The sequence below is a fragment of the Trifolium pratense genome, linkage group LG5 (genome assembly GCF_020283565.1).
Source record: "Trifolium pratense cultivar HEN17-A07 linkage group LG5, ARS_RC_1.1, whole genome shotgun sequence".
NCBI lineage: Eukaryota > Viridiplantae > Streptophyta > Magnoliopsida > Fabales > Fabaceae > Trifolium > Trifolium pratense.
The window spans coordinates 10,690,794-10,762,882 of NC_060063.1; the positions used below are offsets into that span (position 1 = coordinate 10,690,794).

Below are 72,089 nucleotides of genomic sequence, written 5' to 3' on the forward strand. Positions count from 1 at the left end.
CTTCAAGATATTTTATTACCGCACTGTCCATTCAAGTAAACGAAACCACGGTAAACAAAAACTATTCCACAATAACAAGATTGATTGCAGACAAAAACACAGAAAAATAGACACCAAATTAACATAAAATATTACTTGTTGTTTGCTAGGAGCTTCTTTAATTTCTCATTTTCCTAGGAAACAAATTCAAAATATCCATCAGTGTTGTGATAATCAATCATCCTCAGAAATCAAAAAACGTAAACAATAATAATAACATAACAATATATAATATAACATACTTTGAGAATCCTTTCATGTTCATCATTTGCAGGTGTAAGAACTGATGCTTTATCAATGTTCTGACTTAAAAGCAAATACCACTACATGAATAAATACATTTAGGAGCGACTTTTTTTCAACGACAATTAACTTGTTGGTAAAACTATACATATAGCAACTATATTTATATATCGTTGCAATTAGAGGTTTATTTTCGCAACAATATTATTATTGCTACGGAAAAAAGTTTATCCCAACGACATCTTAAAAGCGTTGAAAATAATACCTTTTTTTTGCAACAACATTGTAAACTTGTTGTAAAAGCATATATTTATGCCACTACTATTTTACTAAAATAAAAAACAAATTAATAAAATGACAAACTATAGCACTAAGTAAGTTAACCGTTGTTGGTTCCAAATGGTAATCACTGTTTTATTCATCACATCTCAAGTCCTTATATAGGAGTACAAGTCATATAGTTGTTTACAAGTAAGCACACACACACACACACTAATTTTTGACCCATTTGATCCATTCTTCATGTGGATTTCTCCATCCATTGTACCTAACTTCTAAGGGTAAATGTGTGGTGGTTTGAGAGGGAATGGTGAAATGGGTTGGAAGAAAATGAGAATCTTTATTGCAAGGAGGAGTGAGGAAATAGGCAGTTCTTAGAGTAACTTGAAGAGGCTTCTGCATTAAGTTTCTACTTAGAATGAGAGTCACCCAGTTAAAGTGTTATTCAAACAGAAATTTTGAGATATAAAATTAACACAATTCTCTTTTCACTCATAATCACGTAAAACGAGGTATGTAAAAAATATTAAAAAAATCAAAAAAATATATTTGTTGTATTTTTGTCAAATAAATGTATTTACATAACATTTTCCTTAAAATAATGACCAGATTGGGTGAGTTCAAAATGACCATGCAAATTTTACCCGGTCTTCCATCCCGTACAAGTTTCAAATATTATTATATTGAATACAAATTTTAGTGTGTGTGTGTGCTTACTTGTAAACAACCATATGACTTGTACTCCTATATAAGGACTTGAGATGTGATGAATAAACCAGTGATTACCATTTGGAACCAACAACGGTTAACTTACTTAGTGCTATAGTTTGTCATTTTATTAATTTGTTTTTTTTTTAGTAAAATAGTAGTGGCATAAATATATGATTTTACAACAAGTTTACAATGTTGTTGCAAAAAAAAAAGGTATTATTTTCAACGCTTTTAAAATGGTTTCATACTTTTCTATATCTGCTTCAAGATATTTTATTACCGCACTGTCCATTCAAGTAAACGAAACCACGGTAAACAAAAACTATTCCACAATAACAAGATTGATTGCAGACAAAAACACAGAAAAATAGACACCAAATTAACATAAAATATTACTTGTTGTTAGCTAGGAGCTTCTTTAATTTCTCATTTTCCTAGGAAACAATTCAAAATATCCATCAGTGTTGTGATAATCAATCATCCTCAGAAATCAAAAAACGTAAACAATAATAATAACATAACAATATATAATATAACATACATTGAGAATCCTTTCATGTTCATCATTTGCAGGTGTAAGAACTGATGCTTTATCAGTATTCTGACCTAAAAGCAAATACCACTACAAGAATAAATACATTTAGCAGCGACGTTTTTTCAACGACAATTAACTTGTTGGTAAAACTATACATATAGCAACTATATTTATATATCGTTGCAATTAGAGGTTTATTTTCGCAACAATATTATTATTGCTACGGAAAAAGGTTTATCCCAACAACATCTTAAAAGCGTTGAAAATAATACCTTTTTTTTGCAACAACATTGTAAACTTGTTGTAAAAGCATATATTTATGTCACTACTATTTTACTAAAAAAAAACAAATTAATAAAATGACAAACTATAGCACTAAGTAAGTTAACCGTTGTTGGTTCCAAATGGTAATCACTGGTTTATTCATCACATCTCAAGTCCTTATATAGGAGTACAAGTCATATGGTTGTTTACAAGTAAGCACACACACACACACACACTAATTTTTGACCCATTTATCCATTCTTCATGTGGATTTCTCCATCCATTGTACCTAACTTCTAAGGGTAAATGTGTGGTGGTTTGAGAGGGAATGGTGAAATGGGTTGGAAGAAAATGAGAATCTTTAATGCAAGGAGGAGTGAGGAAATAGGCAGTTCTTAGAGTTTGGTTTTGACCAGATGTTGGTGAAACCATCAGTTCTTGTCTAGATTCTATGATGGTTTTGTTGTCATCATCCATTTTTGGAAGTGAAAAGTTTTTTCGTTTTCTTTTTTTTCTGAATGAAATAAAGTAACTTGAAGAGGCTTCTGCATTAAGTTTCTACTTAGAAAGAGAGTCACCCAGTTAAAGTGTTATTCAAACAGAAATTTTGAGATATAAAATTAACACAATTCTCTTTTCACTCATAATCACGTAAAATGAGGTATGTAAAAAATATTAAAAAAATCAAAAAAATATATTTGTTGTATTTTTGTCAAATAAATGTATTTACATAACATTTTCCTTAAAACAATGACCAGATTGGGTGAGTTCAAAATGACCATGCAAATTTTACCCGGTCTTCCATCCTGTACAAGTTTCAAATATTATTATATTGAATACAAATTTTAGTGTGTGTGTGTGCTTACTTGTAAACAACCATATGACTTGTACTCCTATATAAGGACTTGAGATGTGATGAATAAACCAGTGATTACCATTTGGAACCAACAACGGTTAACTTACTTAGTGCTATAGTTTGTCATTTTATTAATTTGTTTTTTTTTTAGTAAAATAGTAGTGGCATAAATATATGATTTTACAACAAGTTTACAATGTTGTTGCAAAAAAAAGGTATTATTTTCAACGCTTTTAAAATGGTTTCATACTTTTCTATATCTGCTTCAAGATATTTTATTACCGCACTGTCCATTCAAGTAAACGAAACCACGGTAAACAAAAACTATTCCACAATAACAAGATTGATTGCAGACAAAAACACAGAAAAATAGACACCAAATTAACATAAAATATTACTTGTTGTTAGCTAGGAGCTTCTTTAATTTCTCATTTTCCTAGGAAACAAATTCAAAATATCCATCAGTGTTGTGATAATCAATCATCCTCAGAAATCAAAAAATGTAAACAATAATAATAACATAACAATATATAATATAACATACTTTGAGAATCCTTTCATGTTCATCATTTGCAGGTGTAAGAACTGATGCTTTATCAGTGTTCTGACCTAAAAGCAAATACCACTATAAGAATAAATACATTTAGCAGCGACTTTTCTTCAACGACAATTAACTTGTTGGTAAAACTATACATATAGCAACTATATTTATATATCGTTGCAATTAGAGGTTTATTTTCGCAACAATATTATTATTGCTACGGAAAAAGGTTTATCCCAACAACATCTTAAAAGCGTTGAAAATAATACCTTTTTTTTGCAACAACATTGTAAACTTGTTATAAAAGCATATATTTATGCCACTACTATTTTACTAAAAAAAAACAAATTAATAAAATGACAAACTATAGCACTAAGTAAGTTAACCGTTGTTGGTTCCAAATGGTAATCACTGGTTTATTCATCACATCTCAAGTCCTTATATAGGAGTACAAGTCATATGGTTGTTTACAAGTAAGCACCCACACACACACACTAATTTTTGACCCATTTGATCCATTCTTCATGTGGATTTCTCCATCCATTGTACCTAACTTCTAAGGGTAAATGTGTGGTGGTTTGAGAGGGAATGGTGAAATGGGTTGGAAGAAAATGAGAATCTTTAATGCAAGGAGGAGTGAGGAAATAGGCAGTTCTTAGAGTTTGGTTTTGACCGGATGTTGGTGAAACCATCAGTTCTTGTCTAGATTCTATGATGGTTTTGTTGTCATCATCCATTTTTGGAAGTGAAAAGTTTTTTCGTTTTCTTTTTTTTCTGAATGAAATAAAGTAACTTGAAGAGGCTTCTGCATTAAGTTTCTACTTAGAAAGAGAGTCACCCAGTTAAAGTGTTATTCAAACAGAAATTTTGAGATATAAAATTAACACAATTCTCTTTTCACTCATAATCACGTAAAACGAGGTATGTAAAAAATATTAAAAAAATCAAAAAAATATATTTGTTGTATTTTTGTCAAATAAATGTATTTACATAACATTTTCCTTAAAACAATGACCAGATTGGGTGAGTTCAAAATGACCATGCAAATTTTACCCGGTCTTCCATCCTGTACAAGTTTCAAATATTATTATATTGAATACAAATTTTAGTGTGTGTGTGCTTACTTGTAAACAACCATATGACTTGTACTCCTATATAAGGACTTGAGATGTGATGAATAAACCAGTGATTACCATTTGGAACCAACAACGGTTAACTTACTTAGTGCTATAGTTTGTCATTTTATTAATTTGTTTTTTTTTTAGTAAAATAGTAGTGGCATAAATATATGCTTTTACAACAAGTTTACAATATTGTTGCAAAAAAAAGGTATTATTTTCAACGCTTTTAAAATGGTTTCATACTTTTCTATATCTGCTTCAAGATATTTTATTACCGCACTGTCCATTCAAGTAAACGAAACCACGGTAAACAAAAACTATTCCACAATAACAAGATTGATTGCAGACAAAAACACAGAAAAATAGACACCAAATTAACATAAAATATTACTTGTTGTTAGCTTCTTTAATTTCTCATTTTCCTAGGAAACAAATTCAAAATATCCATCAGTGTTGTGATAATCAATCATCGTCAGAAATCAAAAAACGTAAACAATAATAATAACATAACAATATATAATATAACATACTTTGAGAATCCTTTCATGTTCATCATTTGCAGGTGTAAGAACTGATGCTTTATCAGTGTTCTGACCTAAAAGCAAATACCACTACAAGAATAAATACATTTAGCAGCGACTTTTTTTCAACGACAATTAACTTGTTGGTAAAACTATACATATAGCAACTATATTTATATATCGTTGCAATTAGAGGTTTATTTTCGCAACAATATTATTATTGCTACGGAAAAAGGTTTATCCCAACAACATCTTAAAAGCGTTGAAAATAATACATTTTTTTTGCAACAACATTGTAAACTTGTTGTAAAAGCATATATTTATGCCACTACTATTTTACTAAAAAAAAAACAAATTAATAAAATGACAAACTATAGCACTAAGTAAGTTAACCGTTGTTGGTTCCAAATGGTAATCACTGGTTTATTCATCACATCTCAAGTCCTTATATAGGAGTACAAGTCATATGGTTGTTTACAAGTAAGCACACACACACACACACACTAATTTTTGACCCATTTATCCATTCTTCATGTGGATTTCTCCATCCATTGTACCTAACTTCTAAGGGTAAATGTGTGGTGGTATGAGAGGGAATGGTGAAATGGGTTGGAAGAAAATGAGAATCTTTATTGCAAGGAGGAGTGAGGAAATAGGCAGTTCTTAGAGTTTGGTTTTGACCGGATGTTGGTGAAACCATCAGTTCTTGTGTAGATTCTATGATGGTTTTGTTGTCATCATCCATTTTTGGAAGTGAAAAGTTTTTTCGTTTTCTTTTTTTTCTGAAAGAAATAAAGTAACTTAAAGAGGCTTCTGCATTAAGTTTCTACTTAGAAAGAGAGTCACCCAGTTAAAGTGTTATTCAAACAGAAATTTTGAGATATAAAATTAACACAATTCTCTTTTCACTCATAATCACGTAAAACGAGGTATGTAAAAAATATTAAAAAAATCAAAAAAATATATTTGTTGTATTTTTGTCAAATAAATGTATTTACATAACATTTTCCTTAAAACAATGACCAGATTGGGTGAGTTCAAAATGACCATGCAAATTTTACCCGGTCTTCCATCCTGTACAAGTTTCAAATATTATTATATTGAATACAAATTTTAGTGTGTGTGTGCTTACTTGTTAACAACCATATGACTTGTACTCCTATATAAGGACTTGAGATGTGATGAATAAACCAGTGATTACCATTTGGAACCAACAACGGTTAACTTACTTAGTGCTATAGTTTGTCATTTTATTAATTTGTTTTTTTTTTAGTAAAATAGTAGTGGCATAAATATATGATTTTACAACAAGTTTACAATGTTGTTGCAAAAAAAAGGTATTATTTTCAACGCTTTTAAAATGGTTTCATACTTTTCTATATCTGCTTCAAGATATTTTATTACCGCACTGTCCATTCAAGTAAACGAAACCACGGTAAACAAAAACTATTCCACAATAACAAGATTGATTGCAGACAAAAACACAGAAAAATAGACACCAAATTAACATAAAATATTACTTGTTGTTAGCTAGGAGCTTCTTTAATTTCTCATTTTCCTAGGAAACAAATTCAAAATATCCATCAGTGATAATCAATCATCCTCAGAAATCAAAAAACGTAAACAATAATAATAACATAACAATATATAATATAATATACTTTGAGAATCCTTTCATGTTCATCATTTGCAGGTGTAAGAACTGATGCTTTATCAGTGTTCTGACCTAAAAGCAAATACCACTACAAGAATAAATACATTTAGCAGCGACTTTTCTTCAACGACAATTAACTTGTTGGTAAAACTATACATATAGCAACTATATTTATATATCGTTGCAATTAGAGGTTTATTTTCGCAACAATATTATTATTGCTACGGAAAAAGGTTTATCCCAACAACATCTTAAAAGCGTTGAAAATAATACCTTTTTTTTGCAACAACATTGTAAACTTGTTGTAAAAGCATATATTTATGCCACTACTATTTTACTAAAAAAAAACAAATTAATAAAATGACAAACTATAGCACTAAGTAAGTTAACCGTTGTTGGTTCCAAATGGTAATCACTGGTTTATTCATCACATCTCAAGTCCTTATATAGGAGTACAAGTCATATGGTTGTTTACAAGTAAGCACCCACACACACACACTAATTTTTGACCCATTTATCCATTCTTCATGTGGATTTCTCCATCCATTGTACCTAACTTCTAAGGGTAAATGTGTGGTGGTTTGAGAGGGAATGGTGAAATGGGTTGGAAGAAAATGAGAATCTTTAATGCAAGGAGGAGTGAGGAAATAGGCAGTTCTTAGAGTTTGGTTTTGACCTGATGTTGGTGAAACCATCAGTTCTTGTCTAGATTCTATGATGGTTTTGTTGTCATCATCCATTTTTGGAAGTGAAAAGTTTTTTCGTTTTCTTTTTTTTTCTGAAAGAAATAAAGTAACTTGAAGAGGCTTCTGCATTAAGTTTCTACTTAGAAAGAGAGTCACCCAGTTAAAGTGTTATTCAAACAGAAATTTTGAGATATAAAATTAACACAATTCTCTTTTCATTCATAATCACGTAAAACGAGGTATGTAAAAAATATTAAAAAAATCAAAAAAATATATTTGTTGTATTTTTGTCAAATAAATGTATTTACATAACATTTTCCTTAAAACAATGACCAGATTGGGTGAGTTCAAAATGACCATGCAAATTTTACCCGGTCTTCCATCCTGTACAAGTTTCAAATATTATTATATTGAATACAAATTTTAGTGTGTGTGTGCTTACTTGTAAACAACCATATGACTTGTACTCCTATATAAGGACTTGAGATGTGATGAATAAACCAGTGATTACCATTTGGAACCAACAACGGTTAACTTACTTAGTGCTATAGTTTGTCATTTTATTAATTTGTTTTTTTTTTAGTAAAATAGTAGTGGCATAAATATATGATTTTACAACAAGTTTACAATGTTGTTGCAAAAAAAAAAGGTATTATTTTCAACGCTTTTAAAATGGTTTCATACTTTTCTATATCTGCTTCAAGATATTTTATTACCGCACTGTCCATTCAAGTAAACGAAACCACGGTAAACAAAAACTATTCCACAATAACAAGATTGATTGCAGACAAAAACACAGAAAAATAGACACCAAATTAACATAAAATATTACTTGTTGTTAGCTAGGAGCTTCTTTAATTTCTCATTTTCCTAGGAAACAATTCAAAATATCCATCAGTGTTGTGATAATCAATCATCCTCAGAAATCAAAAAACGTAAACAATAATAATAACATAACAATATATAATATAACATACATTGAGAATCCTTTCATGTTCATCATTTGCAGGTGTAAGAACTGATGCTTTATCAGTATTCTGACCTAAAAGCAAATACCACTACAAGAATAAATACATTTAGCAGCGACTTTTTTTCAACGACAATTAACTTGTTGGTAAAACTATACATATAGCAACTATATTTATATATCGTTGCAATTAGAGGTTTATTTTCGCAACAATATTATTATTGCTACGGAAAAAGGTTTATCCCAACAACATCTTAAAAGCGTTGAAAATAATACCTTTTTTTTGCAACAACATTGTAAACTTGTTGTAAAAGCATATATTTATGCCACTACTATTTTACTAAAAAAAAAACAAATTAATAAAATGACAAACTATAGCACTAAGTAAGTTAACCGTTGTTGGTTCCAAATGGTAATCACTGGTTTATTCATCACATCTCAAGTCCTTATATAGGAGTACAAGTCATATGGTTGTTTACAAGTAAGCACCCACACACACACTAATTTTTGACCCATTTGATCCATTCTTCATGTGGATTTCTCCATCCATTGTACCTAACTTCTAAGGGTAAATGTGTGGTGGTTTGAGAGGGAATGGTGAAATGGGTTGGAAGAAAATGAGAATCTTTAATGCAAGGAGGAGTGAGGAAATAGGCAGTTCTTAGAGTTTGGTTTTGACCGGATGTTGGTGAAACCATCAGTTCTTGTCTAGATTCTATGATGGTTTTGTTGTCATCATCCATTTTTGGAAGTGAAAAGTTTTTTCGTTTTCTTTTTTTTCTGAATGAAATAAAGTAACTTGAAGAGGCTTCTGCATTAAGTTTCTACTTAGAAAGAGAGTCACCCAGTTAAAGTGTTATTCAAACAGAAATTTTGAGATATAAAATTAACACAATTCTCTTTTCACTCATAATCACGTAAAACGAGGTATGTAAAAAATATTGAAAAAATCAAAAAAATATATTTGTTGTATTTTTGTCAAATAAATGTATTTACATAACATCTACTATATAAGAAAAGAAGGTACATATGAAATTCCTAATTTGCCCCTTTTTCATTTTTTGACACATAATCAATTCAGGGTCATTTTGTGTCTTTATTAAAAAAAGTTAGTAGAAAAATGCTAAAAATTTCTTAGTAGGAATCGAACCCTTAACCTTTTAGTTACACTTCTTATTAGATTTACCACTAAGCCATATGAATTAATTTGTTATATTTTTGGAACCAACATATAATCAACATGAGTTAAGTTAAAAGAAGAAAGGGGAAGTGTTTATTTATTTTTTCTTTTTTATAATAAGAGAGTAAAATTCATTACAAATAAAAGGAGAGATTCAATGAAATTCTTTATTTCATAAGTGCATTATACCAAATAAGACAACAAATGTATGGTTTTTTTTTTTACAATATAGAGGTACATGATGTTGTTTCCATTTATTTATGATATTTTATTTGAGTCCAACCCTTTCTTTAGTGTAATTTTATCATTTATTGTTTATGTTTCGTTATTTTAGATTCACTCAACTTGATTTATGGACTTCAATCCAATATTTAATTAAGTTAATTTTCAATTTGTAGTTCAACTCAATAAATTTAATTAATTTAATACAAGAATATGGTGGGAAAAAACTGAAAAACTCCCGTAAAAAAATGGTGAGACAAAAACAATAAAAATTGTCAGTTACCTCAAGAGGATTATTCTCTACAGTTGCGCGTGAATGATACATTTAGTTTTAAAAAAACAGTAAAAATTAAATACAAAGTTGAAAATAGTTGAAAAATAAATGACATTTTTTAGAAGTTTTTTTTTTAAAGATTTTTTGTTTTTGATATAAGGACTAATATTTTTTTTAACAAACCAAAATGAGATATATTAACATAGAAAACCTCTCCAACACAAGATGTACCGAGGTAGACTACAAAAGTTTACAAAGAGTCAGAGAAACAAAACCATAAACAAATCACACAAGAAAGATATAATAAGAAAGATATGACTTTCGTTCTTATGAGATTTTTCTATGCGGAAGAAAATTATTGGAGAAAAAAAAGGACTAAAATATTATGTTGCCTATTTTTTTAAATAATTTTATGGGTTATATTCAAATTAATACGGGAACCTAATTTTTATGGATATATCTACGGGTCTTATATTTTTACTCATATATTAGTAAAGTTGTTTATTTTTTTTATAATTTTACGAGTTATAGTCATATATTAATATGGGGACATAATCTTTCGTGTGAATCCTACGGGACCTATGTTTTTCTTTTTTTTTTAGACTAACAACAAACAATATTCATTTATTCAAGTAAGTAGAGTACGTGTGAATCTGCACTGAATCTGAATCGGAGCAAATCTGCAAATCTGAACAAAACAAACATTGTACTACAATGGAATTAAACCGGACACCGTACCAAGACGCGAACTCAAGACAAAAAACCTCTGCACTAAGACGGGATTAAAACAACATCAGACAAGAACAACAAAAGAAAACTCAAATGAAACATAAGAATGTGTGAAAAATCACTTATTTAAATAAAAAAATATATAAAACAATCAAAAAGGGGTGATTTTAGATCAAAATTGATCCAAAATCACCCCTCTTTAAAAGATGAACAAGAATAAAAAGCAAAAAGTAGGGTTTACTATGTTGTTGTTGTGGGGCGGCTATGAAAAAGCAAAAAGTGGCATATGTTTTTCCTCTTATTAATAAGATTTCATGTTCTTTAATAATTTATGTCGGACTATATATTATACTCATCAATTAATAAGATAACCTTTTTTTTTTATTTGTACGAGACTTATAATTTTAATCATATATTAATAAAGTTGTTTATTTTTTTTTATAATTTTACGGGTTATACTAGATCAAATATTAATACAAGGACCTAATTATTTTGTTCATTTTTACGAGCCATATATTTTTTTTATTAATATATTAATAAGGTTGCTCATTCTTGACATATATTTATACTCATGCATTAACAGAAGGATATAATCTTTTGTGTGATTTCTGCGGTGCCTGTGTATTTTTTTTTAACAAACTAAAATGAATTTTATTATTAATAATGAGTCCTGATTGGCACAAGGTGTGCCAAACAAAACAACAACAGTTTATATCATACACGTACGTAGGGCCTATGTTTTTACTCTTATTAATAAAATTTACAGTTTTTAACTATCTTTTGTGAACTTATATTTATACTCATATATTAATATACGATAACCTGATCTTCTGTGTGGTTTATGCGGGACCTATGTTTTTTACTAATATTAATACGATTAATACGTTTGTCCATTCTTTTATAACATATACGGAACCTATAAAATACTCATATATTAATATGGAAACTTTTTTTTTGTGATTTCTACGGAGCTTATACTTTTATTTATATATTAATTAAGTTGCCTATTTTGTTTTACAATTTTACGGGTTATACTCATATTTAATACGGTGACCTAATTATTTTGATGATTTTTGTGAGACCTATATTTTCACTAACATATTAACAAGGTTACCTATTTTTTAATAATTTAAAAGGATATATTTATACTCATATATTTAATACAAGGACCTAATTTTTTGGTGGTTTTTACAAGGTCTATGTTTTTACTAATATATTAATAAGGTAACCTATTTTTCCATAATTTCTACATTATCATTTATATTCAAATATTAATACGGAGACATAAGGTTTTTTTGTGATAGTTTTACCATTGTTCTTTTTCTATTTTTTTACCAAATATTATTATATCTTTCTATTTTTTTAATCTTTTAATCTACTTCCCAATAAATTACTATTTTATGTTATCAAGTGAAGTTTTCAATTTTTTACTATTTTTTTTAGTCCTATATTTATAATTATATATTAATACGAGATCCTAATCTTTTGTGTGATTTCTGGGGACCTATGTGTTTTTTTTTGGTACATGTGGACCTATGTGTTTTACTCATATTAATAAGTTTGCCCATTCTTTTATAACATCTGCGGGACCTATATTTAAACTTATATATTAATATGAAAACTTTTTTGTTTGTGTGGTTTCTACGGGACTTATACTTTTAATTATATATTAATTAAGTTGTTTGAAACAAAAATAAAATAAAAATTAAGTTGTCTATTTTTTTTTACAATTTTTCTGGTTATACTCATATTTAATACGATGACCTAATTATTTTGATGACTGTTGCGAGACCTATCCTATATTTTCACTAACATTTTAATATGATTGCCTATTTTTTAACAATTTTTACGGGACTATATTTATACTAATATATTAATACATGGACATAAGTTTTTTTTTTGTGATTTTTCAACACCTATGTTTTTACTAATATATTAATAAGGTAGCCTATTTTTTTTCTTCATAATTTCTACATTATCTATATTTATATTCCTAAATTAATACGGAGACCAAAAGTTTTTTTGTGATGGTTTTACCATTGTTCTTTTTCTATTTTTTTTTACCAAATATTATATCCTTTCATCTTACCAAGTGAGGAGCGGCAACGCCGCGACTCCCGTGCGGACGCACGGATGTCTTGCTAGTTTTCCTTAAAACAATGACCAGATTGGGTGAGTTCAAAATGACCATGCAAATTTTACCCGGTCTTCCATCCTGTACAAGTTTCAAATATTATTATAATGAATACAAATTTTAGTGTGTGTGTGCTTACTTGTAAACAACCATATGACTTGTACTCCTATATAAGGACTTGAGATGTGATGAATAAACCAGTGATTACCATTTGGAACCAACAACGGTTAACTTACTTAGTGCTATAGTTTGTCATTTTATTAATTTGTTTTTTTTTTAGTAAAATAGTAGTGACATAAATATATGATTTTACAACAAGTTTACAATGTTGTTGCAAAAAAAAGGTATTATTTTCAACGCTTTTAAAATGGTTTCATACTTTTCTATATCTGCTTCAAGATATTTTATTACCGCACTGTCCATTCAAGTAAACGAAACCACGGTAAACAAAAACTATTCCACAATAACAAGATTGATTGCAGACAAAAACACAGAAAAATAGACACCAAATTAACATAAAATATTACTTGTTGTTAGCTAGGAGCTTCTTTAATTTCTCATTTTCCTAGGAAACAAATTCAAAATATCCATCAGTGTTGTGATAATCAATCATCCTCAGAAATCAAAAAACGTAAACAATAATAATAACATAACAATATATAATATAACATACTTTGAGAATCCTTTCATGTTCATCATTTGCAGGTGTAAGAACTGATGCTTTATCAGTGTTCTGACCTAAAAGCAAATACCACTACAAGAATAAATACATTTAGCAGCGACGTTTTTTCAACGACAATTAACTTGTTGGTAAAACTATACATATAGCAACTATATTTATATATCGTTGCAATTAGAGGTTTATTTTCGCAACAATATTATTATTGCTACGGAAAAAGGTTTATCCCAACAACATCTTAAAAGCGTTGAAAATAATACCTTTTTTTTGCAACAACATTGTAAACTTGTTGTAAAAGCATATATTTATGTCACTACTATTTTACTAAAAAAAAACAAATTAATAAAATGACAAACTATAGCACTAAGTAAGTTAACCGTGACTGCATGTAGTGGTTGGTTAAGTGCATTTCTATTATTTCCACATATTTAGGATAATTATTATTTTTTATTAATAATTGTTAATTCATCAATTTAAAATGGCATGGATCATAATAGAAACTTTCTCAACCATAGATAAACATTAATCCAACGCTCATCATTTATTTAATGTTTTAATCATCACTCAAATCTACCATAAATATAACAGTCGCTCCAACTATATTACATGAATCAATTTCTGCTTCTTTTTCATGTTACACTACCTTCTTTATTCTTCATGTACAATGCCAAAAATAGTCAAAACTAGAATGATCTTCTCTTTTTCTTATCTAATATTACAGAGCATTTGATGATTGAATACAAACACATCGGAAGAAAAGTGTTAACAGAGTGGAGATTATCAAGAAAATAAGATGATAGTCAATGAAAGAAACTATATGTGAAAGCTATGCAATTTCATCTTCAAGCATTGCACATTATTTGGAAAAGGGATGATGGGAACAAAAAAATAATTATAAATATAATTTAATATTGAATATTCACTATTGATAGATTGAACTTTTTTTTGGACGATTGTTGAGATTCAACATTGCTTCTTAGAATTATTATATAGGATATTAAGTTAATAATTACAATTTTTAATAATAATGAGAAGAAAAAAATAACTTAATTATAATGATAAGAAAAACAAAATCTTATGGTAGAAATTTTGATTGTTGATACAAGAACATCTTATTACAACAATTTTTATTGTTGTTATAAATAAGAAAAGACAACAACTTGCATGGTTATGGCAGCAACAAAACAGTTCAAATGATGACGACAATAGTTGTTGTAAAAATATTAGTAATGGCAGCCACTTCAAAAGTTGTTGTAAAACTTTTCGCAATGGTATTTATCCCAACGACATGCAACGACTTATTTTTCTCCGGAAAAAGTAACTTTGCCAACAACTTTATATTTTTTACAACGATAAAAGTTGCTGCAAAATATCATTTATCTTGTAGTGATACCATCTGAAGTTGCACTTGATGAAAACATATAAGTAATGTATAATCTAGTAATGTATAAAGGCAACTTATATATCTTCCTCAAATATACAAACAGGTATTCTTCAGATGGTTCTGTAAACACATTAAGTTTAACTTCTGAAGTTGCACTTGATGCATTGAGAAAAATACATACTTAAAGATATCAACAATAACATTAAGTTTTGTAAACACACAAAGTGGGTTTGGCATACTAATTACCTTCACATCTTGGAACTCTCTTCCTTTTACCTCCCACATTGTTATCTTCTTGAAATTTTTGATTCGACTGCATAATCTAAAAAAAGGACAAATTGATGAAGTGCTAGTGAGCTGTAAGGAAAGACCAACAAGCTGAAGAAACCAATAAAGGAAAAAGTATCTCATTTGCATCAATGTCATTATTCAGTTTTTCTTTGTGATCGTTTTCCTATTAAAAGAAAGAAGTAAGAGTCAGAAACTAAAGTAGGAGCTCTCTGAATTGCTCATTTACAATTCATTGGGTTGCAGATGAGTTACACTAACCATCAATTCTAATTTCAAAGCTTTGAGTACACAATTTTTGCTTGCTAATTCAAGCTGAGATTCTGTCAGCTGGACGACAACAAATTGAATGTCACAACAAATAAAAAAATGGCAAACAAATTAAAACAAATCAACAACAGCCAACAAATTAAAATAAACAATTATTAAAACAAGTATAGTCGGTACCCGCGTCATTTGAGTATCTGTAAGTGCAAGTTTCGGAAAAATGGTTTCATACTTTTCTATATTTGCTTCAAGATATTTTATTACCGCATTGTCCATTCAAGTAAACGAAACCACGGAAAACAAAAACTATTCCACAATAACAAGATTGATTGCAGACAAAAACACAGAAAAATAGACACCAAATTAACATAAAATATTACTTGTTGTTAGCTAGGAGCTTCTTTAATTTCTCATTTTCCTAGGAAACAAATTCAAAATATCCATCAGTGTAGTGATAATCAATCATCCTCATAAATCAAAAAACGTAAACAATAATAATAACATAACAATATATAATATAACATACTTTGAGAATCCTTTCATGTTCATCATTTGCAGGTGTAAGAACTGATGCTTTATCTGTGTTCTGACCTAAAAGCAAATACAATCTAAATTACTCCATGGAACCCTAAAATAACCTAAATTTAGAAATGAAATCGGAGAATTGTAGTAATAGAAGAGGATGAGAAAACCCTAGGGGGTTAGGGAATGGAGAATTGGGGGAATTGAGAGAGAAGAAGAATGAACCTTCAGGAAGCTTGGAGCGGTGGGAGATGGCAGGAGGAGGAGGAGCTAGCCATCGAAAGAACACTTTGAAAGGAGCGGTTAAAATCATAACGGGGACGGAGGAAAAAGGGATACGTTGTTTGGTGAAATACAAACTTTAAAATAATTGTAGTGAAAGACAACGGATACCTGCTTCGTTTATTTAGACTCATTGTCGTGAAAGAGAAACAATTGAAATAATTATTTTTCATTGTCATGAAAAATAATATTAAAAAATAAATAAATTTTGTTTAAAAAAAAATTTAATATTACTCAAAAAGATTAAATAAATTTAACATTATGTACTAAAAAAAAAGATTAAATAAAAAAAACTTTTAAAAAGATAAGTGTGAAGAAAAAAAACAAGAATTATATCGGGATTCTTATAGAAATAAGTTACAACCTCGGTCAACAGCCTGTGTATTCTTAGGTTATCCACCTAATCGTAGATGATATAAATGTTATGAGTTGTTCTGTCGTAAAATATTTATTTATAAGCATATCATATTTGAAGAAAATATGTTTCCCTTCCCTCTTACAACGACTGACTATATTTTATTAGATAATGACTTCACGCCTTTCTTCCTTGCTACTCTTATGACACCCTTATACCAACTACTCCAACCCTTACTAATATTCAACCTAACACTTCACAACCACCGACCTCCACCCAAACATCATCTTCGCCCTCCCCCAACCAACCTCTTCCTCCACACATATACCTCCTTCTCCCTCAACTCATGACCAAAACTAAACCTCAACTACTTCATCGACCCCACACCTTTGCCTTATCAATATTACCACAATGTTCACCTAAGATGACTACTCGAGTTCAACATGGTATAGTTAAACCCCATAACCACAAGCTTTTTAACTTTCACACCACATCTCAAAATATCTCCCTTACCTACAAACCCTATTGATGCATTAAATGACCCTAATTGGAAAATAAAATTGAGAGACGAATATGAAATTAAGACGCGAGACTTAATTCCTCGTATGTCTAGTGCTAATGTTATTCGAAATTTATGGATTTTCAGGTATAAAAGGAATTCAAATGGATCGTTTAAGCGGTACAAAGCTCGCTTGCAGGTAATGGAGCAAATCAACAAACAAGTGTTGATTGTGGTGAGACTTTCACCCCGGTGGTCAAACTGGCTACTATTCGCACAATGCTCAGTGTTGTCTAGTCCAAATCATGATGCATTAGTCAATTGGATGTTAAAAATGCATTTTTACATGAAAATCTTGATAAAACAGTGTACATGCACCAAACCTCCAAGCTTTCGTCATCCTTAACTTCCGGACCATGTGTGTTCGCTCAAAAAGTCTCTCTATGGACTTAAATAAGCATTGCATGCTTGGTATAAACGATTCACTGATTATGTCACCACGATGAGATTCTCTCACAACATTTTTTATCACTCATTATTTATTTATTTATTTATTTATTTATCACAATGGCAATGACATGACCTACAATCTTTTGTACGTAGATGGCATTATCCTACTTGTTTCATCTGATATCTTCATGAGTATATTATGTCCAAGCTGTGTTTTGAATTTGAAATGAAGGATCTATGTCCTCTGAGTTATTTTATGGGCATGTTTGTTACTTGACATATCTTTCTCTGTAAAAAAAAATGCAGAATAAATTATTGAGCGTACAAGAATGTCCTCATGCAAGCCAGCCATCCCCTACACCAGTGGACACCAAATCAAAACTCAGCGGGTCCTCAGTTAATCCTTATCACGATCCAACAAAATATCATATGCAAAGGTCGAATACCGAGAAATGGCTAATGTATTGTTTGAATCGTGCTGGATTCAAAATCTACTTTTAGAACTACGTGCCCTATTACAAAAACAACTCTAGTCTATTGTTTCTTCAAAAAAACTTTAGTTTATTGTAACAACGTTAGCGTTGTATATTTGTCAATGCACCAAACACATCGAATGAAATGCATGATCAATATTTCTCACAATTTATACAACAAAATTATTACTCCAACAATTTTTCTTAATACTCTTAAATTTTGACAAAAATTCATATATATATATATATATATATATATATATATATATATATATATATATATATATATATATACATACACTGGTTTTCACCCACTGGTTCCTAGGGGAAGGGAGTCCTAGTAGTCCAGAGTTTGGGGCGAGGTGTAGTATCAAGTGGTTCTAGTCCCCTCGCAAATGCAGTTGCGAGGGATCGAACCGTAGTCCTCCCTTCCAAGTTCAACGCCAATCACCACTGAACCAACTAACATTTGCTAAAATTCATATCTATAATAAGGGACGAAAAGAGTAAAAAAAAAAAAAACACACCAATAGTTAAGAAAAAAACAAAAATTTTATTTGTGCAAAAAAAAAAAATTAGCCAAAAAAGATTTTTTTTTTAAAATTTCAAGATGCACAATTATTTTTATTTGGTGTGACAGGGTCCATTATATATAAAATAAAGGCTAATGCTACGGTGGATCACCTTCACAAGTGGTCCATTATGGACAAATGATCTACTGAATATGAATTTTACGAAATTCAGTGTTGGATTGAAAGTTTATATCGTATAGATCATTCATAAATTTTTTATTTTTTTGAAAATCATTTGATATGTTATTGAGACCCATCGAAATTTATGTTATTTAATAAACCGTTAATCTTGATATGTCTCAATAACATATCAAATGATTTCAATTTTTTTAAATTTTTTTATGAATAATCTATATGATATAAACTTTCAATTCAAGGATGAATTTTATATTCATTATAATGTTATTCATGAACTAGAACATCGACCCGTGCGGTGCACGGGTCTGATTAGCTGTAAGATATATAATGATTAAATAAGATATGATAATTTCAATAATGTAAGGTATATGAAAAAAGTTGAGTAACATTAAACGATAGTTGAACAATAATTTTGGATAAATATTCATACAAAGAAAATTATGTTATATTACGAAAGACTTCCTTGTAGACCACATTCGAAGTCTTAGTCGTATCTTCACCGTCGTCATCGATGATCAATATTTTTAATCCTTTTCTAGAAGTAACTCTTGAAATTGCAACATACAACTGACCATGTGAAAACACTGACGACAGAAGATATATCCCAACATGCTTTAAAGATTGTCCCTGACTCTTATTAATAGGTCGCAAAAGAAATCATTATAGGAAATTGTCTCCGTTGAAATTTAAAAGGAATTCTCACGTCAGATGGTGTCAGAGAAAATCTAGGTATGAAAACCTGATCACCAATATTACTTCCTGAAATAATTTTTTCTTCAAGAGCACGTTTTCTCAATCTCGTAATAATAAGTCTTGTTCCATTACATAATCCTAATTTTTTATTCAAATTCCTTAATAGCATAACTCGAACTCCAACTTTAAGTCTCAACTTGTGATTTGGAAGTCCCGACGTAGAAATCGTGTTCAAAAATTCGGGAGTATGAACATCATCCACTATTTGACCGTCTACATTTTGTGTGAGTGGAGTATCATAACTCAAATATGTTTTTTCTTCACCGGGAATTAAATCCAACATATAATCATTTATTGTGTCGACTATTGAATTTTTAGGAGCTAGTATAACTCTATTTTGGAAATACGTTATATCGTTCATGTGTTTGTAAAATATGATGGAAGCAAGAGGATCACCTGAATTTGGAATCAATAAATCTGATGGAATGTCAAGTTCTAAATCATCGTCGTTGTCATCTCCAATTTCTCCATCGCCAACACCCAAAACCCATTCAGAAAACAATCTTCTTTGTTCAACGTCTACACTCGAAGCACCACCGAGAAACCTCATGTTTTTACTCAATGTTAAAACTTCACAAAAATTCCAAAGAACCGAAGAATTTAGCATGAACAGGCCTTGTACCTTTGGGTATTACTGGTAGAATTTGTCTAAAATCTCCGTCAAAAATAACAACTTTTCCACCGAAGGGAATGTGTTTATTTTTTTCATCAACAGACTTGAGAATATCTTTTAAAGTTCGATCAACAGCTTCGAAACAGTGTTTGTGCATCATTGGTGCTTCATCCCATATAATGAGCTTTGCTTTTTGTATTAATGGCGCCAAAAGGCTTTTAGGAACTATAGTACATGTTGAAAACTCGTCAACATTTAGATGAATAGAAAAGCTTGAATGTGCTGTTCTACCGCCAGGTATAAGCAATGCAACGTTCCCACTTGAGGCAACTGTTAAAACTATCTAACCTTTTGAGCGTAATGCGGATGACATGACCCTCAAGATAAATGTCTTCCCTGTACCGCCATAACCATAAAGAAAAAACACACCAGGTTTGTTTTCGTTAACTCTTGTCAGTATTGTGTCATATACTTTACGTTGCTCTGAAGTCATAGTTGACATCAATCTAATATGTTCCTCAGCTAATGATTGTTTGTTATAATTCAATTTGTCGTGTATTAAACTATTTTGTATATCAGGAACTAATGATGTGGCTGCTCTATGCATTGGAGGATAATCTTTTAAACTCTTCCCACAACTACGTAACATCATCTCAATATCTGCTAGTGCATATTGTATCAATTGATCATCGGTTAATATTAAATCTGCAATGTTAAAATCAAAATAATGAATGTGATTAATGACATGACTATGGTTGTGTTTGGTTGTATTGAAAAAAAATTGTTTTAACATAATTGAGTTTGATAATAACTTTCCAAATCACATGTGATAATAACTTTTCAAATCTCACATGATAATTATTCTCTAAATTTATGATCCGGTAGAAAAAAAATCATTGATCAGGAAAGACATAAAAATATTTCGTGATGAATAATATAGTCAACAATAATTTTTATATGATATACTTTTAAAACCGATGATGCTTATCAATTATTGCGCATAATTTTAATCACAATTGGTATACTTGTCATAGTGGTTGGAAATATTGCTTTGCACTAAAGGGTTGCGGGTTCAAATCTTTGTCAAGACAAAATTGTATTATTTTTTAATAAAAATTGCAAGATAAAATGAAGGGAAAACATGCTAAACAAATTAGGGTTTAGGATTTGCTTGTGTATACAAGCTTATAATATAAAAGATATTAGAATTTACCATTAAATAAATAGTTATTACTCTCGTTAAAACAAAAACGCACTGTAATGCAATACATAAGGTACACAAGCGCAGCCGTTTTCTAAAACCCTAGATACTATCTTTCTCTGCTCTCTCATCCAAATCCTTCCGGCGACTCTCGTTCCCTTTCGATGGAACAACCACCTTCAGACCCTCCGGCCACCGGTGCCGGCGAAACCATCAGCAAAAAGTGAGTGCTCCAAATCTCATTTCTCATCGCTAAATTTGATTTCACATTCACCACCACTGTTGAATTTCAATTTTTCTTTTCTAAATTTTATCGTTCCTTTGTTTACAGTGCACTGAAGCGTGAACTCAAGAACAAACAGAGAGAAGAGGAAAAGAAGAAAAAGGAAGAAGCTAAAAAGGTAACTCTTTTTTCCATTTATTGGTGCTGATTTTGATCAATTGATAATGTAATCTTTGGTTAGTGGTGAAATTTATTTTTGTTTAGTTAAATTTAGTTTCCGTATGTTTTAGTAGAATTATGTGCTATGAAGCACATAAACCGGACACGGCACATACACATCGATACTGATAATAATTTGAGAAAAGGACATACTTCAATGTAAGTGTCGGTCTTGTTGGCACCAACTGGTGTCCGACACCGGCACACTCCTGGTCCGAGGAGTGTCTGCTTCACAAATTATGTGTGATTTTATTTTTTGCACTGTGATTTTAATTTCTAAAATTTGATTGTTACGGCATTAAAAGTCACTTTTTAAAAAATAAAATAATCACTTTTAGAAGCTTTCATTTTCATCTGTTTGTTATTGATTATAAAAAAAATCAGAATCTGAAAAAAATCTAAAAATTACTTATGTTTTTTTCAGCTTCCCAGAAAATCATTTTTTAATTTTTTTTTTTAAAAAACGTGGTTTATATTCAGGTTACAAACACGGAGTAGCTTCTACTTTTTTTAAAAATCTCTATTGAGTATCAAAATCACTTTTTTTCTTTCTTTATAATCCTCAACAAATGGAGTATGTAAACAATTGATACTGCCCCCCACCCTGATTAGCGGTGAAGTTTATATGTTTATTTTTTTAAAATTTTTTGTTCCTAAATGTTTTGATAGAATTCTGTGTGATTTTATTCTTTGCATATTGATATTGATTTCAATTTCCAAAAAGTTATATTTTATGTGTGATGTAAATATTTTTCTAGGCTGCTGCATTGGAAAAGGCTAAAGAGAACAAGTCTGCACCACCTAATGACGAAGATATCGATCCAACGGTATAAGTCCCCTTTTGTCACCACAATGTTTCCAACATGTTAGTTATTTCAGCTATATAATGTTGTTTTTGTTACCGGGGTTGTTTAACTGCAGCAATACTTGAAGAATAGGCTGAATTATCTTGAAAATGAAAAGAAAGAAGGGAAAAACCCTTATCCACACAAATTCCTTGTCACTTTGTCTATTCAAGAATATATCAAGAAATATGAAAGTTTGAAAGATGGACAACACCAGGAAGATGTTTCTGTATCTTTGGCTGGTAGGCATCACTATCTTTTTTGTTGGATCTTTTTTGTTGAAATTAGTTGTTGGTTTTATTGATGTATTTGTTAATTCTAATAGTTTTTCTGTATTTCAGGTCGAATCATGCACAAACGTGCCTCTGGGGTAAAGCTTGTCTTCTATGATCTGCATGGTGGTGGTTTTAAGGTTCAGGTTATGGCTGATGCGAGGTATTTTTTTCAATTTTGAAAATGTAGAGATGATGATGCTAGTACAAAACATTGTGTCAAGTTATCATATGCCAAGCGTCTTTTACATATTTATTATGAACTGTTTGAAACAAATCCTTTGCAAAGTACTTGTTTATTTAGAAAATGCAGAAACAAACAAGCTCATATTTCAAACTGCGCCATATTGACTGTGACATAGCACCATACTTTTAATATGCTTGATGTTGTTTAACCATGTGGAAATCTGTGTAATCTTTATTCCAGTGTTTTAAAAACTAGATTGGTCATTGATTCTATACTATATCAAGTAATAAGAATAAGGTAGAATGGAGTTATAAGAACTGAAGCTAAGTAAAATTTTAAACTGACAAAAAATTCAATACTATTATAATGTTTCATGTGACATGAAATTGAAGATCATTTAGAGGATGAATATTAGCAATCCTTACATGGAACTTTGTTGCTTGGCATTTTTTGGCCCTTTATTTTCTTAAAACATTTTTGTTGAATTACTTTTTCTTTTTCAAAAATACAGAAATTAAGTGGTCAAACCAGTTTATTCATCAGTGGTGGTTTTCTAATTTCTACTAATTTTGTACCAGTTCCACCTGTTATCCTTGATCAATATATTTAGATTTAACAGTGTGAACGCTTTGATTGTTTACTTAACATTTGATTGTTTACTGTTCAAAGTCCAATTTGGATTGTTGATTAATGATACATACCATGTGATCTGAAAAATATCACGGGGAAGTTTGGCGATACATTTTATTTTCTAACTTGGAACATTCTTCCTGATCCTATTGGGTCTTAAATATAGTGTAAATACAAAGACCATCATCATAAGCTGACATGCAATGAGGGGGAGTCCTCTAATTTGGTACCTAGTACCATTGGTTTTGCATTGTGTTCTAAATGTGACATTGTTTAGGTGCTACTGGTACTAGAGTTATAAGGGATATATACTTATTGCTAGAGTTACATGGGAATTGGGATAAATACCTAATGGTAGTAGTTTAAACATGGCAAATCTAACTTTGAAGAGATTATATCATATAGTTAGGGTAGTAGTATTTACTGATGCTTGATACCTTTGTGTTTGGCTAACATAGAAGTAGTTGTTTGGCTTTTCAAATTGCCAAGATATTTTTTGTCATTTTAGTTTTTTGACGAAATCATTTTAGTTCTTTCTTAAATGTATTTTTTTTCTTCTTATTTTAGATCCTATATTTTCTTCAAATTTTGTGTATGTTTAGTAGGATAGACAACTAATATATCTGCTATTGTAGTAAATCGGACTTGGATGAGGCTGAGTTTTCCAAATTCCATTCTAATGTGAAGCGTGGTGATATTGTTGGCATCACAGGGTTTCCAGGTTTGTGGTGCTATATGCTTCCAGTACCCTACTATTGTATTTATCTTTGTCTTTCTTACATATAAAGTCTGTCTGTAAGTCTTTGACTCAGACAATAAATACTTGCAATAAGGACAATAATGTTTTTTATTTTTTAAAACTTGGAAGCCGATCCTTTGCAAAATTAGAGTAAATTAAGAGAAAAGTCCTATTAGGAGAATTTGCACAGTATTGAATTATTCTATCTTCAGACTGGGAACATTTGTGAACCACTTTAAGCACACAAGTTACTTCAAAGTGTTGATTAGTTGCAAAATTTGGAGGGCATATTAGTCACACTATCATTTATTTAAGGATGTATTTGAGGTTATATAGTTAGGATGTATTCTATACTATTACTTCAGAATGTAATAGTATAGAATACACCCTAACTATGTAATCTCGAATAGTATAGAATTATTATATCTTTAGACTGGGAACATGCTTCATTACTATTCATGCGACACTTGCGAACCACTTTAAGCACACAAGTTACTTCAAAGTGTTGATTAGTTGCCTAATTGGGCCAATGTTTTCTATACTATTAGATTCTGAATTATAATATTGTTTTAAAGATTTCCCTGGTTTAATTGCCCAGGCAAAAGCAAGAAGGGAGAGCTTAGTATTTTCCCCAAAACTTTTGTGGTGCTGTCTCATTGTCTTCATATGTTGCCAAGACAAATATCCGCTCCTGCTGCTGAAAATACAAATGTGAAGGTCAGCACAATTACTTTAAGTTTGTTGCTGTCTAATGATCAATGACCGTACAATGACATCGTTTCTTCTTTAATGATCTACAGAAAGATGCATGGGTACCAGGCAGTACCAGGAATCCTGAAGCATACATTTTGAAAGATCAGGTATTATGCCATGAAATGCTGTCTGATATATGCTTTCACTGCTGTAAGTATGCCATGTACTATTTGAGAGGGTGTTAATGATAATGAGGTTGATAGTTGATACTAGAGCTGTAAAAAGGGTCTTAAGGGGCCGGCCCTTTAAGGGGCGGACCCACTTATTCCTGATTATTAATTTTATTTAAATTTTAAACACAGTTTTTTTAGGGTGCCGATCGTGGACAATGCTGATTGAAGAAAAAGAGAATAAGTTCACGACACTAGAAAAATTGTTTAAAATTTAAATAAAATTAATAATCAGGAATAAGTGGGTCCGCCCCTTAAAGGGCCGGCCCCTTAAGGCCCTTTTTACAGCTCTAGTTGATACTATCTTATTAATTGTTAAACCGTGATTGACCTTTCTCCTTTGGTGGTTAGTGTTTATATTAGGGAATGAATTGGGATATATAATTGCTTGTTATTAGTATTAATTTTTTCTTGTGTGCAGTGTGCAAGTGCATTGCGTTTCTTTTTTGAATGTATATTTGATGTCCTCAACTATACATTATATTTTACTTTTTACCTTAGATTCTTTCTAGTCGGTGGCCTTTTGTTATATATTTAATTTAATTTCTATTTTTATTGTTCATTTTCATGAGTTTAGGTAGTTATATCTTGTCATGTGCTTAGTCATAGTTAAATTGATCTATGTCCAAAATGAAAAATTATTACATAGGCATGCAGTTGATACATGCTAATTTTTTATTTTAAATTAGTTTGCTAATTGATTTCAACTCAAAATCAAACAATTTACACTCGAGAGAAAAGTGAATTATACTCTTGATTTATGTGCTAATTGTTATCAAATGACTTTGGCATGGGCCTGTATGATTGTTGAAGGACACACTAAATTGCAATTCTGGAGCTTGCAAATTTTTTTATGTTCATTTTTCATGTTTTGAAAGATAAAGTGGAATTTTCTCCAGCATTATGTTTTGATAAATCATTGTCTGTGGATGCTGAACAAGTTTTCTTTTTGTATTATCTCCTGTTTTCTTGCTATCAAAATATGTTATATTTTTATGCACTGATAATACTTTGATTCATTCAATTAACCATCTTTTCTAAATAGGAAACAAGATATCGGCTACGCCATTTGGATTTGATGCTTAATCCAGAGGTTCGAGAAATATTCAAGACAAGGTCTAGAATAATTTCTTACATTAGGAAGTTCCTGGACAATCTTGATTTCTTGGAGGTTCGTTCCGTGCCTTGAGTATTCTTATGTTGGATCCTTGTGATTTTTTTTCTTCCATTCACCTACTTTCCACCACTCTCAGGTTGAAACACCTATGATGAACATGATTGCTGGTGGTGCTACTGCTAAACCATTTACAACTCATCATAACGAGCTTAACATGGGATTATTCATGAGAATTGCTCCAGAACTCTATCTCAAGGAGTTGGTGGTTGGTGGGCTGGACCGTGTTTATGAAATTGGGAAACAATTTAGGAATGAGGGTATAGATTTGACACATAATCCAGAGTTTACTACCTGTGAGTTCTATATGGCTTATATGGACTACAATGACGTAATGGAGATAACAGAGAAAATGTTGAGTGGTGAGTATTTACTAGGTCTTTAAATGTCACGTTATTTCTCTTTTATATATATATTTTAATTTCAAGTCATAATAATCTCTTAACCATTGAATAGGTATGGTCCATGAACTTACAAAAGGCAGCTATAAAATCCAGTATCATGCAGATGGGACTGATAAGGATCCTATTGAAATAGACTTTACTCCACCATTCAGGTGTGTGGTGTGCATTTTTTTGCTACCGATGGTCATTAACATTCTATTTTTTATTTTTTTTTTAATGATGATTGATTGGAATTTTTTATTGTTACAGAAGGATTGACATGATTGAAGGATTAGAGGAGATTGCAGGCCTCAATATTCCGAAAGACTTGGCGAGCGATGAAGCTAATCAATATCTGAGGGATGCATGCAAGAAGTATGAAATCACATGTCCCCCTCCCGAAACAACTGCTCGTTTGTTGGATAAGGTAATCTCATTTCTTTCTGATAGAGCAGAGATAACAATATAAAATGGTTTGAAGTTATTGTATATATGATGAATGGAAAACTTGAAATACAACCAGAGCTAAGGCTCCTCAGTAGAGAAAGTTTCTCTTACTGCCTAACTACAAAGGTGAATAAAAAAGAAGTGATATCATACCTAATTCCCACTATGATATTTATTGAGGGAATATCCTAACAAACTGACACGTCAGCCATCACACTTCTCTTTGTTAACCAGCACATCCCCTTCTTTGTTAATAGGCCCATTCCTATCACTTTCCCCCCACTTTTTTTGGGTACAATGACCCTTATTTATAATCTATAATGTTTGCTTTTATTGTAATGTCAATTTTCTTGTGTCACTGTTTATCAGTGTTATTTTTTATGTTATACCTATTGTGGAGTTTTTGGTATGATTAAGATTAAGATAATAAACAGAAAAGACCAGGTTAAGATTTCAGCATTAGTTTTCTGTGTTATGTTTGATAGGATAAAATAGTTGTGGATGAGAGAGGTGGACAAAACCATTGACGTTTTAGTCTTTGTAAATGAACAGCTAGTTTTACCATATGTAACTTTATTTTTCCAGTTAGGATCTCTGCCGTTTCTAATTAGTTAATTATATGTAACTATAATTTATATGAGAATAAAGTGGTTGCAGGTTTAGTCAAAGCTCAAATACAACTCTTGTCTACTCGTTTGTACTTCTTTTCCTGTTGATGAATTTTATGTGCAGTACTTGCTCTTTTGTTACTTTATGAAAGTGTCTGTTAGTTTAAAAGTGTTCACTACTAGTTGTTGGCTGTACTTCTCTCCTGTATCTGGGTTCCTTCTTGTTTAGCCTTTGTATGTATATCTGTAGGATACATGATTATTTTCTTCAAATTTTTGCAAAAGCTAGGGTGGGATCAGATAGTGATGCCTTGATAGTTTGGTTTTTCGTAAGTTTCAATTTTTTAATAAGTTACATGTTTGTACCTTTATCATGCTTGATTTTTACCTTGAACTTCTGATAGTTTGTGCTGTTTACTTTTATGTACTGATCGAGTTAGACTTATGGTTTAAACATTAGAGGAAAACCAAAGAAATTTTTTTAAAAAAATTGAAAGTTAAAATGTTCCATCTTTAGATATGATCCATGAGAAGACGATTTAGCATTGTTTGATTCATGTATGTTGCCAACCCCACGTAGTGTGGCCAAATTGCATTTAATTGTTTTTGTATTGCAGCTTGTGGGGCACTTTTTGGAGGAAACATGTGTCAATCCTACATTCATCATAAATCAACCTGAAATAATGAGTCCTTTGGCTAAGTGGCACAGATCCAGACCAGGCCTGACTGAACGTTTTGAATTGTTTGTTAACAAACATGAGGTAACATCATGACATTAAGGTGATTATTGTTAAAAAAATAAAATGAATTCACGCATCTGACTTATCACGGTTTTTGTTACTTTTCAGGTTTGCAACGCGTATACTGAATTGAATGACCCTGTGGTACAAAGACAAAGATTTGCTGAGCAACTCAAGGTAATAAGATATGATATTGTCGCAATATACTAAATTAATTATGCTCAAATGGTGCCATATTTTCTTTGAAATACTAATAGTACTGATTTTTTTGTTTTGTTTTGCATCTCAGGATCGGCAATCAGGTGATGATGAAGCAATGCTCATAGATGAAACATTTTGTACCGCTTTGGAGTATGGTTTGCCACCAACTGGTGGTTGGGGTTTGGGTATCGATCGGTTGACCATGTTATTGACCGATTCACAAAATATCAAGGTTTCTTCTCTTTCCTCTCTATCCTCTCTATCTTTGTCTCTATCTATCTGCATGTTCATTTTATAACGGCAATATCTTATAATCTTCTATTCTTTTGGTTACAGGAGGTTCTTCTCTTCCCTGCCATGAAACCTCAAGCTTGAGTCCCAGTTTATATCATTTACAGGTTTGTTCTGCTTCAAGCGATTAAGCATGTTTATTCTATATGACTGCCTGGTATTTTCCTAGGAGAGTGGGCACAATTATAGGTGTGCATGATTATGTTTTTAATGAATTAAAAGTTTAAAACCAATCCAAACCCATATTGAAATCAGATTTCTGGATTAAATTTCAAAACATATTCAGATTTCCTCTTCCAGAACTGGTTCAGTTTTTGAAAAAACTGATTTTCAACCACTTGCAATATTGGCTATATTCAGGTCCTGATTTGCTTAAAAACTGGTTTGAAAAATTGGGTCTAACTAGTTTAAAGACTTGGGGCCCGTTTGGATTTGACTTATTTTTGAGCTTAAGAAAATATGTTATGCAAATAAATAAACTTTTATGTTAATTCATAAGTTTTCACTAACAAAAATTATATATCTTTATAAGTTGTTTTCTCATAAACTACCTTGAAAAACTTGTAATAATACATAAACGCTTATTTATTTGCATAAGCTGTTTTGCATAAGCTTAAAAATAAGCCACTGCAAACGGGTCCTTAGGCTTTAAAAACCTGCTTTTAAAAAATCTTTCTGATTAATTTGCATCAATTTAGTAAACAAAATTTGATCCACCTCAACTCAGAAAGGAATACCCCAAGCAATGGTTGATGTTTTTAGGAATTTGTTTCTTATCATTCAACGATAAACCTAGAAGTTAAAAACCCAGGAGCATAAAATAAGGTGGCACAACGACGCGTTTGACATATTACATCTCCCAACTTATGTGTTACTAAAATTACGGAGATGTCTTTAATAACATAATATGGTGGTGTTAATTCATTTGAAACATTATTTAAAAGAATGCCAAATCCAAGTTGAGTAAGTAGTTACTTTATTTCTTTCCTGTATTTATTTCAGGTATACAAGATATGCAAGATTATTAAGTTCTGAGCTCAGTTTTGATCTGTGTACTTGGTCCTTAGTCTTTTTGTATTGGTTGTTCATCTACCCTTATGGGAGGGCTTGGAAGCTTGCTATTCTATACCTTATATCTTTTTTTTGAATTTCTGTTTTGGTTCTATAATCTGTTGGTGATTAGATTAACTAGTTTCATATACGGTCTTATTTAATATACTTTTGAGAAATAACAATTGAGAAGTAAACCTCCGTTAACTAAGCTCCATACTGTTCTATCTCCGTGTTGTGAATGGATTTCTAGTGGAAATCTACACCCTTTTATATTTTTCTCTCGTTTTTCTAATATTAAATCCAGTCAAGGTTTAACTTGACCTTCCTTGCTGTCTAACAATTGTAGTTGCGGTGAATAAAATGCGTCGAGGATTGTAACAAAAAGATAATTAAAAGCAGAAATAGATTGAATGATTTAACTGGCAATATATCTTTACTTGTTTTTTAAACAACAGCTACAGTTTTTTTTTTTTAAAACAAAATATTTACTTATGTAATTTTCATTTGTTATGAAAATAATCTGAAAGTTGTTTTAAATTTTTTTTTTCGGGGAGGGGGTTGGTTTGTTTGAACACGTAATACCTAATAGATGTGTTTTTGAAAAATTATGTAATCAATGTTAATTTAAGTGCTTGGCCTAACTTGTTTTAGAGCTTATGCAAATAGCTTATGTAATATAAAACACACTTATAATAAACTATCTTATTATAAGTTCACACTAGTGAAAATTATAATTTTATAAGTTATTTTATCATAAACTACCTTGACAAATTTGTAATAATATATAAGAATTTAATTTATATGCACCGTCGGTGTAAAGTTATTTTGCACATGCGTCCAATAAAAAACCGACACATCATGTATGGTCATTAAAAACACATGATGTGTCACATTCATTAAATGACGTGGCAACGCGTCATTGGATGTATGTGTAAAAATAATTTACACCGACGGTGCACAACAATTAAACTCAATATATAAATATTGCATAAGTTGTTTGCATAATCTCTGAAAAAAGCTGGGCCAAACGTGTCCTAAGTTTCTGGAAATCAAAATAACTCTTTTAATTTATAATAAGTAATTCAACATAAATCTACAATTTGAACAAGTTTTTATAAAAAACATTTTTGTGAATTTTAGCATCGCCTTTTTTTAATCTATAACAAACATGCCTATAATATTAACTAGTACATTGGATTAGCATTATATGATATACGTACGAGTGAGGATCCTCTAATGTACATTTTCTGTCTAGTTAAATTTCAGTCTTACATTTAATTATTATTATAATTATAATTTTTCTATTTAAAAAATGAATGGTTAGATTTTACACTGGATCTCCTGCAGTGGAAACTGCACAGGAAGGAATTTAGTCTTGTCAAGTACATTTACCCTAATTGAGGTTGTATGCATTTAATAATGCAAAAAGATAAAATGATCGACTTATTACTGTTTTTATTATCAAAAGGATCAACTTTATCTTTATTTCTCGCTTATTTTTTTTTTTTATCTTTTACACACATTTTAAAGATACCATACTTATTTTCAAAAAAAATAAAAATAAATAAATATACCTAACAACAATTTGAAAATAATTTTTTGTTGTACAAAACATTATTTTCCTTTATAAAATCTGTAAGGAACACATGTATGTACATACATTTTTTTTGGTAACTATGTATATACAATTGAGACTATATACTTGATCATGTACATATTTAGGCACTGTTTGGTAAGTCCAATAAGCTAGCTTATAGCTTATTGAACTAGCTTATAAGCTTGTTTGAAAAAAATGTGAAGTGTTTGGTAACGAGCTTCTCTAACTAGCTTATAGCGCTTTTTGGGATGCTATTTCAAGTAGCGTATAAGCTTATAGCTTATAGCTTTTTCATTTTATTCCATATTTACCCTCATTAATTTTATTTATTTATTTTTTAAAAATTATAATAACTACCCACTAACACTTACCCAAAAAAAAAACTACCCACTAACCATGTATTTTTATGTCATTTTGTACTTACAATAGCTAAATTTGCCAAACACTTTAATTTTATTCTACCAGCTTTTCAGCTATAAGCTACTAGCCATCAGCAATCAGCTATAAGCTAATTTTTCAGCTATAAGCTAGCTTATCAGCTATCAGCTAGCTTATAGCTTATTTTTACCAAACAGAGTGTTTTATATCATGCATGTACTTGATGTAATATTTATAGTATTTTCTTTGGTGTAGACTGCTGTATTTTCCCAAGTGGGTACAACTTGTGCTCATCATGGGTTCTAAATTTAATGAAAGATTCTCTTTGCTTTTGAAAATAAAATAAAAATATATTACCCCCAGATCCAATAACTTACAGGTTACTACTTACTACAACTTATTTAGAGGAGAATTGGTTAAATTTAGAGTAAATATGGAGACTAAATATGCATTTACGTCAATTTTAAAATAAAACAAAAATATTAAAATAATAATAAAAAAAAATTCTTATGGGTTAGTTTGATGGTGAAAATTTGAGACTTTGAAGTGTGCTTCTGACAAAGTTTCAGATTTGAATCCTCTCAATACTACTTTTTATGTTAAATAAATTCATATAGAACAAAACTCTGACTTTAATTGTACTCTCCAGAGTCTCCACTAGTGGATGGTGAAATTAGACTAGATACCAGTTTCAAAAAAAATAAAATATAGTCTTATCTGTGTAAATATATGATTTTATTTTCTTTAGATTCCATTATCTTTTTTAGAAGACTCATTTTAAAATGTCCATTTGCATTAGGTTATGAAATCTTAGATTAGTGTTATTGTGGGCATAAGAAGGATCCACATGCATTGGAAATGTGTGCCCTTTTAAGGATCACGAGGGTAATTGGAATTTGGCCAATTGCTTGAGTTGACTTTATTTGGTCACAACGCCGGTGTCCCATAAAATGTCAGTGACAGTTGACTCAAATTGGGATTGGAGACTTTTGTTGGGATGAATTTATAGGACTCTTCATTGGATAGTATATGGTGCCTTGTCTTGTGCTTACACCAATATTTTTAGGATAAAGGGACATTTTTTTTTTAATGGATAAAACTACATGCTAAATAATTTAATATAGAAATATTCGTCTTAAAGTTAGTATTTTAATTTTTTAAAAGCTTAAATATTATTTTATTTACAATTTTTTCCATTTTAAATTCTCTAACATAAGTTATTAAGACCTATGCAACCAAAAAATATGTTCTAAAGACCTATTGTTTTTTTTTTAATAATGAAAATGCTAATAAGTACAATTCTGAACCATTTATTAAAGAACCACATATAATAAATTTTAAAATTTGTGTAATTAATTTTTTTTAAATATAAAAAAATATTTTTTTATTACAAAAGTTAAAAAAAAAGCTAATCACGAAGAAAGAAAACTAAGGCCCCGTTTGGATTAGCTTGTTTTTGAGCTTATGCAAACAACTTATGCAATATAAATTAGGTTTTGGCACTGTTTGGTAAGTCCAATAAGCTAGCTTATAGCTTATTGAACTAGCTTATAAGCTTGTTTGAAAAAAGTGAAGTGTTTGGTAACGAGTTTCTCTAACTAGCTTATAGCATTTTTTGAGATGCTATTTCAAGTAGCGTATGAGCTTATAGCTTTTTCATTTTATTCCATATTTACCCTCATTAATTTTATTTAATTATTTTTTAAAAATTATAATAACTACCCACTAACACTTACAAAAAAAACTACCCACTAACCATGTATTTTTATGTCATTTTGTATTTACAACAACTAAATTTGCCAAACACTTTAATTTTATTCTACTAACTTTTCAGCTATAAGCTACCAGCCATCAGCTATCAGCTATAAGCTAGCTTATCAGCTATCAGCTAGCTTATAGCTTATTTTTTACCAAACAGATTATGTTATTTTATAAGTTCACACTAGTGAAAATTGTATTTTTATAAGCTATTTTATCATAAACTACCTTGACAAACTTATAATAATACATAAATATTGCATAAGCTGTTTGCATAAGCTCAAAAATAAGTTAATCTTAACCTAGCCTAAGAATGAATTTAATTCAACCTACACTAATTTATTTTTGATCGATATTATGTCAACAATAAAATAAAATAAAATAAAAAATAGAGATCCACAATAGCAAAATGTAACACAATTAAATCAACTTGGAGATCCTAAAAAAAATTCATGCACAATATTTATACATAAAGAGACTTCTGTCAAAATAATGCACATGCATTCTCCATCAAAAGTTATAATACATTACCCATCGTTCAATAAAATAAAATATGGGTGATGCTAAGCGATACTTTCGGGACACTTGTTATATATATTAAAAAGGGAAATTAAAAAGAAAGTTAAAACTACAAAGATAACATTTTTGTGTTATTTGTTATCCCGTCTTTGTGCAGTGTATTCTGTTGTGTCATCTCTGTGCGGTGTATTTTGTTTTCCCGTCTTTGTGCGGTGTTCATTTATTTCAGGTTGAAGGATTAGATCCGGTCAAGTACAAATCTATCCAATGTCGACTTTTGTGTCATCAACGCTGCAGATCTGGGAGCATGGACATTCCAGACACTTCAATATAGTCATATATGTAGGCTTATGTAATTTGCCGTTTTATGCTATTAACATGGATGCTGTGAGTTTGTTTGCAGATTCATCCTTTTCGTTTTTAGCAAATTTGAATTTGTATTACATCGATGTACTCTATCAGTTTGAATGAATGAATATCCTTTATTTTTAGTAAAAAAAAAAAGATATTAAATACACAAATTTCAAGATAAAATTTCTATACTAATATGCTTAACTAGTGCCCCGGAGCACTGTTTAGCATTTTCCAATAAAATAACAACCTAAGCATATTCATAAATTTTTTTGGTCTCAAAGGAGTGGCATTTGATCCTAGTTCGCATCTTCACTAGCTCAAGTAGGGTTGAGATTCAATTTCCAAGATCTTAATTCTCTCTCTCTCTCTCTCTCTCTCTCTCTCTCTCTCTCTCTCTCTCTCTTAAACATTTTGCCTTTAATTTTAAATTGTTAGGTCGAATTCCATAAACAGGGTTCAAACTCCGAACCCTCCACTTTACGCGTGTGAGTTTCTAATGACTTGCCATTTCGTTTGTGTAAAAAAAAAAAACTACATACATTCTAAATATAAGACTACTTTTCTATCAAGTGATAGGAATTATAAACATGAATTAATAGAGTAATATGGTTGGAGCACTAATTTTTTTCTCATAAAGAAAAATAATTAAATAAATTTAAGGAAATACAAAGATAAAGGGACAAAGAACCCTAGTCTCCCAACTAGGAATGGAAGGAAAACTCAAATCCGATAGATTCATCCGAACCCAAACTCAAGTCAACGGGCGAAACCCGAGTTGACTGGGTTTGGGCGGCACACGAATATATGAGTGTGGGTTTGGGTTGTATCAAACCCACACCCGAAACTCATTCACCCACTCGTTTATATATTAAATTATCTATTTAACCCTATGTATTTTACTCCCTTTTAAGTTTTTGAATGTTATACTGGTGCATGCTGTAGTGATGACAATATTTGATGAATTGTTTAGTAAAAAAATAAACTATTTTGAAATTTACAAACTATATTGTCAAATTATGCTACATTATGCATTTTATCAAATATAGTTCAGGTCGGGATTGAGCAGATAATCAATTATGCGTGTTCTTGTTACGGGTTTCGGGTTTGGGTGAAAAAACCCGAACCCAGCGGGTGCGGGTGTGGGTTTCATTTTCCCACCCGAACAACATTTGGGTTTGGGTGGCACCCGTATATATGAGTGTGGGTTTGGGTAGTATCAAACCCGCACCCATGGACACCCATTGCCATCCCTACTCTCAACAAACGAACAACTCAAATCCAAACGGGTAATACAAATAGACAATTCAATACAAGTGGATTTAACGCTATTTTAACAAATGAACACCAACCGCGAGTACAACCGAGCGAACCCGCATACAAAATGCGAAACCAAGTTGCAAAAAATAATGGTGAGCAAAATTTTGCGAGTTTGGCGAATGGACCAACAGTCAACACGGAAACAAGTTCACGTATCATCAACTCCATGCAACGAACATTAGCTAGCATTAACATTTCTTTCGAGTCAAATATTTAAGAGTCAAACAAAATGGATGGCGAGGATAAAACAACGACGAAGGCCGTAAACCCAGATGGATTTAGAATGAGTTAAAATCGAATGGGTTAAGACAAGCCCAACCTTTTGGTGCAGAGGATGACAACTTGAAATCCAATGATGACAACTTGAAATCCAATAGAATTAGCTAGTCGCAAGAGCAACAAACTACACGATCCTTACGGACCTTGGAGAAAAATGGGGTTTGGATATTGCGGATGAGGGCAACACTGGACTTTAAAATCGTCTCTTAATAAGGGAGACACTCAGTTCTCTTAAAATTTACATGGTTTGCTCTTTCAGTTTATTTCATTTATTGCGGATTAATTGGGATAACTTGGACACATAAATACCAATTTTTTTTTGGTATTAACCATCTGAATATCAGAAAAATAGAACTCCGATAATTCAGAATTCGACTGCGATGTAAATAAAATATGACACCATTTTAATTCCATGCGAAAAAGTACCTATCTTTTCTCCTTTTGAGAATAAAATAGTACCTATCTTTAGCTTGACATACCTATTGTGATAAACAAATAAACATATAGAACACAATCTATATGAGTCAACTATATATATTTCTTTTCAAAATGTTTGTTTGATTCTTCATTTTTGGGGTCTTGAAATAAGATACGAGAGGCAAATATACCGGAAAATTATAGATAGAATGCATGTTTATCTGCCCTATAGCGCATGAAAGAATAGGCCTTACTAATAGATCATGCCACTAATTAATAAACTAAAACATCACACTACAAATCAAATTATTGACTTATATGATGTAGCTAACATTCATAATTGATTTAAAGTCAAATATCTCCCCTCACATGCCTACATGTTAGCGCCAAAGGGTGGGTGTCTAATATTAATATGGCTTAAATATCACATTGGTTCCTATATGTATGAGTTTTTTGGTTTTAGTTCCAGTATCTTCATTTTTTTTAAAACGTCATTGAATGTGCAAATTTTGTTGATTTTCGTCCCTTTAGGTTGTGTTTGTAGCTAATTCGTAGCTAATTAGCTGCCAATTAGCTACAAATGCAGTCATTTTTTAATGGGAGGGACGAAAATCAACAAGATTTGCACATTCAGGGACGTTTAAAAAAATGAAGATACAAGGACTAAAACCAAAAAAGCGCATACATACAGAGACCAATGTGATATTTAAGACTATTTATATTGGAATGTAGGGATTAAATGATGCGGATGTTCCTTTTTAATCTTTGCATACAATTTGATCTTAGATTAGGATGTTCCTTTTTGACGTTATATACAAAGATAATTATTTTGTATTTTTTGCATTAAATCAATATTTACATATAAATTATCAATATTAAATCAATTGCATTAAATCAATTGCATTAAATTATCAATATTTACACACCGATGATTAAGTAAGATAGAACTTAAAAGTTCAAGTGAGATATGAAGGTACCGTTTGCTCTAATTTTTTTTTCTCTTATTTTTTTTTGGGAGTAAGAAGATAGGTCAAACAATAATTTTTAAAATCTCTAATAAGAAAAAAACAGCTTCTATATTTTAAGAAAAATTATAATATATATATCAAACATATCTTTTAATCTTATTATAATAATATAAAAAACAACCTTTCACCTTTTTTTTTTTTTTTAAAAAAAAGTAAGATTTAGAAAACAACTTCCATTTTAGTTTTAAAACTATTACTTCTAACTTTATGGTTAAAATAACTTCTACACCTAAAAAAAAAAACTGGGCTAAACGGTACCGGTTAAACATCAGGATAACCCCCTATTAATAATGGTTGACTTTCGAGCAGCAAAACCCTCATTTCTTCTTATATACTTCCTTCGTACTAAAATACAGTATACGTCTTTTTGACCATATTACACAAATTAAGAAATGTAATTAATATTGTATGGAAAAGAGAGATTATAAGTTAGTTTACAAAATTGTCCTTCATTAATCGTATGAAAAATATAATAAATTGAAAAATTGAAAAAAAAAGAGAGCAATGAATAGTTAAGAGTATAATCGGAAAAAAATAACATTAAATGTTTCATTGGTATTGTAAAACGACTTATAATTTAATACAATTTATTTTTTCAAAGCTACTTATAATTTGATACGGAGGGAGTACATGGCATAGTTGTGTAGCGCATATGGCTTGTGCTCTATGCTCTTACCCAAGATAAGAGTTGTTTCCTTTCAAAGGTGATTTCAACAACCTTTTTCATGTCATACCCTAGCCTTCACTTCTATCCTAAGTTCTTTTTTAAGGTTATCTAATCATTGTGTAACAACAATTTCACATTTTTTGTGGTACATCCATGTCAGTGTTGAGTCTCAAGTATGAGCGGATAAACTCCACATTGACCATGAATGAGAATAATATTAAATTTATAAGATTGTTGGGTTTCAAGTGTGATTGAATAAGTTCCACTTGAGTTTCATGTGTGACCCGTAGACCTAATGTCTTGAAGTTTTAGATAGAAATATATGTGACGCCTCTCTCTTTTATATGATCCTGGAACATTAACTCCATTGTTTATCCCAAACTTTCATACTCATCTTAGAATCACATGAGAGCTGTTTTAAATATGTTGAATCAAAATCAAGTTCTATGACATTGTTCAAGTCCGTAGTGTATGTTAAATTGTATTTTACGGCAGGAAAAAAAAAAAGAGAAGAAATATTTAACAATATTCAAATAAACAATAGAGATAATTGTCTTAGTTTGCAAATGGCACTCAAAATATATAAGGATTTGCCTATTTCATCCCATTTTGAAGTCTTGCGAGAACCATGCCTATTGGTCCTTCTTTAATTACCTTATACAATTATACTATTTTCTTATTGTTGTGAGTTTGAGAAACTAGCATGCGTATTTTTTTTTTCTTTGGAGGAGCATGCTTATATAATCATAATCTTCCATAATTTATAATTTTTCATTGAAACTTGCATGCATCCATCTTTGTGAAAGAGACTTCTGTGACATTTGCATATGTGACTTCTTTCTAAAAAAAATAGGCAAGAACATATTAGAATAAAAATGTGTAAAATATACATTGCTCATTTATTTAATTATATGTATATACGTTTCTTATTATAATTTGGGATTATATATATCTATATGTCATTGTTTACTTACAATATAAATAATCTATTATTGATGGATGACTTCACAAATGGTAAATACTTTGTGTAATGTATGAGTATGATTGTGATTATTTTTTGGTACTTATTATGTGATCATGATAATTAGAATGCACCATGATGCTTAGTGATGAACAAACTACTTAAAATATAGTGCATTGAGAATTATTCAATTGTATATTTATTATTATTAATATACGAGTTGTAATTGTTTACTACATAGATAGATAGATATATGAGAAAATGATGAATATAGTATTGAGAATCATGATTCAAAAATAGATAAATAACTCAAAAAGTCAATAAATATTAACAAATTAATAATTTAGGATATGATGTAACTTTGACAAAGAGATTAATATATAAAGGTTGGTAATAATTAAACTTAGATCCAGTTTGTAACAATTAAGCCGGATAACAACCTAAAATTGATCCGTTAATCTTAGTTCAGCTGATAGCAGAGACATTTATAAAGAGATTGAAGTTTGAATTACAAATTCTCAAGTCGGTTTGACTTGTAAAAGAAAAGTATTGATCACATAACACAGAATAAAATAGAACAATAGGACAAACATTTAAAATATTGTCGGACAAAAAATTATTTTGGTATTTTAGACAATTTGCACAAAAGACGAAAAAATTTATTTAGTTTGAGGTACAAATTTTTTAGTTTATGTCCGGTTCTTTTGGTCCTCAGTTAGTCTAGTCTCAAGAACATTTTTAAAATCAACCTCAATATAACAAAAATTGTCATATCCAATTCTTTATTTTTTAATAGATCAAATGCAACCTTAACAGTGGGAGTTTAATCATCAAACTATTTTTTTTTATAAAAAAACTAAGACTACGGTTTTTGCTTGTTATTGTAGACTCAATTTTTTTTGTTTTGTTTTGGCCATCAGTATCCAGCCCGTTGACCATCTAATTTGGTTCGAGGTCAGTTCTGACATCAAGTGGTTACAGTTTTTTCAATTGCAGTTGCGGAGGATCGAACCGTGATCCTCCCTACCAAGTCTAAAATCAATTACCACTAAATCAACTAACAATTGATTAGACTCAAAATATTTTTGTTGATGTGATAATTTTTTTTGGTTTTATTGATGTTGATCATTTTGTTAATGTGTAGTATTATTTAAAGTATCATTATTAGCATACTTTAAGCATTAAAGCTTCTTCTGGTCTCGGTGAACCTGAAATTCAAGTTTGTCTGAACTTTCGAGAAACATAATATAGAGAAACATAAGTTAGGGTCCACATACACCCTCCATTATTTGACCTATAATTTTGCTGCTAAGGTGTGCTGTATGACAAGTTTTTGGTGTTATTATGGGACCCCATTTAAAAGTCAATCCCTTATTCTTATTTTAATAATAGTATAAATGTCATACTAAACATCAACCCAAAAAAAAAAATGTCATACTAAACTAATTAATAAATTACATGTTAAAAATATATTAAACTAAAAATTTAGTTATTTAAAAATTAAGAAACATTTTTGTAATGTTAAATATTTATAGCTGAAGTTTACATTATATACTCCAAATAAATACTTTATGTTTTATAATAAATATTATTTCTGTCTTAAATTTAAGAAAAAAAATTCAATTATACCTAAATATTCTTTTGAATAAATAATGATTTATCAGATGATATTTATCAGATATTTTGAAAGAACAATTAACCATCAAAGTCGAGAGATTTACTGAATCAGCTAGAATTACTAGAAGTTGAGTCTAGAGAGTGTTAAATAATATATATGTTTTTAGGCCGCAAAAGTTAATGTGAATTAGAATAATAAAATATTCAAATGGTTTCGACTAAAGTTATTAATAATCAAACAGTCAAATAACCAATTCAAAGAAAATTATCAACCTTTGAAGCACAAGACACACTAGTTGAAGTTAACCTAAGAACCCTCTAGGATCCTAATGCCTAAAAAATTAGTGGATTACTAACTAAGGTGGAAATGAATCAATTAGAAGGATTGATTAACGTACGCTACAAAAATTGTTTTGTGTGGAGCATCACGAAATGCCCGATTTGGTTATGGAGCTAGTCGAAAATAGTCTACCAATCAATGAAGCGTGTGTGCCACATAAACAACCTCTAAGAAGATTTAATCCTCCGATATAATTAAATAGCTAAAAATAATACTCACTTAAAGAAAATATCGCTATCAACTGGCCTAAACTTACGAAATTATAAAAAACTACTTATTATTAATGATATATGAGAACCTCCACCAATCATATATAGTCTTAGTTGCGATTACTATTTCATATTGTCTCGGGAATAATGTTTATCATTTTCCTTCATATTATAGTAGTTGTTGTTACCATCCTCATATCACCACCGTCACGTTGGTCCTTCACCCACAACCATTAAACCCACATATTTTAACCATCGATGTCAACAAATATAAATTAACGGATATATTTTAAAAGATAAAATATGTAATTATATAGTTGCCCTCATTTTTTTTCCATCTGACATCCCAATTGTTCTTATAATTCTTTATAGAAAAATATTAAACAGTGTATTCAGTGTACTGTTTAGCATGATTTTTTTTTATACCATCAGTATCCGGCTTATTGAACCGTTTAATTTGGTTCGAGAATCAGTTCTGACATCAAGTGATTTTCGCCTCCTCCCGATCGCAGTTGAGAGATCAAACCGTGATTCTGTTTACCAAGTCCAGTATCAGTTACTACCGGACCAACCAACGATGGGTCTTCATGACCTTTCTTTAATTTATAATCATCATACCACTAAGATTATTTTTTTTTTGGTTACTTACCACTAATATTATCTTTTAATACACATTTAATTTAATTTAATTTGAATCTTAAATTTATATTTGTTTTTTTAGATGAATTGTAATTAGAATTTATCCTTACTTTAATTTACTGCTACTACATGAGGGACAACAATATTTTGAATTTATTGAGAGGGATAGTACTTTTTATTTTTTGCCATTAAACGAAATGAAAAACACTATTAAAATTCAGATACGCTATAAATTTTGAGTTGAAATTAATTCAGAAAGAAATATCTAATCTAACAAAATCAACAATTATCAGTTAAGCTAAAACTTATGATTAAATACAATTTTATTATAACCAACAAAAGGTTTTTTATTGTCATACTAAAAGAAAAACAAAATTCAGGTCATATATTTTATAAAATGTCACATTATGTAGCAATCAAACGAAGAAATAAAATAGTGGTCTCACTACTAAAAAAAGATTGTACGTCAATCAGTGTCAATAAGTCAATTAAGTAGTAGAGTTGAGAACAGAGGAAGGTTAACATGATCCATATGGAGGAGCTCAACATGGCCAGTAGTACACAATGGGACCATTAACTGGGTAACATGATGATTATTGTTTTTAATTTAAAATGTTGATAATAATAAAATTATTAAGGATTTAATTTTATATGTTTATTTAGAATTTCATCATTAATGTAGATAAGTGGAATGTCTAGTTACATATAATTTTTACGGATCTTATGGCAAAATTGAGATTTTTTATTATACTAAATTTTCTTGTCGTCCTTCCTCTTATAAAAATTTTGATTGAAGTAAAAAGTTCACTTAGAGTGTTGTACAAGTCTAAGGGTGTGTTTGGTAATACAAATAAGCTAGCTTATAGCTTATTATATGAGATTATAAGCTTGTTTCAAAAAATTAGAGGTGTTTAGTAACAATCTTTTTTTACTAGCTTATAGCTTTTTTTCATATGCTATTTCAAATAGCGTTTGGGCTTATAACTTATAGCTTTTTACACTTTATTCCATTTTTACCTTTTAATTTAATAACTACTCACTCTAAAAAAGAAACTACCCACTATCAATTATATCATTTTATATTTATTAACCACTTTAAAAACTAATTTTACCAAACACTTTAATTTCAATTAGCTAGCTTTTCAGTTATCAGCTATAAATTAGTTTTTCAGCAATCAGCTAACTTATCAGCTAGCTTATAACTTATTTTTACCAAAATAGACCCTAAATAATTTGGGGCTTTGCACCCTTTATATATATATAAATAAAATGACGCTAAATAGCTAGGTCATACATATAAGATATTAAAAAAATTAATAATATTTTAACTACTAAAAAAGAAAGAAAAATATTATGAGATACTTTTTTTAGCCAAAAATGAATATTAAGTATGAGATATTCTCTACCATAAAAAAAGATATTGAAACATTTTTGGTCAAAAAAATTATTATGAGATATTTCAAAATCAAGACAAAAATTATCATAAACTATGGGCAGTAAAAAACCGACAATTCAATGGGACTTGGAGAGAGAAATAGGGAGAGAAACCGGGAGAGAGTATGAGAGAGAAGGGAAAAGGATTTTGTACATAACTATGTTAACACAGTAATTGATCAAGACGGTCAATTTAAAATAAGTGGTTGAGATTTTAAACAGTGAGAAATTATAAAAATTTGTTCTGCATGATTAAAACCTTCCGATTATAGATCAACGACCGAAATCTAAAACAGCGGCTAATTACGTGATGTTATTATCGTAGGCAATCGAGATCAAGAGAGAAGTCACATTTTTTTAGTCTAAAAATTGAGTCTAGTTTCATTTTTTATATTATTATGGTAATAAATAAAAAATGTCTAGTTTCATTTGATTTCTCACACTACCTTCATATTTCAAAGAGTATATAAACAAGTGCTAGGTATATGTGAGCTCATACAAAAACATAATCTTCTCTTCCTAAATTTCTATCTCCTATCATCCATTTTTCTTTTCTTGGGATTAAGAATTCTCATTCAATGTCCCTTTAGTCCTCTTTTTCTGTCCCATTGAAACTTACACTTATTTTGCCTATTTTCCACTTATAAACTTTGTAGTGTTTTTTTCATCTATTTTTGGCACAACATGGCCGCTGGTGAAAAGGGTTCAATCTCACTAGATCAGATCAAGAATGAGACTGTTGATTTGGTATTTAATTTCTCTCAAACCCTTGTTTTTTTGTTCATTGTTTTCTCAATAGTTATTTGTCACTTAAAACTATAATATCTTGCATTAAGTTTTAATGAATATTTTTTTTCATTTCATTTAATTATATATGGTTAAAATGACACTCTTTGATTTTGTTGTTTGGCTTCAATGTTATTGCTCAATATGACTCTAATTTTTTTTTTTTTTTGGTTTATATGAAGTTGAGGATCGAACCTACGACCTCTAACATACTAAACCCCTCGCCGACCAGTAGCTAGATCAACCCTAGTAGCTTAATATGACTCTTTGATTTTGTTTGGCTTCAAAGTTATAGCTTTCTTCTTCTTCTTCTTCTTCTTCTTCTTCTTCTTCTTCTTCTTCTTCTTCTTCTTGTGCATGCTTCCAAACCCAACAAGAAACTGAGTTATTTTATTCTTAACTCTCTTATTTTTGGCTTCTTATTACTTGAATCACATGAGAGGTGTCTCAATTATTTTTTCTAAGCATATATATAAAATATTTTATTTTTTCTATTTGAAAGTTTCATTGCATAGAAAATGAATAACCACTGTCAAAAAAAAAAAAAAATGAATAACCAAAGTTGTCAAAAGGGCAGTTATGAATTTGCATATTAGGGAAGGTAACATGCAAGGTGTGAGAGAGGCAGAAGTAACATAACAATTGTTTTCATTTTCTTTCTTGAAATTTTCCTACATTTAATTATCATTTTTTTTGGTGATTAATTATCATTTTTTTTAGTTCTCCTTAAATATAATTCCTAATAATGGTAAAAATGTATATATTTTTGCTTATGAATAAATCTGGAATTTTTTTTATAGGATTCCCTCCCTATCAAAGAAGCCTAATTAGAGAAAGAAAGACCAAATAATATAAAACAAGTAAAAAATCAATTATATTTAATGATTATACATCAAATTGTTATTTTTTTTCTTCTATTTTTCTCTCTTGAAATGGACCTCTCATATAGAAGAGGATCCAAAGTGGCATGTGAGTTAACAGTTCAAGAAATAGAGTTGAATTGAATACACTCTGTAACCAAAAAAAAAAAAAAAGAGTTGAATTGAATACATCTCAAAATTTGCACCCATGTATTTAGGGTGTATGTATGAAGTGATAATTGAACATATTTCTCAAGCTATTTTATCCATCATGTGTGCCTTGTTTGGTGGAGGGAATAATTAAGTACTTTTCCGCCATTTAAAAAAAAAAAAATTAAGTACTTTTCCGTGGTACTTTACTTTTTCCTTTGTCATTTTACTAACTCATTCAATAATAATTCATTAATACTATTTTTTTTACGATGAGCTGATAATCGAACTCAGGACCTAGTGTCTGCCCTGACTTTTTTGAGGCCATATGCAAATATAAAAAGTGACTCTTCAATAAATAAAAACGCAATTTTTTTTAAAAAAATCATTGATTTAAATTACAAATATTTTGTAACTATTAAAACGAGTCATTTTTAAAACATTTTTTTGTAGGAAATTCGTCAATTAAGTAATGTATTAAATTTTACACTCCCTAATTTATTAAAACTACAATTCCATAGAAAAAAATTATGGACTTGACAATTGGGCTTTTACAGTTTGCTGTATAATATATTTATTTTTGCATCCTTAATTTACTAATACTACTACTCTTAAAAAAAAATTGAGGCCTTATTTTTAGGAGGCCCGATGTCACAACACATGTTGCACATGAGTGTAAGTCAGGCCTGCCAGAACTTCTAACATACTATTCAAATTCCTCATCACTAGACCAATTTCAGTGTTTGACCTGACTACTAAAATAATTTTAATTTTTGTGTCTATGCTTTGATCATTAATCATTGTCGGTATATTGATTCATAATAATAATTTGCACATTAACATACTAAGTGTTGCTATAAGCAGGAAAAATCTGTAACCGTAAGATGTTGATTATATAATATGTGACTCAATTTGAGCATGTAGAGAATGTATTAACTTCTAAATAATCTTGTTCACTAACATGATAACTTAATTTGTTTATAGGAACGTATTCCAATTGACGAAGTTTTTGAGCAGTTGAAATGTACAAGAGAAGGTTTGTCCTCTACAGAAGGAGAAAACAGGATTCAAATATTTGGTCCAAACAAGCTAGAAGAAAAAAAGGTTCATTCCTTTATCACCATATAATAATAATAGTAGTTTCTTATAATCTACGTAACACTTTGACATTTCAGATTGAAGACATGTTTGATGTTCGATATGTGTTAGTATTTGACACTGACACATGTTGTGTCTGATGTTGACTTGTCAGTATCACGCATGGTATCGTCATCGTGTATGTTTGGTGTTTGATGTTCCATATGTGTCAGTATTTGACATTGACATGACACTGACACATGCTGTGTATCGTGCATGTATGGTGTTTGTGTTAATGATTCATAGACTATGATTGTGATGATGTTATGATTTGAATGATGTAGGAGAGCAAATTTCTCAAGTTTCTTGGGTTTATGTGGAATCCATTATCATGGGTGATGGAAGCTGCAGCTATAATGGCAATTGCTCTTGCAAATGGTGAAGGGAAGCCACCAGATTGGCAAGATTTTGTGGGAATTGTTTGCTTGTTGGTTATCAATTCCACAATCAGTTTTATTGAAGAAAACAATGCTGGTAATGCTGCTGCTGCTCTTATGGCTGGTCTTGCTCCTAAGACAAAGGTAAATAATAAATCAAAAGTTCTTTTTGTCTATTTTGTTCCTCATGAAGTTGTTTGAGAAATAAGTTAGACGTATTTAATTTCTTTAGTATAAAATAGGAGAATAAGGGTATGCTTGAAATGACTTATTTGAGCTTATCTTCTGACATAAGTACTTGTGACTGGTTAGGTTGATTGAGAGAGTTTACGGAAATAGCTTATGGCGTGTCCATAATTGTTTTCACCTTATTTCCATAAGCTCTCCAGGTCCAGGACAGCTTATAAAAGCAGCCTATAGCTTATATGAAAATAATTTGACTTTTTAATAGAAATGATTTATAAATGATAAGTGCTTATGCTATAAGCACTTAAGTTGTTTATCCAAGCAGAGCCTAAAATGTTCAACTCTAAAAGGGTTGTTTACTTACAAGGAAGGATATGAAATATAAGTGTATGTTTGGTTTCAGAAAACATTCAGTTTTTACTTTAGAAAATTGTCGTTTTTTGTACAAATATTTGAAAACAAAACAGGAAACAAAATAAAATCTGTTTTCTCAAACCAAGCAAGCCCCAACTCTCTGCTTGTTTGAGCATTAAGAGGTGACAAGTTTAAGCTTTTTTTTTTTCCCACTAATTTCAGGTTCTTAGAGATGGAAAATGGAGTGAGCAAGAGGCTGCAATTCTAGTCCCAGGAGACATCATTAGCATCAAACTCGGTGACATTATACCAGCCGATGCTCGTCTTCTAGAAGGTGATCCTTTAATGGTTGATCAAGCAGCATTAACAGGAGAATCACTTCCAGTAACTAGACATCCAGGACAAGAAGTTTTCTCAGGCTCAACTTGCAAACAAGGAGAAATCGAAGCTGTTGTTATAGCAACCGGTGTCCACACATTCTTCGGAAAAGCAGCACATTTAGTTGACAGTACAAACAATGTTGGACATTTCCAAATGGTTCTCAAAGCAATTGGAAACTTTTGTATCTGTTCCATTGCTGTTGGTATGTTGGCTGAGATTATCGTCATGTATCCTATTCAACACCGCAAATATCGCGATGGAATTGACAACCTTTTAGTCCTTTTGATTGGTGGAATTCCAATTGCTATGCCAACTGTTTTGTCTGTTACAATGGCTATTGGTTCCCACAAACTTTCTCAGCAAGGTGCTATCACAAAAAGAATGACTGCTATCGAAGAAATGGCCGGCATGGATGTTCTTTGCAGTGACAAGACCGGAACACTTACTCTTAACAAATTGAGTGTCGATAGAAACTTGATTGAGGTGTTTATAAAGGGTGTCGATAAGGAACATGTCATCCTTCTTGCTGCTAGGGCTGCTCGAACTGAAAATCAGGATGCTATAGATTCTGCTATCGTTGGAATGCTTGCTGACCCTAAAGAGGTTTCCATTTTTTTTCGATTCATAACAATAGTCCTCAAATTTATGGTTCTAAATTGTCCTCGAGTTTAAAACTATGATTGAGTTTATTAATAGAAAAGTGACGGCTTGAATTCGATATTTGACATGTTGATGACTTGTGCAGGCGAGAGCCGGGATAAGAGAGGTGCATTTCTTGCCATTCAATCCTGTTGATAAGAGAACTGCTTTGACTTATATCGATAATGATGGAAATTGGCATAGAGCTAGCAAAGGTGCTCCTGAACAGGTAACCTTTGTGTTCATGATTTGTGAGATTGATAGTTACTTCTTTGATGCTAACATACTTTTATATTTGTGAACAGATCATGAACTTGTGTAACCTTAGGGAAGATGCTAAGAAGAAGGTTCATGGTATTATTGAAAAGTTTGCAGAAAGAGGACTACGTTCACTCGGAGTTGCTAGACAGGTTTTTGTTTTTTCGGCACATGTTTTGAAATTTGTATTGAAAATAATCATTTCATATCGTTAATATAAGCCTATATGATTCTTATTTGCAGGAAATTCCTGAGAAAACAAAGGAAAGTGCTGGTGCTCCATGGCAATTTGTCGGTTTGTTGTCTGTGTTTGATCCTCCTCGCCATGACAGTGCTGAAACCATCCGTAGAGCTCTTCATCTCGGTGTAAATGTTAAGATGATTACAGGTAACTAAACAAAATAATATATTTCTGGTAAAACGACTTAATTATCTTTTTAGTCCTATAATATACACTTTTTTTTTTCAGTCCCCGTAAAAAAATGTATTTGTTTTAGTCCTTGAAACATGGAATATTGTTTTCCAATGTTTTAGGGACTAAAACCAAAAGAATCATCTTACATGTACTAAAATGTAAATTTAAGCCAAACATTTATAATCAAACAAGGTTTTAAATGAAGGTCTGTGACTGCAATCTGGTTTCTGTTGTCCTAACTGCAACACGACCGCGATTGAGGCTCCATCGGCCGCATTTGACTGCAATTCTGTGCAATATGAAGGGTCACAACCATTACTCCAAAGGCTATTTACAAAACATTATCTTTCTTGACTTATATTCTGCTTTCTAGGTGATCAACTGGCCATAGCTAAGGAAACTGGTAGGAGACTTGGTATGGGAACCAATATGTATCCATCTTCTACCTTGCTTGGTCAAGACAAAGATGCAAATATTGCCGCAATTCCAGTTGAAGAGCTGATTGAGAAAGCAGACGGATTTGCTGGAGTTTTTCCAGGTTCATATTCTTTTAGCAACTAACTATTGCATAACTTATGCCATTAATTTTGTTTATCCTGATATTCTTTGAATAGGTGTAGTTTCTAGCTTTGAAACACCGACACATACACAAACACAAGACATGTCAGTGACACATAATAATTTAAGAAAATGAAAGTGATTGAATGTAATTGTGTCGGTTGGATATCCGACACATTTAACTAATTTGAAGTTTCAGTGCTACATAGGTTCCTAATTATGTCCTTAATATCTCCTTTTGTTTAATACTGCAGAACATAAATATGAAATTGTGAAGAAATTACAAGAGAGGAAGCACATTTGTGGAATGACTGGAGATGGTGTGAATGATGCTCCTGCATTGAAGAAAGCTGACATTGGAATTGCTGTCGCTGATGCCACCGATGCTGCACGAGGTGCTTCTGATATAGTCTTAACAGAACCTGGTTTGAGTGTTATCATCAGTGCAGTCTTGACAAGTAGAGCTATTTTCCAAAGAATGAAGAACTACACGGTTAGTTGCATTACATGCATGTTCTTTTTTCATTCATCATGTCAAACATTATTTTCATTTGACACCATTTTCCTTTGTATTTCAGATCTATGCAGTGTCTATCACTATTCGTATAGTGGTAAGTAAATAGTGTCGATGTGATTATATATGTGATATTTTATGACAAGGTATATGAATGCTAATGAGTTTGGCTTCTCTATTTCTGAATGCAGTTTGGCTTCATGTTTATTGCATTGATATGGAAATTTGATTTCTCTCCATTCATGATTTTGATTATTGCCATTTTAAATGACGGTAAAATTCTTAACTTATACTCTTCGTTCCTTTTTATGTGTCGGTTTTTCAGATTACTCTTGTTACTATTTATTTGTCATTTCCAGAGTTCAATGTAATATTAAATTTTCATATCATCCAGGAACAATCATGACAATTTCAAAGGATAGAGTTAAGCCATCTCCAATGCCTGATAGCTGGAAACTGAAAGAAATCTTTGCAACTGGTGTCATGCTTGGAGGTTACTTGGCATTGATGACTGTGATATTTTTCTGGATAGTGAAAGACACTAAGTTCTTCCCTGTAAGAAATTAATCACTTTACCTTGCATTGTATGTGTCCTTATATTTTTTTCACCTTCAGTATCCGGCCCACTAGACCGCCTAATCTGGTTTGCATTGAATTTGTCCTTATTTTAATGTTCATGTGTTGACTCAAAATTGATTGTAAATGCAGGAAAGATTTGGAGTTAGAGATATTCATGACAGTAATGATGAATTGACGGCTGCTTTGTATCTACAAGTTAGTATAGTTAGTCAGGCTTTGATCTTCGTAACTCGTTCGCGTAGCTGGTCTTATATCGAACGACCTGGAATGCTGTTAATGGGTGCTTTCCTCATTGCTCAACTGGTAAGGATCCAAGCAACTGTAATGTGCCTAATTTGAACTTATATACTAGTGTAAGTGTTTCTGAGATTGTTTGGGAGAGCTAGTGGAAACAACTTATGACATGTCCGAAAGCTATTTTCATATTTTTATGTTAATAAGTTCTTATTACTAACAAAAATTGCATCTTCATAAGTTGTTTCTTCATAAACTACCTGATAAACTTATGAATAGAACTTAAAAACTTATTTATCTGCATAAGTTGTTTTACACAGGCTCAAAAATAAGTCTATCCAAACATGCCTTAATTCCATACTCCAGGATAACTAGCTTATGAAAACAGCTTATAGCTTATATGTCAATCACGACTTATTTTGAGGTTTTTGTATTGTTTTCAGATTGCTACATTAATAGCGGTATATGCCAACTGGGGCTTTGCAAGAATCCAAGGAATTGGTTGGGGTTGGGCAGGAGTCATCTGGCTCTATAGTATTGTCTTCTATATTCCTCTTGACATCATCAAGTTCGCCACTCGCTATGTCTTAAGCGGCAAAGCATGGCTAAATCTTCTAGAAAACAAGGTAATTTCCAAATTTCAGTTTTTTTACATATACTTTATTATGTTGATGAAGTTTTTACGTATTAAATTGGAACTTCATTTGAAAATGTGTGTATTATAGACTGCCTTCACTACCAAGAAGGATTACGGTAAAGAAGAGAGGGAAGCTCAATGGGCTCATGCTCAACGGACACTTCATGGACTTCAACCACCAGAAAGTTCTGGAATCTTCAATGAGAAGAACAGTTATAGAGAGTTGTCTGAGATTGCTGAGCAGGCTAAGAGACGTGCCGAAGTTGCTAGGTAAGCAAAAATAACATGCCTAATTTATGAAATATTCATAATCATTACTATATGAATGTTTCTCTGGTTCCAATATATGCAAAAACTTGAATTTTTTTACTTATATTCAAGACAAGAGAAAGTTTCATAATTTGTTATACTTAGGGAAAGTTCACAAATGGGAATTAACAAATACTTGAAATTTATCCTTTTACAGGCTTCGCGAACTTCATACCCTTAAAGGACATGTTGAATCTGTTGTGAAGCTGAAAGGACTGGACATAGACACTATACAACAACATTACACTGTGTGACATAAGAAACACACAAATGTTGTATAGTTAGTTAATTAAGGAGCCAAGATTAAATGGCACACCTAAAAGAAGAGATAAATTGCCATTAGGTAGGGAGAGAAATCTTGTGATATGTCTCTCCCAAGTGTTTTACTTTATTGTTAATGTATTTTTCTAGTAATCTTTTGATGCTAGAAACATAGTAGTTTTAGTTTCAAGCAAACATTATGCTAGCTTCTCTATGCTTTTGAGTCCACCAATTTCTCAATTTGTAGTTTTCATTTTTATTGTATGTCACTTTAGAAGTGGCGGTTATTAGACAAAATGAGTTACCTATTGGAATCATGTTGTGAATAAGAGTTTATTGAGGTTTTAATGGCATAATGAAAAATTTCAAACTTGGTCTCAACTCTAAATATTGTTTTCATATTATTTAGGCAAAATTACATTTTAGTCTTTTAACTTTATTTCAGAAAACGACTTAGTTCATTATTTTTTTTAGTAACACTTTTGTCCTTTTTCATGTTTCAATATAAATTTCAAGCTTCTAATTTATAGTTTTATTTATTTGTTCGCTTTCAATCATAAATGTATCTTACGCCGTAAAAAAACATCATAGATTTGAAGTGTGAAAAACCATATACAAATATGGATAAATTACCAAAAAGGACAAAAATGTCATAAAAAAAGATAAACGACTAAATTGTAATCTGAAATATAATTTTGCCTATAATTTATAATGTATGTCTTTTAGAAACACTATATCACAAGAAAATAATTTTCTAGTCAAAGGAAAAATTAATATTTTTATTCGTAAAACAGAATTGTGATAAATATAAGGTTCATCCAATTGGTAAGAAGTTAATTTCATATTTCAGAAAGGCATAGTTCATTTATCGCTTCCAATGTGGGGTTTAGTTTTTAACCACTAAGATACTTGATAAAAAAAATTAAAAGATTTTATTTACTCTTATATCTACATGATTTATTTATGGAGAAAAATGGAGAAAATTAAATACATTTTTGACTTCCTAGGACAAAATTGCTGTGAATTTATTTGTAGGGTTCAAAGAGTTATGCATAATAATATTGTGTCTCTTAGGTCAATGAATGTGGTTTTTAGGAGGATTGGATATATATAATTGGAGAAGAAACTTTTTTTTAAAAAGACATTAATTTAAAATTGAATTGGTGAAGGGTAAAATTTAAGTTACCAAAATCATATTTTAAATTATGATATTTTACTTCTTTTTTTAATAATTGTGATTGTTTTTTTCTTATGATATGGACGGAGGGAATAGTTAGCTTTGAAATTTAGCATTGGCTAAAGATACTGACGTTACTAGCTTCAGCAGGTTCATTTTATATCCCCATGTAGCTTCGGACTGACCGACGCTACATTGTTGAATCAAAAACTAAAATGACATTCCCACCTCACTCTATCTCAAAACTTCTCTCTCACTTTTTTTCACTGTCTCCTCCCTCGTCGCACCGCGACCATCAAGTCATCAACCACACCAGGTAAGCACTTTGTGATCCCCTTGTTAAAAAAGTGAATACTTCCTTTATCTTACTCTCATTCATTGATTAGTAAACTACAAGTTAGGGTTTTAGTCAAAACTTTAATTCGGGTTTTCTTTATGAAGCGCAATGAAAGTATAAATGCTTTGTGACTTAAAGAAAATGATGATTAAGTGAATTTAGTTTTTTTTTTTTTTTTTTAATTTTTTTTATATGGTTTGATTTTTGTTTTTGGTAAGATTTTGTATACATGTAGAGATTTTAGGAGATTCTATTGCTATTATTGAGATAAATATTAAAACATCTATCTTTCACTAAATTATGTGTTGGTGTCAGACACCGACACTTATGATTACGCTAAATTATGTCATTTTCTCAAATTATTGTTGGTGTCAATGTTCGTCTCGTGTCTGGTGTCCATGTCTATGTCCGTGCTTCATAGATCTTTAACCAAGGTTAACCATATAAGCCCAATGTCCTAGGTAGGACCATGATTTTGTTGAAGCTCTAAAGTGTAGCTTTCACAAAATCACGGTGGCACAATTCATCTAAACTCAAGGATAATGTTAATATGCTGTAACAAAACAAAATAAAAGTGGAAAGATTGGATAATAAAAGGTGCAATTTTAGATGATAGTCATTCTTACCGATGGTATCTTAGCTAATAACACGTGATGCCAGTAGAGTTATGATCACTAATAACACGTGATGCTAATTTTATTTATTTAGTCTAGCTAGTTTATTTCTCCTTAGTCTATTGATATTTGTTGTTGCCTGAATGTTTTTAATCTGTATTTGCTGCATTTTCAACAGTGGGGCTTGTTGTCTAGGATTTTTATCCATTGTTCTATTGGATTTCTAGGTTGCTGGTTTTGCCTTTATTTTCCTAGTTAGTGATTAATGTTTGCCTGAGCTATCGAGGTTTCAACAAACTCACTGTGATATCGAACATGCACTTAATTGGTATATAATTTCTGGTTAGATGGCTGCTATTCCTATTTGTGCTTTTCGAATCTTATACACACTGGTTGATGAATTCCGTGTTTTCCTTGTAGAAAATGGATCGTACTTGGATGTATAATAGAGTAAATGATAATAGGTTTGGATTGAAAACTGAGTTTGTTCGTGGTGTTAAACAATTTGTGAAGAGGACTATCAATCGACCTATTTACTTATCTGAGGGAGGGATAAGGTGTCCGTGTGTAAAGTGCAAGTGCATCAAGTTAAATACTCCACCTATGGTCAGGTATCACTTATACAAGCATGGTTTTCAGCCAAACTATTTGATTTGGACTGATCATGGAGAAGAGAGGCCAAATATTCATAAAGGTGGTGGTTCAAATAGTAGTGGACTTGTGCATAATTGCCAACGTAAGAGGAAGCTCCAGACGAAGATTGGTGAAACCAGTGAAGATAGTGCGCATGAGGTGGATGAGGCAATGAGGCTTCAGTTGTCACAGAAGTCTATAGGGAGTTGTTCTCGTGGTCAGGTTTATGACACTGCTGACGTGTCTGCAACCCTCCAACATGGATCCACATCACTTACAAAACAATCTCAAACTCCTTCTACTCCTCCCGTGAGTGGTTGGTCTCCGGAAGAAGATAGGTGGACTAGCAGAGTTGAGAAGACAACTCACAACACACTAGTTGTGACTCGAGAAGCTAAAGAGATGGCTCACTATGCCCTAGTTGTGGCTCGAGAAGCTAATGAGGGCATACAAAAGGTACAAAATGATTTCGATTGCTTCAAGTCAGAGTTCATAGAGCACTTGGAGGCTTTGGAACGTCGTCAGTCAGATGGTGCATCATGTAGTTCCGGTCATTCTTGTTCACATCCTCGATATGATGATGGTGATGATTTGGACGACCAATCATTAGACGGTAATGCTTGATTTTGTTACCTGTTGTTTTTTCTGGACAACGAATTTACGTAAGGTGATTTTGTTACTCTTTTGTAATCGTTGGAAAACCAATCTATTTTGTTGCTTGATTTTGTTACTTTGTATGGTGATTTTGTTTCTGCATTTTAACTATGTATTACCAACCACTATTGATGCATCCTTTTTCCATTCTCTGTCTTCTTAACCTTATCCTTCTTAGAGTTTCACATGTATTTCTTTGAATGTTTGTGTTTCTACTTTTGTTTAAAACAATGAAGTACAATATTTATTATTTTTAAGTATTTAAAATCTAGGACTTTACAAATGAAAAATGAAAAGAAAAAAAGAACATGTTGAATCTTCATACAAAGGACATGTTGAATCTGCTCAAGTGTTGTGAACAATATTATTATGTGTGACTTACGCTACACAAATGTTGTTGTAGATAGTTAAGGGGAAAATATTGAATGACATACCTAAAAAAGAAGAGATAAAATTGTTACGTAGCGAGAGGAATGTTGTTGTATAATGCCAATGTCAAGAGGGATGTAGAAGACAATACTATAGAGCCAGATGACTAAAGACACTTCACAGACTTCAACCATGAGTAAGTTCTGGAATCTTCAATGAGAAAAGCAGTTATAGTGAGTTGTTGAAATTGCTGAGCAGGCTAAGAGATGTGCCGAAGTTGCTAGGCTAAGAGATGTGCCTAAGTTGTCTGAGATAGCTGAGCAGGCTAAGAGACTTGCCGAAGTTGTCTGAGATTTCTCTTCCGAGCAACTTCGACACGTCTCATAGCCTGCTCATAAGTTAGGCATGCTATTTTTGCTTACCTAGAAACTTCGGCACATCTTTTAGCCTGCTCAACAATTTTAGACAACTCACTATAACTGCTCTTCTCATTGAAGATTCCAGAACTTTCTGGTGGTTGAAGTCCATGAAGTGTCCTTTGAACATGAGCCTCTCTTCTTTACCATAATCTTTCTTGGTAGTGAAGGCAGTCTATAATTTAATTCATGATATATGTATCAGCGACAGTGAAAACTTTTATGTAGCAACAATACAGCAACAATAATTCATGATATATGTAGCAGCGAAGACAAGGAAGTGGCAGGTAGATGTGCAATCGTGATATGAACATTATGGAATAATAGGAACAGTTGGCTATGGAATAATCAAAAGAAAACTGCAACTCAATTAGGAATGCAAGCCTCTCAAGTATGAAGTGAATAGTCGACAACAAATGATGTTACAGTGCATCAACAACATCGATCATCAAGGGCAACAACAACAAGTGTGGCAACCACCAAGCTTTGGTTGGCGTCGACGCCGGCTTTCACGATCAAGGAAGAGTAGCAAACAGGGGCTGATGTATAAGAAATTATGCAGGGACAACATTAGACATTGAAAATTATTCCATTAATGACGCTGAAGCACTAACTTTGATGGAGGCCATTCAAGCTGCTATAAACATAACATGGAGCATATCATTTTTGAATGTGACTCACAAAATGTAGTGAATGCAGTGCATGCACAGAATAGAGGAAACTCTGAGTTTAGTATAATTATATCCGGTGTTAAGAATTTGCTAAGTTTACATTCCAACTTTGAGGTGAAGTTTGTTAAGCGTCAAACAAATTCGGTTGCCTATTTGTTAGCTAGGCGGCCAATTCTTGGTCTAGACGCAATGCTTTTCAATTGATTCCCCATTATATTGAGAACACTTTTAAATTTTAACTTTTAAGTAATGAAATGAGTTAAGTATTAGAGGATAGTTATTATTTAGATAATATTGTAATTATTATGTAGATAGCAAATAGTCATTGCCAGCTATAATACAGTCACAATCAATTTGTTATTATTGTCATTATAGGTTTGAGATTAATTCTCCTCAATTATAGGATATTGAGTTGTATATATGTAAATGATACTTATCAATATTAATCATTCAAAACCTCATAACAGTACAGTACTGTTACTTTTATACAACTCAATATCCTATAATTGAGGAGAATTAATCTCAATCCTATAATGACAATAATAACAAATTGATCGTGACTGTATTATAGTTGGCAATGACTATTTGCTATCTACATAATATTTCCAATATTATCTAAATAATAATTATCCTCTAATATGCCCCCGCAAGATAAAGTTGCCGTTTGTAACTTTAATCTTGGATGAAATGTCATTGAATTTGGCAGTTCCAAGTGGTTTGATGAGGATGTCAGCAAGTTGGTCTTTGGTTGAAACATGTGAGACCTGTAGTTGTTTTGCTTGCACCTGCTCTCGTACAAAGTGATAGTCCATGGAGATGTGTTTCATCCGAGAGTGTAGGACAGGGTTTGCACACAAGTATGTCGCTCCAACATTATCACAAAGGATTTTTGGAGGATTGGCCATAGGGACCTGAAGTTCGCTGAGAAGATTACTAAGCCACATGACTTCAGCAGTTGTAGTAGCAACAGCACGATATTCTGCTTCGGTGGATGAGCGAGCTACCGTACGCTGCTTCTTTGAGAGCCAAGAGATGGGGTTGCATCCTAGGAAAATAATATAAGCTGAAGTAGATGTACGATCATCAGGATTCCCTCCCTAGTCAGCATCCGAATAGGCAATGAGATTATGTGAAGTTGTAGGTTGAAGAAGAATGCCATGGTTGATTGTAGTTTTGAGATATCGCAAAATTCTTTTGAGATGTTGGAGATGCAGTGTGGTGGGTTTGTGCATGAATTGTGCAAGTTTGTTGATGGAAAAGGATATGTCAGGTCTTGTGAGGTTTAAGTATTGAAGTGCTCCAAGAATGCTTCTATATTCAGTAGCATCTGTAGATGGAGTGCCATCATGTAGCTGTAGGGTAGCTGTGGCTGAAAGTGGTGTTGGTGATGGCTTGGCACCTTCCATGTCAAACCGTTGGAGAATGTCTCTAACATGTTTGTGTTGTGACAAAAGTATGCCTGAAGTGGTTGGAATGATTTCTATGCCAAGAAAGTAGTGTGGAGCTCCCATATTCTTTAATGAGAATTTTTTAGATAAGTTGGAAATGAATTGGTGCATGAAGTGGTCATTATTTCCTGTGAGCAGTAAGTCATCAACATACACAAGAAAATAGGCAAGAATACCTCCGGCTGCATAAATGAAAAGAGATGGATCACTCTTGCTACATAAGAATCCGTAGGACACCGTGAAGTTCTTCAACACATCATGCCATGCACGAGGTGCTTGGCGAAGACCATAGATAGCTTTGTGTAGTTTACATACATAGTGCGGGTGTTGTGAATCCTTAAGTCCAGGTGGCTGAGTCATGTAAACTTGCTCTTTAAGAGATCCTTGAAGAAAGGCATTGTTAACATCAAGTTGATGCATTTTCCATTTGTGTCCTAGAGCAAGAGTGATGATAATTTTTATTGTTTGGGGCCTAACCACCGGAGCAAAAGTTTCATGAAAATCTACTCCATGACGTTGAGTAAAGCCTTTTGCAACAAGGCGAGCTTTATATCGATCAATAGAGCCATCCACTTGCCTTTTGATGCGAAACAACCATTTGCATCCCACAATATTGGTGTCTTTTGGAGGTGGGACTAGTGACCATGTTCCATTTCTTACTAAAGCATCAAACTCGTCATAAATGGCCTTCCTTCAATGATCGTGTTTCATGGCTTCTTTGATACTTGAAGGTTCAACATTCTCTGCCAATGGATGCTTTGTAGCTTGAAAAAGTCTTTTAGGCTTGAAAATATTATTTTGTGATCGAGTCACGGGCCTACTCGGAGGTATGGGAGCTGCAGGGGGGTTAATTGGCACATGTATTTGAACAAGAGGTGAAATATTTTGATCATTACCTGATGAAGTGTTCGGAGTTAAGGGACTCTCTTCATTGGGCACCAAGCAAGGATTTGATTGTTCGGTAATGAGTGGAGAGGATATGGTTGGTGTATGTGAAGTTGAGTGTTCGGTGAGTGGTGTGGTCTCAATGGAGGGAGTGCCATTATTTTGGATAATGTTTGGTGGGTGTTCTTGGTTTGGTATAGAAATAAGTGTGTGCAGGGGCTGTTGTGTAATGATAGGTGAATTTGATGGAGGGTTATGGGATGGACGATATGTGTTGTAAGGGAAGATGTGGTCATAAAATTTGACATGTCTGGATGTGTATATTTTGTTTGTGGTTAGGTCGAGACAGTGGTAGGCATATTGTGTATCGGCATAACCAACAAAAATACAAGGTTGAGACCGGGGTTGAAGTTTATTCGAGGTGTAGGGTCTTAACCATGGGAAGCATAAGCATCCAAAGGAATGAAGATGTAGAGGATTGGATTTGGTTTGGTGAAGTATTTGAAATGGTGATTTCATATTGAGAGTTGGTGTTGGGAGTCGGTTGATAAGGTAAACAGCGGTACAAAATGCATGACTCCAAAAGGATGCAGGTAGGTTGGCAGTATGTAAGAGGGCTTTGCCAGTTTCAACAATGTGTCGATGTCGGCGTTCAGCTAAGGCATTAAGTTCTGGTGTATGTGGGGGAGTGGTGTAATGAGATATTCCATGGGTAGTAAGAAAGGTTTTAAGTTTAATGAATTCACCACCATTGTCTGAGTATAAAGTTACTATGGGTAGATTAAAATATTTTTCAACAAGATTTTTGAAAGCTGGAAAAATAATAGACACATCGGATTTATTTTTTAAAGGATAAAACCAAATATATTTTGTAAAGTGATCAACAATAATCAAGTAATAAACATAACCATTTATTGATTTTGTGGGGGAAGGTCCCCATACATCAGTGTACAATAATTCAAGTGGTTTTGAGCTAGAGATACTAGAAGTAGTAAAAGGTAGCTTATGACTCTTGACTATGTTGCACGAGATGCATGGATTCTGATCCTTCTGTTTTATTTGCTTGAGAAAGGGAAATTGACTCAAAATACGATCTGACGGGTGACCAAGGATGTGATGCCATGGACGGTTGGTGGTGGCGTGAAGTGTTGTAGGGCTGGATGTTGGTTGTGGTAGGATGTAGAGACCTTGCTTATGGTGACCTTTGATTAGAGGAGCCCTTGTCTTCAAATCCTTCACCAAAAAATAATCAGAAAAAAATTCCACGGAAATAGGGTTAGTTTTGCAGAGAGATGAGATAGACAAAAGATTTTTTGATATTTTAGGAACATGTAAAACATGTGGTAGTTGAAGTGAGTGAGAGGAAGTGCAAATAGATGTTTTACCAGTATGTGTTATAGGTAGGCCCGAGCCTTCACCAACAAGTAATTCATCTGTGCCATGATAGGGACGATTCAGATGGAGGTTGTCCAGAGCATTGGTGATGTGGTGTGTTGCGCCGGAGTCCATAATCCATTCTGGAGAGGGAGCAGTACGAGGAGTTGCACGCGCATGATGAGCAGCGAAGTTATTAGTGCGTGCGTGCATGATGTGCAGCGGAGCTGTTAGTGCGCCTCGGGTAACCATGAAGTTTGTAGCAGATCTTTGCTGAGTGTCCTGTTTTGTCACAGTATTGACAGATGACTTTGCGAGATTGACCAGAGGATGTGGATCCACCATTGTTGGGATAAGAACCACCATAAGAGTTGCCTCGTTTCTGATATGGTTGTTTGCCTTTGAAAGCAGCATTGGCAGTGGCAATGGACTCGAGAGATGAACTATCATTATTGATTTCATCTCTTTTGAGATAGGTTTCAAAATCTGTGAGTAGATCATGAAGGTTGTCAAAGCTGATTGGATTTTCGCGAGTACGAATAGCAGTCGTTATCTCACGATATTCAGTTTCGAGACCATTGAGTGTGTGAATGACCAGATGAATGTCATCCAGAGGGGAGTTGATGATAGCCAATTCATCTGCAATTGCTTTGACATTGTTGAGATACTCAGAGACAGGACTTGCTCCTTTGTTGAGTCTGGAGAGTCTTTCTTTGAGATGCATAATACGTGAACGGGTCTTGCTAGCAAACATTTATGGAGAACCTCCCATGCTTGTTGTGATGTTTTCACATTGCCTAGGGCAGTGATAATGCTAGGATCCACTGATGTGATAATAGCATGCAAGATAAGTTGATCTTGCCTAGTCCAAAAATTGAAATTTGGATCAGTTTTGGGAGGACACTCTGTTGTGCCATCGATGTAGCCAGTGAGATCGTATCCAATGAACAGAGCGTTCATCTGAACACGCCAGGCCGGATAGTTTTGGCTCGTCAGTTTGAGCGAGTGGTGGGTCTGAAGGACGATCGCCGTGTTGGTGCCGACGGCTATGGTGTTGTTGGAGGTGTTGTTAGAGGCAGTTGGTGTAGTCATGGTGGTGGAAAAAAAATTTGGATCGTAATAGCTGTTAAGCTTTTAGAGCTCTGATAGCATATAAAAGTAACAGTACTGTACTGTTATGAGGTTTTGAATGATTAATATTGATAAGTATCATTTACATATATACAACTCAATATCCTATAATTGAGGAGAATTAATCTCAATCCTATAATGACAATAATAACAAATTGATCGTGACTGTATTATAGCTGGCAATGACTATTTGCTATCCACATAATAATTACAATATTATCTAAATAATAACTATCCTCTAATATTAAGTTTGTTTGTATCCAAAAAAAAAAAAGTGATGAACTGTATTCGAACTCACACACTATATATATCAAAATGTCTTTGCAATTTTGCTTAGAGGTGGAGAACTTATAAGACCGAGCAATTACTTTTTTCTTAAAAGAAAAAAAGAATATTTTTATTTATGTAACATAATTCTTACAATTACATGAAAATGTTGGTCTAATTGGTAAAGAATTGACTCATACTTGACAACATTTTCAACATAGCAAATTTATTTGTGGGTAATATATAAATACATCATTTGATCTTTAATAGCTACCCTAACAAGACTCTGAGTCTTGATTAACATAAACATTTCACCGCCATGTAAGAAAGAATTACACAAGATTTTCTCATTATATCTTTTGTTCACACCACTGTAACATTAACATATCATACCAAGTTCATCTGTAAAACCTAAATTGAACCCCCAATCCCTTTCAATCATCGCCAAAATGAAAATAAGGCCATGGAGTTCCACCAATTGAGTTAGGTGTACAAACTCCCTCAATGTAGCTTAATGTTTAGTCCCTTAATTTTTTTTTTTGTTTTAGTCCTAGTATTTGTAAATCTGGTTGATTTTCGTCCATCCTGTTTGAGTTTGTAGCTCATTCGTAGCTAATTGGTAGGTAATTAGCTACCAATTAACTACAAATGCAGTCGTTTTTTAATTTACACATACAGGAACTAAAACAAAAAAATATATGATACAAGGACTAAAACAACAAACACACGTATATACATGAATAAATGTGATATTTAAGCTTTTTGAAAATTACAAACAATTTAACTTTTGAAAAATTCAATGTACAACTTTTAATAAAAATATTTCACCACTAATTATTTATCTCCTCTTAAACACACATGTTACATTTAATCTTAAACAATATACTAGTATCCCTTATTAATACAAAGAGTAAACCAAAAGATACATATACCCCACTGCAAGAAAAAAAGTGGAAGTAACCTGACCGGTAACATGGGTGTGGGACTTCACTTCAACATACACAAACAGTTAGGATCCGATGACCAAAGTAAGCCAGGTGATGGGTGGACCCATCATAAATTTGTCAAATTTGATACATATTCAATGACAAGAAAAAAGAGAATTCTATTGCACATGTGAAGTCATTAGCAAATCAAATGTGAAGAAAGCAATATTAATTACCCTTCTAGCTAGTGATTGATTTAGATGTGTGGAGACTTAATTTTGAAATCTATGGATTTCTCAAGTATAATTGATTTCATTTTTAGTATTAATTTTTAACCTGAGTAATGCTAGGGACACCCACTTTAACAATCTTTTTACAATATTTACTTATTTATTGAGTGAAATTCACATGGGTTCCACTATTTTAAAAATGGATCCCACATAACTAAAGTAGTGAAACTCGCATGATTTCATCGAATAAAAAAGTGAGCATTGAAAAGAAAGTGTTAAAGTGAGTGTTCCTAACACTACTTCTTGAACATATAAGTATATAAGATGATTTTTTCCTCCCGATCGAACTTTTTATTTTTTATTTTTATATAAGAACTGACAAACTTCTAACCACTTATTCTAGAGGCTCAAAACCATTACAACTTAGAGATCAATTTGTTGTTGATGAATTTTCTATTTTTCTACCACTCTACATTTTAACTTTTCCACCAAACCAATCTATCTTGTATATCTCCTAAATTCATTTGAAGGTGTGATTTATAGCATTTAACTTAAAATGTAATTTTTAAACTAATACTTATTGTTCAACTTACTTTTGTGTGCTTGTATCCAAAAAAAATAAGCAACTCATTTTCTAAATTAATACTCCAAAAACATATGCAACCAACACAAAATCTAACATTAGAAGAATAAAACTAATATATGTGACTTTTAAACTAATATACTTATTGTTTGACTTACTTTATGTGCTTATATCCAAAAAAAATAGAAAACCAAAAAAATTAAGCTACTCATTTCTAAATACCTCAAAAACATCTGCAAGCAACATAAAATCTAACATTAGAGGCAGGGACGGACATAAGGGGGGTAAGTAGGGGCTTAGACTCCCTTGTTCTTGATACTCATTTTCATATACTTATTCTTGATACATATGTACACATAAATTGATATTTGAGAGATGTGTTTAAAGATTAGTATACTACCGTTTGGTGCAAAACATGTACCCACAACATAGTAATTGTAATAATTTATTTTAAAATATTTTGACAATATATATTATACACTACTAAAGTTCAAATTCAATTAAGTAGTTCTGATTGTTTGCTACAAGTGAGAGATTATTTTCTGCTATGAAGATTGTGAAAAATAGGTTGAGAAACAAGATAGAAAATGATTTTCAAACTAATTATGTGATTACTTACACCGAGAGAAGAATTACTAAAAAATTTAATACAAATTGAGTTGTTGATGAATTTTATGATACAAAGCAATGTTGTGTACAATTTAGATAAACAATGTGATGTATTTTTTATTTTTTATGAGTATATTTAAATACTATCATAATTATTATTTATTTAATATTTATTATTTAGTTATTCCGGCCCCCGTTTTATAAATTCCTGAATCCATCCCTAATTAGAGGAGTATAAATTCACAACTTCATATTCACTTTTAATAAAAATAAAGTTTTATTACCTGAAATATAATTAAAATTTTATGCCTAATGACAACAAAGTAAGATTTTGTCGTTTTATGAAATCTCTGTCGTCACCACCACACCACCCACAAAAAAGTAGTGTCCGTACAGACAGGTTTGTGATCTGAAAAATTTGGGATGGCGTGGAACAATATCTGCCTATGATATAGTGATTGGTTATTATTTAAGGATTGCATGAAATTTATTTTGAGCTACAATTTGCTGTAACTGTTCCCACTAAATATGTCAACATGTAAGAATTTGCACGTGATGTCACCTTTGAAACTTTACTCTAAATTTAAGCTAAAGTACAAAACTCAACTACGTGAGTTATGTCCCCATGTGTTGTCCTATAAAATCCAACCATATCTTTCTAATCAAATTTAATCACTCATTTATTTGTTGAGGTAATTGGATTTTATAGTGGAATCATATCCAAGCTACATTTATTCCATTCTTGGTAATTAGATTAGATATGATTAGAGCCTTTATATGTTTAATTTAATATCTTTCTTGTTTTTCTATTTTTATTTTGAAAGTAATATTAATTTTTAAATCTATAGCTTTTAGTGATAATTATTATTTTTTTGACACTAAACAAATTAAATGGTTGGTCATGTATTTCAGATGAGGTCACAACATGGTGTGAGAAAAAAAAAAGGTTATAAATTATGACAACTTTAATTACTAATAACACAGAGAAAATGCTGATTAATTTATGCGATAGTTTATAATAAAGAAAGACAAGGATTATATTTAATCGTTGATTCATTTTTTCTTTCACCATTAATTTAATCTGGTTCGGAAGTCAGTTCATGCATCAAGTGATTACAGTCCCTTTCCGATCGCAGTTGTGGGATCGAATCGTGGTCTTTCCTTTTAAGTTCAGCATCAATCACCATTGAAACAACTAACGATTGAGATCTTTGATTCATACTTTGACGGTTTAAAAAAATGCAATAATAATCAAAATATTTAGCTCAAGTGATTAATGAACATCTTTAATTTAGTAGAAAATAATTGAAGAGAAGCATGAAGTGTCAATCACTAATTAAAGTAAGATGCTATCAAACCCTTTTAACACCACCCATTGAAAAAATTTCAACTCCAAGCCTTTAAACATGTCCTTGTGTCAGTGTCATTACTTTGAGGTTGTTAATTTTTTTAAAATTATATGATTGAATTTTTACTACCTCCCTGACATTTTCACTAACCCAAATTTATTATGCATGACTCATCAAACCTTTTTTTTATGATGTGGTTTTCTATTGTATATTTCAAACATTCAATTAATGTTAATTAATGTCTGATTTTGTTTTCCTACCTAGGCTAAGTGTAGTCTTGCTTTTGAAATTTGACATTAATAGGTACTATAGCTAACCAAATTGACTGTTGATTATGTCATCCCTAGATATAGAGATTTAATATATTGATATGTATATAATAATTTTTGGCATTTGTGATTCTGTATCATCAGGTAGAATAAAATCACTAATATTGATTATGAAGTATGAGAATGAGAAATGTACTTTATACTAATAATCTGAATAATTCTTAACTCTTGTGCACATGGATAGTACACATAATTGTCCAAAAAGGTGGTTGGCATTTATAGTTTTGCATGAGAGAGTGGAAATTAACTACCAGGCCCAGAATCATCTCTGAAAGCAAAAGGACTTTGAGCTAACTTTCCTTTTGATCTTCTTCTCTATGTTATTGTTCTATGGTGGGGGTAGGGGGTTGAATTATTTTTTATCCTTGAATTATTTTTGGTAGACAGATAAAATCATTAGAAACTCATATATATATATACGGGATTCTAACCCTCGTCTTGACGTATAATAACCATTTTAATATTTTTATTAGTTGAACTATTCTTTCAATATTTATTTTGAGTTGAATATATTTTTTGTTTCTATAAATATATCAACTTTCATTTTTAATCTTTCTATTTTTTTTTCTCCAAAACTTTGGTCACTTTAAATTTTCTATTTTCAATTATATTGCTTGCATTTTTTTAAAAGTTTATGTCACATGTTCCAACTAACTTATTTTAATGACATGTTATTGATAAGATCTTAAAATATTATTTGTTCAATAATTTTATTATTTAATCTTTAATTTTAAACCTTCGATCACTTGACGAGGTATACAACATACGGAATTGGATTTGCTGCAGTTTTAAATCCTGCAGTTTGGTGCAGTCCATATAACATGTGAGAGAGACAAAGAAAAATTTGTCATGAGAGAGAAAACAGATTTTCAACAAAAATAATAAAAATATCGTTTTGTGTGTTAAATGCAGGAACTGCACCAAAATAGGACAGCAGTAAATCCTCATCCTACAACATACTATTACCAATTTTGTTGAAGGATACAATTTTCGTGTTGAGTCTAGAGACTCATCGTTTTGCTATAGGGACTGGACACAACTCGGTCATCTTTGTCAACTGGTTTCGTTTGTTAACATCAGTGATTCAATTATGTGTGCTTCAAAGATGTCTTGCATGAGAGAAAGTGGGACTTGCTAGGTTTTGCCACTATGATACCATATGATATTGATGATTACATACACCAACTCTCAGTGCCTAATATATTGGATTCAAGACTGCAAGATGCAAGGATTTGGAAGCATACCAAGACATAAGCCTATACTTGTCTAGTGGATACTACTGGCTTCTTCATTAGAATAAACATTGGAATATTAATTGTAACATGAATTGGCCCTAACGTTTTAGAGTACCGGTAAAACTTCAGCATTTTCTTTGGTTTTGTTTCCGCAATGCGCTTCCTATTAATGCTCATTGGCATAAATGCAACATGGTAGCTTCTCCATCTTAGAAATGGGTATTGGGCCTAACTCATCCTTACAAAACCGGCTTGTAAGGTGAGGATTGCCTCTAGTATATAAACACTTAGTTAGGCCATCTCTCAACCGATGTGGGACTTCTTAACACACCCCCTCGCGTCCAGCGCTATTGGGCTTGGTACGCGGATATAAATGGTAGGTGGCCCGATATTGGGTGGCCCAACGGATCTTGAAGAGGCTCTGATACCATCTTAGAAATGGGTATTGGGCCTAACTCATCCTTACAAAACCGGCTTGTAAGGTGAGGATTGCCTCTAGTATATAAACACTTAGTCAGGCCATCTCTCAAGCATCTTAGAAATGGGTATTGGGCCTAACTCATCCTTACAAAACCGGCTTGTAAGGTGAGGATTGCCTCTAGTATATAAACACTTAGTCAGGCCATCTCTCAACCGATGTGGGACTTCTTAACACTCCAAGCTACACCCGTTGCTCTTCACCCATGGATATTCTTCACTGTTTACGTGATTGCCCGTTTTCTAGAGCGCTTTGGCTTGGGTTAGATATGAGGTGCTATCCTCCATGAAGGATATGATGTTGGCTGAGTGCGTGCTATCCAGATGGAACTGAAATTTTGTCGAAACAAAGGTAATAATAACATTATTTGTGTGAGAGTGGTTGCTTGGAAGCTGTTGAATCGGATAATACTTGATAGGATAATAGCTTGAACGTTTATACTACAAATAATATCCTTCATATTATTGATGGTCTTCATGAGATTGGTAGCACTACACTAGTTCATATTCTTAGGAAACAAAATATATGCGTATATCTTATGACAAACAAGAGTAACATTCGAGATACTCTGTTCACTGAAATTATCCACTGTGTAAAGAATTGAATCCCCTGCTTTTCATTGATATGAATTGTGAATTATATACAACTCTTTTGAGAACTTATTTGGAAACTAATTATTACAAATAAATATATTTCCTTTACAAAAGATCACTCTTAATATAGACATATTCTAATACTCCCCCGTAGTTGAAGCGGGAGGTGGACGAATGCTGAGACTATCTCTGAAATCTTGAAATAATATGAAGGGAAGACCTTTGGTAAATATATCCGCAATTTGATGTCGGGAGGGGACGTGAAGAACGCAGACTTGTCCCCGAGCTACTTTTTCACGAACGAAGTGAATATCCATCTCTATATGTTTCGTTCATTGATGTTGGACTGGGTTACCAGATAGGTATATAGCACTTACGTTGTCACAGTAGACCATTGTAGCCTTGTGAGTGGGACAATGTAACTCGAGTAGAAGATTTCGTAGCCAGCAGGATTCAGATACCACATTGGCAACCCCACGATATTCAGCTTCAACACTAGAACGAGATAAGGTGGGTTGCCTTTTGGACGACCAAGAAAGTAGATTATCTCCAATGAACACACAGTAACCAGAGGTGGACCGTCTAGTATATCAGGGCATCCTCCCCAATCAGCATCAATATATGAAATTAAAGAAATAATTGAGGATGGATAAAGATGTAAACCATAGTGTTTGGTACCATGAATGTAGCGCAATATGCGTCGAAGAGCATGCATGTGGGTTTCCATTGGATTATGCATAAAGAGACATATCGTTGGGCTGCATATGAAATATTAGGTCGAGTAAAAGTGAGATATTGAAGATCCCCTGCAAGACTACGATAGAGAGATGGGTCCTCGTATGGAACGCTATGTGTAGCACTCATCTTTGACTTTGTTTCACTGGAGTTGGACATGATTTACAAGAGGACATACCAGCTTGTTGGAGAATTTCTTCGGCATACTTTTTCTGGGAGAGAAATAAGCTATGTGGGTGGCGAGTAACTGCAATACCCAAGAAGTAGCTTAGTTGTCCTAAATCCTTCACAGCAAACTTTGAGTTAAGTAGGGAGATGATAGATTTCTTCAGAGTGTCAGAGGATGTCGTGAGAATGATATCATCAACATAAAGTAAGAGATAGGCCATATGAGTATCTTTCTTGTATATAAAAAGAGAATGGTCACACTTGCTTTGAGAGAATCCAATAGATGATGCATAGTCAGAAAACCTCTTGTACCAAGCTTTAGGAGCCTGTTTAAGCCCATAAAGAGATTTTCGTAAACAACACACATGATCAGGATGTGTTGAATCCTTGAAGCCCAATGGTTGATACATGTAGACAGTTTCTTTCAAGTCACCATGGAGAAGTGCATTTTTAACATCCAATTGATGAATATGCCAAGATTTGGGGAGAGCAATATTGAGAACTGTGCGAATGGTAGCCGATTTTACAACGGGACTAAAAGTCTCTCTGCAATCGATGCCAACCTGTTGACCTGCACCATCACCTACAACTCGGGCTTTATGCCTCTCAAAAGAACCATCAGATTTTTCTTTGTGTCTGAAATCGAATAATATTAACATCAGGTGGTCGTGGTACTAAATCCCACGTCTCATTTTTAATTAGAGCAATATATTCATCATTCATGACCATCTTCTAATTTGGGTCCTTAAGTGCACACACAAGGTTTCTAGGGAGAAGAGATTTTGTAACATGGGCATGTAAACCATAATATTTTTGATTGGGTTTAAATATGTCATGTTGACTTCTAGTGACAGCTTTTGTGTTTGCGTGTGAGGTAGGCTGAAAAATTGGAGGGAGGTTATGTTGATTAGTATTGATAGGGTGTGTGTGTGTAGAGGGAGATGGAGAAATTGATGTTGGAGTTAAGTTGGGTTGGTTTGAGGGAGGTGGGTTAGATGAGAGATTTGTAGGTGAGCTTGGAGCTGAGGGGTGTGAAATTTGGAGGTTTGGTGTGGGGTCCGGAGTGAGAGGCGAGGTCCGGGTTGGGGAAATGGCCGGTGGGTTATTTTGAGGCTCAGTTTGGTTATTAGTCATCATGTGGTTTATAATATAAGGGGACAACTCATTGTCTAGGAATGTGTATGTAGTAGGATGAGGGGTGTGCAACTTTGCATAAGAAAATGTGGTTTCATCAAATAGAACATGACGATAAATGATAATTTTATTTGAAGACAAATTGAGACATTTATATCCTCGATGGTTCGACAGATATCCAAGAAAAACACATCGTGTGGATCGAGGTTGGAGTTTGTTTATCGTATTTGATGGAAAAAGTGGAAAACATAAACAACCAAACACTCGGAGGTGGGAGTAAGATGGGTCCTTGTGGTATAACATAGAAAGAGGTGATTTAAAATTGACGATTTTGCTTGGTAGAATATTTAAAAGATATATGGCCATTTCAAGAGCATGATGCCAAAAGGAGGGGGGTAGAGATGCGTGAATTAATAAAGTTCGAATAATATTGTTAATAGAACGTATTTTTCACTCGGCTTTCCCATTTTGAGAGGAGGTGTAAGGACAAGATAAGCGAAAATTAATTCCATGAAGTTCACAAATATTTCGAAAGTTATTATTAACATATTCAAGACAATTATCACATTGAATGGTTTTAATTTCCCGTTGAAATTGTGTGTTGATGTAAGTTTTTAGCTTTTGAAAAGTTGGATAAACTTGAGATTTATGTGAAATAGGGAATGTCCACAGAAAATTAGAATAATTATCCAAGAAAAGAACATAATATTTATGATCAGATGAGCTTAAAACGGGAGAAGTCCACACATCACTATGTAAAATATCAATTAACTTATTTAATAGGTTTACCAAGAGGACATGAATGACAAAAATGAGAATGTAATTTGCTAGAGTTATTACAATCAATTAACTTATTTTTCTTAAGAGAATTCAAAATATTTTCGCCCGGATGACCCAAACGATCATGCCAAATTGACGATGACAAAGCTGCAAAGGAGGATGGAAGGTTGGCCTTATTTGTGTTGGTAATGGGGTATAGATCACCTCGGCTCTCACATCTCATGATTGGCATCCCCGTCTGAAAATCCTTCACAGAAAAACTAAACGGGTCAAATTCAATTGAAACTTTATTATCTGTAGTGAATTTTCGAACAAATACTAAATTTTTAATTAAATGTGGTGCATGAAGTACATTTTTAGGGCAAGTAGTGGGTGGGGGGGGGGGGGGTGCTATGTGTGTACTACCAAGACCATAAATTGGGATAGAGTGACTATTACCAACGATTAT

At 31.9% G+C, this 72,089-nt stretch overlaps 4 protein-coding genes across 6 annotated transcripts; 3 read left to right on the forward strand and 1 right to left on the reverse strand.

Annotated features, from left to right (window-relative positions):
• Positions 1–21,463: 21,463 nt before the first annotated feature.
• On the forward strand, positions 21,464–30,575 carry LOC123883714 (lysine--tRNA ligase, cytoplasmic). Its single transcript, XM_045932611.1, has 17 exons — positions 21,464–21,655; positions 21,764–21,833; positions 22,633–22,701; positions 22,796–22,961; positions 23,061–23,154; positions 24,444–24,529; positions 25,146–25,264; positions 25,348–25,407; positions 26,516–26,641; positions 26,724–27,006; positions 27,101–27,200; positions 27,298–27,454; positions 28,700–28,843; positions 28,931–28,999; positions 29,112–29,255; positions 29,360–29,421; positions 30,317–30,575. The coding sequence occupies exons 1-16, from the start codon at positions 21,597–21,599 to the stop codon at positions 29,396–29,398; spliced, it is 1,785 nt and encodes a 594-aa protein (XP_045788567.1). The 5' UTR covers positions 21,464–21,596; the 3' UTR covers positions 29,399–29,421; positions 30,317–30,575.
• Positions 30,576–44,298: 13,723 nt separating this feature from the next.
• Positions 44,299–52,886, forward strand: LOC123883014 (plasma membrane ATPase 4-like). 2 transcript variants are annotated; one of them, XM_045931692.1, is made up of 16 exons: positions 44,299–44,628; positions 46,662–46,781; positions 47,099–47,335; positions 47,954–48,715; positions 48,858–48,980; positions 49,057–49,161; positions 49,253–49,397; positions 49,798–49,962; positions 50,237–50,475; positions 50,561–50,593; positions 50,688–50,769; positions 50,891–51,051; positions 51,205–51,378; positions 51,753–51,935; positions 52,035–52,216; positions 52,413–52,886. In XM_045931692.1, the coding sequence occupies exons 1-16, from the start codon at positions 44,566–44,568 to the stop codon at positions 52,507–52,509; spliced, it is 2,871 nt and encodes a 956-aa protein (XP_045787648.1). In that variant the 5' UTR covers positions 44,299–44,565; the 3' UTR covers positions 52,510–52,886. The 2 variants fall into 2 exon arrangements, with proteins under 2 accessions (XP_045787648.1, XP_045787649.1); XM_045931693.1 differs by lacking the exon at positions 44,299–44,628 and having other exon boundaries at positions 46,664–46,780; positions 47,097–47,335.
• A 942-nt stretch (positions 52,887–53,828) lies between these two features.
• LOC123885326 lies at positions 53,829–56,089 on the forward strand. Of its 2 annotated transcripts, none has more exons than XM_045934602.1 (2): positions 53,829–54,009; positions 55,065–56,089. In XM_045934602.1, the coding sequence occupies exon 2, from the start codon at positions 55,068–55,070 to the stop codon at positions 55,899–55,901; it is 834 nt and encodes a 277-aa protein (XP_045790558.1). In that variant the 5' UTR covers positions 53,829–54,009; positions 55,065–55,067; the 3' UTR covers positions 55,902–56,089. The 2 variants fall into 2 exon arrangements, with proteins under 2 accessions (XP_045790558.1, XP_045790559.1); XM_045934603.1 differs by lacking the exon at positions 53,829–54,009 and adding an exon at positions 54,954–54,972.
• Positions 56,090–61,290: 5,201 nt separating this feature from the next.
• LOC123886032 lies at positions 61,291–61,848 on the reverse strand. Its single transcript, XM_045935369.1, has one exon. The coding sequence runs from the start codon at positions 61,846–61,848 to the stop codon at positions 61,291–61,293; it is 558 nt and encodes a 185-aa protein (XP_045791325.1).
• Between the last annotated feature and the right edge of the window lie 10,241 nt (positions 61,849–72,089).

Coding starts and splice junctions, on each gene's coding strand:
- LOC123883714 (XM_045932611.1), top strand. CDS start 21,597: ATGGAACAACCACCTTCAGACCCTCCGGCCACCGGTGCCGGCGAAACC. Junction 22,702..22,795: donor ACGAAGATATCGATCCAACG/GTATAAGTCCCC, acceptor GTTTAACTGCAG/CAATACTTGAAGAATAGGCT. Junction 27,007..27,100: donor AACAGAGAAAATGTTGAGTG/GTGAGTATTTAC, acceptor ACCATTGAATAG/GTATGGTCCATGAACTTACA.
- LOC123886032 (XM_045935369.1), bottom strand. CDS start 61,848: ATGTTTGCTAGCAAGACCCGTTCACGTATTATGCATCTCAAAGAAAGA.
- LOC123883014 (XM_045931692.1), top strand. CDS start 44,566: ATGGCCGCTGGTGAAAAGGGTTCAATCTCACTAGATCAGATCAAGAAT. Junction 44,629..46,661: donor AGAATGAGACTGTTGATTTG/GTATTTAATTTC, acceptor ATTTGTTTATAG/GAACGTATTCCAATTGACGA. Junction 51,936..52,034: donor TAAATCTTCTAGAAAACAAG/GTAATTTCCAAA, acceptor TGTGTATTATAG/ACTGCCTTCACTACCAAGAA.
- LOC123885326 (XM_045934602.1), top strand. CDS start 55,068: ATGGATCGTACTTGGATGTATAATAGAGTAAATGATAATAGGTTTGGA.